This window comes from Medicago sativa, chromosome 1 (assembly GCF_051527215.1).
Source record: "Medicago sativa cultivar Bolivia chromosome 1, Bolivia_mono, whole genome shotgun sequence".
In the NCBI taxonomy this organism is placed as follows: Eukaryota; Viridiplantae; Streptophyta; class Magnoliopsida; order Fabales; family Fabaceae; genus Medicago; species Medicago sativa.
This window is the reverse complement of record NC_140749.1, coordinates 9,615,654-9,677,161: the sequence shown is the minus strand read 5'-3', so window position 1 is coordinate 9,677,161 and position 61,508 is coordinate 9,615,654. Positions and strand designations below refer to the sequence as shown.

Genomic DNA, 61,508 nt, shown 5'->3' with positions numbered 1-61,508 from the left:
TGAAAACTTATCCCGCACATTTTAGTTGATGAAGGTTCGATATAATTGTAAAATTAAAGCCAGTGATATTCTAAATAATATAAACGTTTTTGCAAGAACAATTTTTTCGTAAATATCAACTTGTCCTGTGTTACAAAGTTAGTTTAGTCAGTGACAACGTATCCCGTGTATTTGAGTTACGTTTGAAAATTTTGTCAATGCACAATTCTGACATGCATTTAAGTTATTTAGAAAACTTCAGACAAACCCCATGTATCCCGTACATTTTAGTTGTCGAAGATTCAATATCTTTACAAAATTGAAGTGAGCTGATATTTTAAAGGGTTAATTAAGTTTTTAGTCCCTATAAATATTCACAATTTTGTTTTTAGTCCCTATAAAATAAAATCACACTTTTTAGTCCCTGTGACATTTTTTAAGCATTTTAGGGAAGTTCCTTTGACGGAATTCCTTTATAATCTCACCAAGATAAGATCTAATCTCCTTTTTCTCATTTTAGATCATCAGAGTAACTCTTTCGTTGTCTCCCTCGCAGATGACTTTCCTGAATCCACAGTCTAAAGCTAACGTTAGCGAAGCCAACATAGCAAAAGCTTCAGCGACGATGACTTCATCATTTCCTTGTCGTTTCCAAGCTGCTGCAATGCAACCATCACCAGCCCTTCCTCATTACGGCAAATCGCCCCTAAACCCCACCAGCCTTTGATCTGAAGATTGGAGTCGCAATTAACCTTAATCACTCCATATATGTGTTCCTTAAAAAAAAAGTTAGACATATGTGTAAAATATCATTAATTAAACTATTTTTTTAGGTAAATTGAATTATTATTATTATTATTATTATTATTATTATTATTATTATTATTATTATTATTATTATTATTATGTTACACTAATTTCTCAAATTTTCAAACAAAAAAGCATATACTCCTCTCTATCTCGGTTCAAAGAGTCTTTTTTTTATAATTTTCTTTTTATTATTATTATTATTTTTCATTTAACTTTATCCAACACACACAATATTCATTTCAATGTTATTTTTCTCTCTCTTCATCAAAGAAGTTCTGGAAAACTCTCCCAACCCTCTATCAAACCCTAGCCGCTGCAACAAATTTTACGGCCTCCCTCAATGTGTTTTCCGGCCTCGTTTTGTTGTTCTACCATCTTCATCCTCTCCTTTTCATCTATAGTTTTATTCTATCAAATTTATTTTCAGGTCAAAGATGTTTTTAAATATCCCTACAACCATCTTTTTGGCTAGATCTCGACAACCACATACAAGATTTTGAAAAATCATCATCATAAAAAGAGTCCCCTCCATCTCCTCTACAAAACCCATTAAGAAAAATCAAGATCGGACTACCTTCGTCGTTGACCACCGCGCCGGAGCTTGCAACCACCATGCCGGAAAAGAGCTTTTCTCCCATCTTGTATGTTTTGGTCCAAATCTAGGTCAGAATTTGGTACTGTTTTTTTTTCCTTCTCTATTTTTAAAATATGCATTTTTTTTTTGGTAAATATGCATTTTTTTAGATCCTTCATTTATTTGGTTAAACTATTAACTTTGTCTGAAACAGACAAATCTTATATTCCTTCTTTTTGTTTATTTTGTTTGGAACATGCATGTTTTCTATTTTCTTCTTCTGGGTGTGCACAATTTTTTAAAGGCATTGTATCTATTGTTGATTTATTACCCTTCATTGCAGTTATTATATTTTTAGAGGCATTGCAGCTATTATAATTATGGCATAAATTTAAATTTAAATCTGAAACTTTTAAATTTTTTATTCTCCCTCTGTTAGACATCACAAGGCAGTAGTGGCATTGATTTATCTCCCACTTCATCTTTCATTGCAACAATTTTTTCGACCACTCCTTATACACAAAAAAATTACATTCTATTGCTTAATTTAATTTTTTTTTATCATCACATTTATCAACTGTTCACACGTGATATACTGATATTCTTTACCAAACATCAACTTTTTCTTAAAAAATACACAAACTTTTTATCTAATGTTATTATTTAATAATAATTAATAGTAATTTTTTTAACCAAACAAAGTCATTATCATTTTCAATCTCTCTGAACCCAAAACAACTTAACCTCTCTAGTTTTCTTTTTCTTCTTCATCTCCACCATGTACTACCAACACCGACCACCTTTCACCCACAACCAGTCTCCTTCATGTGACTTAAAAAAAAAAATTGCACATTACTCATCATCTCATTCTCCTCTATTTGTATTTCAAATCAAATTTTCAAAAGGAGTTACCTTTAAAATTTATCATTTTTAAAAATTAGTTTTCCATCCATTGTGGATTACCTTTGGAAGTGGCACAACTATAACTGAACTATTTTCTTCCTTTTGCATATATATTTATTTTCTTATTAACAACCGTTGTTACAAACTGATAGAAGTTAAAAACACATATATAACTACATAGAAAACTTCATAATCAAACTCTTCTAGTTATTTTTTCATCATTTATTTATCCATATATTTCTTTGATGTTTGTTGGTGAGATAAAAACATCGTTCAACTTTCCTGGAAAAAACAACATTTCCATGATCACAAAAATGAAGTTGAAGATGAAAATGACAAATAATGAGATTAACAAAAAAGAAAAAGTGCAGTAAGGAATTTGTGTGTTTGTGTACTATTGATTTGGTTTTTTAACACAAGAAAGTATGTATATGAAAGAAAGTAGAAATATGTCAAAACATGTATTTTGTGTAGATTTTCTTTCAATTTTTTTTTGACAAATTACTTGTTACATAGATTTTTGAAAACAACATTGCTTAAATCCAATAGAAATGAAAACAAATAAAATAAAAGGATCATTCACTTACCCGTGTTTTTTTCATCAATTACTTACTCGTTTTTCATCATTTACTTACCCTGTTTTACTTTTTGTAGAGGTATTGAAGACAAGAAAAGATATTGAAGACAAGAAGTTGAAAAGAGACAAAAGTTAAATAATGAAAAGTGGGAGAGAAGATAGCTTCCCACATATTTTATGTGAGAAGAGAGTATCTTATAGGAATAGAAAATTTGAAATAAGTGAAGGGAGGGAAACAAAAATTTGAATTTGAAGTGACATTGGGAAATGTAATAAGAGTAAGGTATTTGATTGATGTAGATCTGACTTTTAGTCCTTTGTTACAAAAGAATTTTTTTTTTCATTTTGTTTAGTTGGCATGTAATGGAAACATTAGTCTCATGAGCAAATAAGCTAGACTATTAGTTGTTTTCGGTTACATGACATCACATTAGTTAAGTGAGGTCATTTAGTTACATAAAGTAATTTTTAGACATGTTTTACCCCTAATTGTGGGATGTGGCAGCCAATGAGGTTAGGGTAATAATAAGTTTTCCACAACATATTCCTTTCTTATATTAAGAGGGATGTCATAGTATCACACCATTTACCCAACTTATGATTAGATGATTTTGTGGACCCATGTTGAAGCCACTCACCATCACACATGCTACAAGGGGGACGTATAGGTTGACATTTACAAATGTCTATATACATATATATAATCTTTTCTCTGCAATCTCATATTTGAATGGTTTAAGAATGAAGATAGATAAAATAAGGAAAATGTTAACCAATGCCCCATAGCACTGGTTAAAGGAGCAAATATAGAAACTTTTGTATTGGAAGTTGATTAGATGGTGGGGGCGTTAATTAGAAGAGGGAAGAAAGAATATAAGTTTATTAACTCTTACACTGATCCAACTCTTTTCAAGTGTGATAAGAATGTATTATATTCATATCATAATCTTATTCAACTTTCTTGTTATATACCAGCTATGCTATTAGACACACAAAAACTCCCCAAAGTATATACGAATTAGTCTATGTTTGCAGGGGCGATTCCCTTCATAGTCATGGGGTACGTAGCATTGGCTACCCCAAAAGCATAAGAAAAACTTGAAAATTGGTATAGATTTATACGTAGCTATCCCATTAATATATTATTTGGCTACTCCAAACAATTTTGTTGGTTTAAAGAGATATGATATTGCACAAATATTGATAATACATTTAGTTTAGTGTCAATTATGGATAAATTTAAGTTCTTACAACTCTATAAAGCTCAACTTTTATAAATAACTATGTTTAACTTTTATTTTCTTCGTTGTCGTTTCAAAAAGTATAAGTAAAAATTATTGTAAATTTATTTTACTTATTGATTAAGTTTAATATATTAATTTTTAAAATATATATTTTATTTCTTTTTAATATTTGGCCCCCTCGTAAAAATTGTGCGAGCTTCGCCGCTGTATGTTTGGCTGTGCGGTGCCATTTTCACATGAGGCCAAAACCATGACAAGAAATCATGTATCCAGTGAAGCTACGTATAGTAGTTTTTCCAAATCACAGTAAAAAGGCTTCAAAACGTGCGTTTGTCATTACCAAACTTTAAACCAAACACATACTTAGTGTGGATGTCAAAAGCAAAGAGAGAGAAACAAAACTCATGGAAAAATAAAATAATGATTATAAAAAATTGAAAATTGTAGAAATATACAGCATTTATGTCAAATTATGCCAAAAAATATTTCGTAGAAATGACTTAAGAAGTTATTTTTATTCAACTTTTTTTTGAAGACATAAAAATGGAATATATTAACATTGGCGGTGTGTGCTCCTCAGTACAAGGTGTACCGAAAAGACCACCCCAAAAAACAATCTGTCATACAAAGTATATACACAAAAAACTGGTCAATCGATACCCAAACAAATCAAAGGGTCCGACCACCATCTCTGCAAACCATGAACAAAATTGGCATTATTAGCCTTCAGCCACCATAATGAGTGGAATTTTACTTTATCTAGAAGCTGTAATATAGGAGTTTCAACATTTTTAAATACTCTATTGTTACGTTCACTCCATATCAGCCAAATACCAAGAAGCCACAATAATTGAAGAAAAGAACGGCGAGCCTTAGATGAACCTGTATAATGAGTAAATTGTAGAAAATGGTCAGTGATGTTAAGTGGGTCTACTCCCGCCACTCCAATCCAGGCCCTAATCTGCTGCCACAACGAACCGAACACGTCACAATGAATAAACAAGTGAGCTGCTGTCTCCTCAAACCCACACCCTGCAACGCACGACGTCCCCGCCGCTTGCACTAAACCGCGCCTAAGAAGATTGTTTCTGGTTGGGAGCCTGTCCTTTAGCAGACGCCAAGCAACAATGGAGACCTTGAGGGGAACCTGCTTATGCCAAATGAGGTCCCTACATGCATCAACAGTTGAAGAAATCGGAGTTGTTAGAATCTGATAAGCACTCCTCACAGTATATCCATGATGTATGTCTGGATCCCACTGCCACCTGTCAACCGTATTAGCCTGCACAAAAACACCATCAAGTAATTCCCTACACACCTCTAACATAACTTCTTCCCACGTCCACAGTCTCCTCCTCCAACACCACGCCTCTCCCCCATCCTCCCAGCCGCGATCACACATATCGGCCACAATAACTAATTTATTTGTCGCTAAATCAAACAAACGACTAAACCTTTGACACAAAGGGACATCTCCTAACCAGTTATCTAACCAAAAGAACGTGTTCTTCCCATCACCTAACACCTTCGATACTCTTTCACCAAACCAACCACCATTTTCGCCCTAAACCCCATCCCTAATCTTCACTACCTCCCTCCACCAAGAAGAGACACTCCGGCCCCCAACCTCCAACCTCCCAGCCACCTCACCATATCTCGCCACTAACACCCTATACCAAAACCCACCTCTATCCACCAACATCCGCCAGCACCATTTACCTAACAAGGTTATATTAAACTCCCTCAACTTCTTCACCCCCAGCCCTCCATACTCTTTACCTAAACAAACAGAGCTCCAAGCAATCCAGGAAATTTTCCTATTATCCTCACTCCCTCCCCAAAAAAAAATTTAAATAAAGTTTCATTGGAAGAGATTATACCTGACGGAGCTTTGAAGAAGGAAAGAGCGTAGACAGGAAGCGAGGTCAGGACAGACTTGAGAAGAATCAAACGACCCCCAAAAGATAGAAAGCGACTCTGCCACCTCGACAGTCTAGATTTAATAGTAGACACCATAGGTTCCCAAAAAGCTAACCTTTGAGGATCACCACCAATTGAGAGACCAAGATACAGAAACGGAATTTTACCCACCTTACAATTTAAAATAGATGCCGCCTCCGTCAACCACGAGATCCCAATATTAATTCCTACCAGTAAACTCTTATGAAAATTTACTTTTAAACCTGACATATCTGCAAACAAATTCAACACCGCCCTCAATGATCGAACATTGGCCCAACTCTTAGTACCCAGAAGTAACGTATCATCGGCGAACTGCAGATGGGACACCACCACAGAGTTAGATGCACCAACCGCATAACCCGTAAACAAATTATTTTCCACAGCAGACTTCATCATAACGTTTAAACCTTCAGCTGCTAACAGAAAAAGAAAAGGAGAAAGAGGATCCCCTTGTCTTAGCCCCCTTTTCAATGGAAATTCATCAGTAGGGCTTCCATTAACCAGAATTGAAGCAGTTGCAGTTGACACACATTCTTTTATCCATTTTCTCCACAAGACCGGAAACGCCATTTTTTTCATAACCACATCCAAATACCCCCAATCTACCGAGTCATATGCTTTTTCAAAATCAACTTTAAAAAGCATCAACTCTTTCTTTGTCTTACGAGCCTCATCTACCACCTCATTAGCAATTAAAACACCATCCAAAATTTGTCGATCCTTCACAAAAGCTGACTGAGTCTCTGATATCAAACCTCTAATAACCAAACGCAACCAATACGCTAACACTTTGGATAAAATTTTATACAGACATCCCACTAAAGAAATAGGTCTGAAATCATTCAATCTCTGCGGGCTTTCAATTTTAGGAATAAGAGCTACAAAAGTATAGTTGATACCTCGCGCCAACTTACCATTTCAATGAAAATCTGATAGAAAACGCATCACATCACCTTTAATGTCTTCCCAAAAATACTTTATGAAACCGAAATTGACCTCGTCTGGTCCGGGACTTTTATAGCTCTCACAGTCCCAAACTGCTGCTTTCACCTCTTGTTCCAAAAATGGCTTTATCAACCTACCTCCTTTGGCATAAGTTAAGCTCTTGAAGAGTAAATTTCCTGCCCCCGGTCTTATAAAATTTTGAGTTGCAAAATGATCTCTGAAATGATTGAAAACTGCATCCCGAATAGGCTGCACACCTTCCACCAAGTTACCATTCACCATAAGAGAAACAATTGCATTCCTTCGCCGCCGGCTTGAAATAGCAGAATGGAAATACTTTGAATTTGCATCACCATCCTTTAACAGTCTTGACTGTTGCCAACTTATGCTCGCATCAACACGTGACAATGAATGAATTTCATGCGTTATATCCCTCATCTCCTCAACTTCATCGAAAGACAAACCACCATCCTCCCCGTCTTCATCTAATTCTGACAACCGATTTTATAAAGCAACAATCTTGCCTGGAATATTCCTCACATGTAAAGAATGCCACTCCTTCAAAGCTGACTTTATCAGTTTTAATTTTTCTCGGAGCACAAAACCACCCCATCCTGTAATTTGGTAAGAGTGCCAATTTTCTAACACAAACTGCTTATACCCCGGCAGCTCTTGCCAACATTTCAACATTCTTGTCGGCCGGGGACCCTAATTTTCCTCATCAACAGACAATTGAAGCGGACAATGATCAGAAAGACCCCGAAGAAGGGCCACCTGAAGACAATTAGGCCATTGCAGACACCAATCCTCAGAGAGCAGAAAACGATCCATCCTACTCATAGAAGTACCATCCCCTTTATACCAAGTAAACCGACGACCACACAAAGGCAAATCTATCAACCCATTTTCGTCAATGAACTGATTGAAATGAGGAGTCTATTGCGCTACCATCACCCCCCTAGAAGACCGTCTTTCATCCATAGTACGAATTGCATTAAAATCCCCGCACACACACACCTTCTCACCCCTCAACATCTGCAGTTTTTCTGACAAGGATACCCATAACTGTTGTTTTGTCGAAGAGTCACACGGAGCATAAATATTAAATAAGTAGAACGTCTCATTTGTCTGTATAAATTTACCATGAATAATAAGCACATGATCCTGGCTAACTGTCGACCACACCTCCACTTCCATAGTGTCCCACATAATTAACAAGCCCCTGAAGCCCCCCTTGACGGCTTGTATGAATAAGCATGCTTCGGATCGCCCCACATCGACAAACACAAATTATCATCACAAACAGCTAATTTTGTCTCTTGTAAGCATACGATTAAAGACTTTTTTTCCCCCACCAAATGCCTCACCTCCCTCCTTTTCTCAGCACTCCCTAGACCCCGCACATTCCAAGAAACCATTTTCATCATAAACACCAACCCCGCACACCCCCCACCACCACGACACTTCCCCTACTCTCCCCCATCCACTTCGCCCCTCACTACCTCCACCGGAGTCAAAACTGGCCCTATCCCATCTCCCACAACTTTAGACCGAGACAAAATACTAAATTTATTATGATTATTACCACCAAAAGAAATTCCAATAGTTTTACCTATACCCTGAATGCCATCCGCCTTTGTCTCTTCATTACCTCGTAAAACCACCCAATTTTTCCAGTCATTATTAACTGAAGCCACCGAACCCGACTGAGAAGTTGAAGTATGAGTAGTCGTTTCTAAAGACCGAAGAATATTCTCCCTTTGACACCTCCGATTGCTGATTTTTTGATTCATAGCTTTCATTGTCTTTGAACCGCGTAACACCTTCATAACCTCTTCTCTATCTTTACTCGGTAATCTCGCCACCTTTTTCAAAGTAAGCACCGGGTGACGAAGCACACCGCCGACCTTTTTCTTTGTAACTTTATTCTTCTGACTCTCACACCTTCGGCCTATAACCTACCCTACCTTCCTCAAGCGTTTGGTATTAGATGAAATCAGGCCAACATCACCTTTTTGAATATTCCGTAGCCAATCCACACTCCACGGACCTAAATTTAAAGACCTTTGCTCCTTCGTGTAACTTCTTGGCAAATGATTACGTCCTTTAGGAGGTATCACATCACCATCCGCCTTACTGTAGTCGGCCTCTGAATGTTGCATACCACCGTCGACTGTTTCCAAGTGTCCCTTACCTGACTTCAGCTTATCATTCAACGTTGGCACATCAGATCCGTCCAAGGACTCACGCTCCAGCTGCTGTTCATAAAGTGCAGCCATTTTTTGAACCGATATAGGACTCTCCAGCCTTACGTTGGAAGTTGTAGTCTCCATATCTGCCACGTTCGACCCATCCGCATTTTTACAAATAACATCATCAGCTTGAACTAGATCATTAACTATTTTATCCGTCAAGTTCGCAGCATTATTATCAATATTAAACACTTCATCACCAACCTCGTTCCTTTGAGATGAAGAATCTGATTTTTCATCCTCATCATACAGACAGACGTCATCACCAATATTAAAACCATATTCCTCAATAACTTTAATGTCCACCTCTGACCCGTCGACAATAATTTTTGCAGACATGTCTATAACAGATAAAGATGATGTGGCTATCAGAACTCGTGCATAGTCAAACCGTTCCCTATTCAAAGAACAATTGTCTGTTTTCAAAAACCTTCCACTCTCTATCACACATAATTTAAGGAAATTTTCATTCCACGCATGAAGTGGAATTCCATACAAGCGAACCCATGCTCCTCTCTGAAAGGGTAACACCTCCTTCGTCCATCCTACCAAAGAAGAAAAAATCATGTCGAAAAATTGTTTCGCTGATTGCACAACTTCGAAAACATTAATGTTGTTCATCGAATGAACAAACACCTTATCAGCGCCAAGTGGAATAATATCAATATCTTTAAAACCCGCGTCAACCACTCTGTTTTGAATTAAAGGTATTGGCGCCCTATCCATCACCGTTCCAATCAAACCATGTGTTGCCCAACAAAGGTCCTCATCAGAAGATGTATACTTTGGTACCAACATTGTCTGATCATTCGACTTGTCCGTGCATACTTTTCTACCCACCTTACCGACAACCCGATCAGCCTCCTTCTCAACACCCTCACCATCCCCTCCCTTCTTCCTCGAGCCTCCCACCCTCACCATCACCGACCCCACCCTCACACCGCCCTCACCGACCTCCTCCTTCTTCTTCCCCTCTAACCCATCCTTACTTTTTTCTCCCTCGACCTCCTTCTCTTTCACCTTAACCACATCCCTTATGCTCTCTCCACCACGCTTACCTCCTACACCCTCACCCTCCCTCAACGTTACACCCTTCCTTTCTCTCTTCCTATCAAACCTAGCAAGCACCGCACGGACACGGTATTGACTGAAGCATACATTATTCAAGGCTTTCAACAACTTATTGACATCCCGCACATTAGCAAAACGAACAAAACCATAAATCTCGCCATTCTTATTTCTATTGTTAGCAACAAAGACATCTTCCAGAATTCCACATACTTCAAAACCATTACGCAAGAAAAATAATGTAGCATGTGGTGGAAATTGAGTTATATAGAATGTTATGAACCGTTTTAGATTTGATGATGAGTCAATTCTGTCAGTTTCGTTCCCCACAACACCTGCTTGCTGTTCGCTGTTTGTAATCCCCGCTGCCGTTCCATGTTGTTGCCCTGGAAGCCGTCGCGATGGTGGCTGTGTACGCTGCTGCCATCGTGAATGATCAGAGTCCACACCATAATCCTCGTCAAACTCACATTCTGCCCATCGCGAAATCCTTCTGTCCGAGTAAACCGTATCTGAATCAAAATCCCCATCGTAGTAGTCCCCTCGAGATGAATACCTAAACCTATCCTGTCGAAGCTTGTAGTCGTTCTAATTCCGATGCCGGTGACTGTCCTGAAACCTGTCCTGACCCTGAAAATCCCGTCGCAACGCTTTCCTCCGTCGCGGTCTCACGTCAATCCAATCTCCCTCATTCCCACCCCTTTGTGGCACCCTGCCTGGAACCCTATCCCCCCCAAAGTTCCTCACCTTCGGCGAAGCAAACCAGCGCGGTGGTCCGTGGGTGAGCCAATGACCATAGCGGCTCTCTCTCACTACCCCTCTCATCACTCAGAGCTCTTTTTTTTATTTTTTTTATTCAACTTAAAAAGGTAATTTTGTATTAGTGTTAAGTAGAGTGACAAGGAGGGCGCAAGTGTTAGATATTCATTAGTATAGCGCAATGAGTAAGTAACCTTTGGACAAAGTGCTATAGTGATCATCCTTAGATCTATGTTTTTTAAAAATTGGTCGTACTCGAGCCCTTATCAACGTGAGCAACCAGTTTGGTGCATGTATTCGTGTCCATTTTCTGCATTTAAAAAAAATAAAAAGACAGTAAATAACAAAAAAATCATTATTAAAATATGGTCCTAAGACCATCCACAATGCAGCACCTCATTTGAGTGCTTAAACGGGTCCTGACTGTACACATCATTCATTTTATAATTAATATTGAATAAACACTTAATCTCTCCAACCCAGCACCCTAAAACAATTATTAATTGGGTTCCAACAATAACTCTATATCATTAAATTTTAACAATAATTTATATACTCATTTATAATTATATCATTTTAAAATATTGAAGTAATTTAATTATAAATTACAAAAAAACGAACATTTTTTTTAATCATCGTATGCTAAAATCGAGCAAATTCAAATCCAACTATTATTTGTAGTAAATCCAATCATTATGTTTTTTTTTCATCCAAATGGATAATTATTTGTTGTTGTAAAAAATGTTTTTGTTGAAGATTCATGTTGATCAATTAAATATTACTCTTGCAATTATTATAAAATTTACTTTTTAATGTTAAAATAATAAAACAATTGAATAAAAAAAATTGAATTAATTATACATTTAGGACTCATGAATAATAGGAGAGAGAATGTGCCTATAAAAGCACTCGTCTTTATAAGCACCATATTCATTGATGTCACAATAGGGGTGCCTATTTAGCATGGTGCTAAATAGGGGAAGGACCCCCCATTGTAGATGGTCTAAAATCCTTCAAATCAACTCGTAAATGCCTTGTAAATCAATGTATTTAACCACAAAGCTAGACACTAAAATGCATGTAGCTACACCCATAGTACACGTTCAAATTTGCGGATAATTATCCGAGTTCAACCCATAGATACATTTATTGTGACAATTACGGCTTTTTTAGGTGCCTAATGAACTTGCATACAATTGTCATCCCTAATCGTCACTCATATAATACCAATACATTTTTTAGTAAGTATAATACCAATACATTAATTACTAACAATATTAACATTCACTTTGAAAGCACCTCTACAACACAAATTGGGGACCATGGATAGTGGTGGAGAAAACAAAGTAGCATATCATATCTAAGGGATCATTGTTCGCATGCTTCATGATAATAAGTTGGAAATGTTCGTCTCTGCAATCTAGGATTCATTACTCTAAGTTTTGAGTCATTTCTCTATCAAGCAATTGTCCAAACAGATACGTGACAAATGTAGTTTTCTAAAGAAGAGCGTGTGCAAACCTTAAAATCATTGCGTATTTTGACGAAACTATAGGTCACAGGTTGGCCATGCATTGAGAAATATTTTGAATTTAAAAATTTATTACTCACATTTGACAAATCATTTAATAATTCATAGTGGTTTTTTTTAACATGCAGAAACTTCATTTCATCGCAAATAAAAATGTTCAATACGTATGTGACTACCCTCATTAAGGCTGTGTTTGGTTCCATTGATAGATGAAGGAAAGAAAGCTTAAAGAATGGAAAGTTTATGGAAACACATTCTTTCCATTGTTTGGTTGCTTTGTAAGAATGGAAAGAAAGCATCTTTTTGGTGGGACCCATGTTCTAAAACTTTCAACCCATGACAGCGAAGAAAGCTTGAAGAAAGCTTGGGATTGAGGTTAACATTATAAAATTACTAAATGGCACATTTCTTTGTCATTTAACAAAACATATATCTATGGATATTTTTGTCATTTAACAAAACATATATCTATCTTTCCTTCCACTTTCTTTTCACTTTCTTTGATACCTATTAGAATCATTAGAATATCATTGTCATTAAATAGTCATGATTGTATAGCAAATATACAGAGAAACTGACATTGTATATGTATCATTGGAAAATCAATAGAAAGGCAAGGCCTATCATTCCAATATGGTATCAGTAAGCATAGGTACTGATCCTAAACCCTAATTGTGCTGCCGTTCTCCTCACATAACCGGCTGCACAACCTTCTTCTTTCTCTCATCTCACCCACGCTGTTCTGATCAGCTTTCTTTCTCTCATCATGTCTGTTGCACAGTCATCTCCCTCCTCCTCTCCCAAATCTTCCTCCTCCTCTCCCAAAAACTCTGCAAACAGGCATACTAGGTCCTAAACCTCAGCAAGCTCACATGGCAACTGCTCCACCTCATATGAACAGTCAACAAGGCTCATCTTATTATGCTCCGACTGACATCCAAGCTGCTATGCATACTCTCTCCATCTCTCCTCCTGATGATCAATGGTATATGGACAGCGGGGCGACTTCTCATATGACGGGCAATGGAGGTAATCCCACATCTTATTTTAATATGAGTAATAATATTACTGTTGGAAGTGGTCATCATATTCCTGTAATTGGTTGTGGTAATGCATCTTTACCCAATTCCCTAACCTTAAACAATGTTTTGCATGCACCAAAACTTATAAAAAATCTTGTTTCTGTCAGAAAATTTACAATCGATAATGACGTTTCTGTTGAATTTGATTATCTTGGTTTTTCTGTGAAGGATTTCCAGACAGGAACGCTTTTAATGAGATGTAATAGTTCTGGCGACCTTTACCCTATTCCCACAAGACCAAACACAACAGCACTACCACCATCCGCCTTTGCTGCTTCATCTAATGAGTTATGGCATAGTCGTTTAGGACATCCAGGAGCTCCTATCTTAAATTCTCTTCATCGAAACAAACTTTTGCTATGTAATAAGTTTCGAAATGATTTCTTTTGTCACTCTTGTCCACTTGGGAAACAAATAAAATTACCTTTTTATAATTCATTGTCAGTTACTTGTATGCCTTTTGACATTGTTCATAGCGATCTTTGGACTTCTCCGGTATTAAGCTCCGGAGGGCATCGTTACTATGTCTTATTTCTTGATGATTTTACTAATTTTTTGTGGACTTTTCCAATCTCAAACAAATCACAAGTACATTCCATTTTTTTACAATTCCGTGCTCACGTTAAAACACAATTTGAACGTGAAATAAAATGTTTTCAATGTGACAATGGCAAGGAATACGATAATGCTCTTTTTCATAAGTTTTGTGAAAAAAATGGAATGTCTTTTCGATTCTCTTGTCCTCATACCTCCCCTCAAAATGGAAAAGCCGAAAGAAAAATTCGTACAATCAATAATATAATCCGAACCCTCCTTGCACATGCTTCTATTCCACCAGTTTTCTGGCACCATGCTCTTCAAATGGCCACTTACCTACACAACATACTTCCAAACAAGAAACTCACTCTCCAGTCACCCACCAAAATTCTCTACCAAAAAGACCCGTCTTATTCACACCTCAGAGTATTTGGATGTCTTTGCTATCCATTAATTCCGTCCACCACTAGGAATAAACTCCAACCTCGGTCTACACCATGTGTCTTTCTAGGATATCCGTCTAACCATAGAGGTTATAAGTGCTATGAATTGTCAAGTCGTAAAATCATTATTTCTCGGCATGTCATTTTTGAGGAAAATATGTTTCCCTTTTCCACCATGAATGCTCCTACAACGACTGACTATAACTTTTTAGATGATGGCATAATCCCCCTACTTCCCTCACACTTGTACACCACATATCCACCAGCCCCCTCTCCCAACATAACCGCCACCCAATCACCATCACCAGCAGCCCAACAAACTCCTACCCCTCAAACCACGAACCACACAAATGTTCCCCTCTCACCAACCTCCTCGGCCCAACAACCTACACCCACGGTTCAAACACCTTCTCCCTCCCAGACAACGACTCCACAAACAACACCTACCACCTCTTCTCCACCGATTCCAACACCCATTTCCCCTCCTGCACCTCATTCACCTCAAATGAGAACCCGTTCACAACACGGTATTGTCAAACCTCGTACACTTTTCAACCTACACACATCAACCAACCAAATTATCTCTCCTTTACCTACAAATCCCATTGATGCATTAAGAGATCCTAATTGGAAAATGGCCATGAAAGACGAATATTATGCTCTTATTGAAAATAAGACGTGGGAATTAGTTCCTCGTCCCTCTAATGCTAATGTTATTCGAAGTTTGTGGATTTTCAGGCACAAGAAGAAATCTGATGGTTCTTTTGAGCGATACAAAGCTCGTCTTGTAGGTAATGGTGCTAATCAACAATCAGGTGTCGATTGTGGAGAAACTTTCAGCCCTGTCGTCAAACCAGCCACTATTCGCATGGTACTTAGCATTGCAATATCCAAATCATGGTGTCTCCATCAACTAGATGTCAAAAATGCATTTTTGCATGGAAATCTTGACGAAACCGTGTATATGCACCAGCCTCCAGGATTCCGTGATCCACAATATCCTGAGCATGTTTGTCTCCTCAAGAAATCTCTTTATGGTTTAAAACAAGCACCGCGTGCCTGGTACCAAAGATTCACCGACTATGTTGCCACATTGGGTTTCTCTCACAGCATCTCTGATCACTCTTTATTCGTTTTTCATCGTGGCCTTGATACTGCTTATATCCTTCTATATGTGGATGACATAATTCTCACTGCCTCATCTGATGCTCTTCGTGACTCTATTATGTCTAAACTTAGTTCTGAATTCGCCATGAAGGACTTGGGTCCTCTGAGTTATTTTCTGGGAATATCTGTCACTAAACACACAGGTGGTCTTTTCTTGTCTCAAAGAAAATATGCAGAGGAAATTATAGAACGAGCAGGCATGTCCTCTTGCAAACCATCACCGACTCCAGTCGACACCAAGGCAAAACTCAGTGGCTCTTCTGGGAATCCATATCATGACCCAACTGAATATCGGAGTCTTGCAGGAGCACTGCAATATTTAACTTTCACAAGACCCGATATCTCTTATGCAGTACAACAGGTATGCCTATTCATGCATGACCCTAAAACGCAACATATGTCAGCACTAAAGCGTATCATTCGGTATATTCATGGCACTATTGATTTCGGCCTTCACTTACATCCCTCCTCTGTCAGCAAATTGGTTTCTTACACTGATGCAGACTGGGCTGGTTGCCCGGACACCAGGCGATCCACCTCTGGTTACTGTGTTTATATTGGTGACAATTTAATCTCATGGTCTGCCAAACGCCAACACACCCTCTCTCGGTCCAGTGCCGAAGCCGAGTACCGCGGAGTCGCCAATGTAGTATCTGAATCTTGTTGGATTAGAAACTTATTGTTGGAACTACATTGCCCAGTCACAACAGCCACTCTGGTTTATTGTGACAATGTGAGTGCTGTCTATTTATCTGGCAACCCAGTCCAACATCAACGCACCAAACACATTGAAATGGATATACATTTTGTGCGTGAGAAAGTCGCCCGTGGCCAAGTACGAGTCTTACATGTCCCTTCACGTTACCAAATCGCTGACATCTTCACCAAAGGACTTCCGTTGCAACTCTTTGATGATTTTCGTGATAGTCTCAACATTCGTCAGCCTCCCGTTTCGACTACGGGGGTGTATTAGAATCATTAGAATATCATTGTCATTATTAGAATATTATTGTTATTATTAGAATATAATTGTCATTAAATAGTCATGATTGTATAGCAAATATACAGAGAAACTGACATTGTATATGTATCATTGGAAAATCAATAGAAAGGCAAGGCCTATCATTCCAATAATACCAAACAACTAAATAATCATCTCACTTTCCCTTCACTTTCTACTCACTTTCTTTCCTTAAACAATCTTTCCTCTTACAATCTTTCCTCTTACTTTCTTTGGTGATCCAAACACACCCTAAGAGCAATCCTATTTGTTTCCCTTCTAGAAATGCGAGATTTTAAAATTGGCTTAAATATGGTATTGGTCCCTGCAAAATAGGCCAGTTTTGGTTTTAGTCCCTGCAAATTTTTTTTATAGGTTTTGGTCCTTGCAAAAATAGGTCAGTTTTGGTTTTAGTCCCTGAAAAATATTTTTATAGTTTTTGGTCCCTGCAAAAATAGGTCAATTTTGGTTTTAGTCCCTGCAAAATTTTTTTTTATAGTTTTTGATCCCTGCAAAAATTCAGGAAAAATGAAAAATTAATAAAAAAATTGAAAAAAATATTAAAAAATTCTGGAAAAATGAAAAATTAATAAAAAAAATTAAAAAATTCTGGAAAAATGAAAAATTAATAAAAAAATTGAAAAAAATATTTAAAAATTCTGGAAAATTAAAAAATTAATAAAAAAATTGAAAAAAATATTTAAAAATTCTGGAAAATTGAAAAATTAATAAAAAAATTGAAAAAAATATTAAAAAATTCTGGAAAAATAAAAAATTAATAAAAAATTGAAAAAAATATTAAAAAATTCTGAAATTTTCTAAAAAAAATTAAAATTCTGGGAAAATTAAATTTTAACAAAAATTCTGGAAAAATTCTAAATAAAATTTTAATGAAAAATAAAAATTCTGAAAAAATTCTGGAAAATATCTAAAAAATTTCGAAAATTTCGAAAAAAATTAAAAAGAATAATCATTTTTAAACAAATGAAATTTTTCAAATTTTCATTAGTATTTTTCGAAATTTTGATTAGTATATATTCGAAATTTCCCTTATTCTCGATTTATAAATACACAAAAGTTCCCGGTTTATAAATACACAAAAATTCCTAGAAAAAATACTAATGAAAATTTCGAAATTTCGAAAAATACACAAAAAAACCTAAGCTCGGTTTATAAATACACATATTTTTTCCCTTATTCTCGGTTTATAAATACACAAAATTCCCGAAATTTTCTTAGGAAATAAATACACTGAAAAAACTTAAGCTCGACATATATACTAATGAAATTTTCCAGAATTTTTATTAAAACTTCGAAATTAAAATTTCGAAAATTTCATTTTTCCAGAATTTTAATTTTTTTCAAAAAATTTCGAAATTTTATTTTTTCAGAATTTTTTAATCTTTTTTATTTTTTTTAGAATTTATCATTATTTTTCATTTTATTAGATTATTTTATTTTTATTAATTTTTCCAGAATTTTTAAATTTTTTCTTTATTTTTTTTATTTTTATTAATTTTTCAATTTTGCAAAATTTTTTAATAATTTTTTTCAATTTTTTATTAATTTTTCATTTTTCCGGAATTTTTTAATATTTTTTTAATTTTTCAATTTTCCAGAATTTTTTAATATTTTTTTCAATTTTTTTATTAATTTTTCATTTTTCCAGAATTTTTTAATATTTTTTTCAATTTTTTATTAATTTTTCATTTTTCCAGAATTTTTTAATATTTTTTTTAATTTTTTTATTACATAATTGGGGTCAGGGACTATTTCCAAAAACAAAAATTTTGCAGGGACTAAAACCAAAACTGACCTATTTTTGCAGGGACCAAAAACTATAAAAAAAATTTGCAGGGACTAAAACCAAAACTGGCCTATTTTGCAGGGACCAATACCATATTTAAGCCTTTTAAAATTTATTACCCTCTATCTCTTATTTCTAAAAGTTAACCCGTGACGCAGTATTAGGCTTAGATTTAACCTAATTTTTTCGCGTGACTTTACTATATTATCCCTAGATTTAATTTATGCAAAATGTCATCTCTAATTTTAACCTAGATTGACTTGGAATCATGAGTTTGCTCCTCTCAAGGTCTCATATTTGATTATTCCTGATGCCAATTTCGATGAGCAAGTCCATATAAAACTTTGCTCTGGCTTTAAAAGGGACCTCGTAAATGAACGGTGGGATTGGTCCCCTCATATTATTTGCATAATTCTTAATTCAACAGTTTTTACTTTGAATTTATAGTAATGATAAATACATCAATATATAATAAACGTATTTTTAGTAAAACTTATTCTATCTCTCATTTAAACATTTTTTTAAATGTCGCTTAATTTGAAATAGATAAAACATACTATCTTAAAATACAACATTATTCAAATAATAATTTTATCACCTTCTAAAAATAATCATCTTTAGAAGGACCAAAGACACATTTAATGTAGTTGAACCACTTGATAATTAGTTAGAATTATATGCAAGCAACACAAATTCTTACCAATTATTTTAATGGTAGACCTACATAATTTAGTGTGAGATAAATTTAAATTTCAATCAATAAGTAAGAAAAATGTGTGTAAAAAAAAGTGTGTGTGACGTGTGAGAGAGTGTTGTATTGCAAAAGTGAAAGTCGAAGCACTTTTTCTGTTGCAGTTTTTGTTTTCTTACTATTTTGACCATTTATGTCGTCATCAGACAAAGGTGAATATATCACGTGGTACTAGTAGGACAGATTAGAGAATAAAAAATAGGTAGGGGGAGAAAAATGTCTAAGAAAATATGGCGTGTTTATCTCAGCAGCATAGCATGAGCATGAAGGATGAACATGTTAACATGGATGAAAGCTCATAAAGAACCTCTGTGCTACCCTGTCCTAGTAGTTCCCTATACCCTATACAAAACCCACTAACTCACCAGTCACCAGTAACAATGGTAGTACAGTACTTACATTAACACCAAACAACACTACCCACACTTACACTGTTTCTCTTTAACTTTCTCCCATTCTTTGTCTTTTTTTTAATTTTGATAAATTCTGGTTTTTATAATTTCAAAAAGTCTATGGATTACTCATTTAGGTCACATTTATATACAATTATTTTTCAGATTTATTAAATTCGCTTATAAATGCGTTCGGATGAAGTATAATCGAAACTTACATTCATTCTATGTAAAGAGGTATAAAATTATATATGGAGTTGGATTCACATATTGAAACTATATTCATTTGTTTAAAGATTTAAATATCTAGTCATTTGGATTAATTTATTGTTATTTTTTTTTACTTCTCATAATTTTAAAGTTATTGGTTTTGGTTTTTTTTTATAAAATCGACAAATTTCTAGTTTTGACTAGTAAAAATATTTTTCTTTAGTTGTTAACTTCTAAAACCTAAAATTAATTCCCTAAAAATAAAATCAATCATCAGTATGCAATTTATGACAAAAAAACAAAATTACTTTAATAAGAGAAAATTTTGGATAAATATATTTGGAAATAGTAAAGACTAGAGAACGGTAATTCTATTTATCAAAATGAGTAATTTAATTTTGATAGGGTGTTAATATTATAAGTTTTTTCTTCGAGTTCAAGCGTAAATGGTTGATGCGTAAATTGCGAGTGTTGTGGAGTAAAATTAAAATACTTAGTTTGATCCATATCAAACATTATGACCAATGAAGATAGCTTGGGTGGTAAAAGTGTTAGCTCATAAAAAAGATTATGCGTTTGTTGGATAACATTCGTTAAGTTTTGAAGTCTACTCTCACCAATAAATCTCCAAATCTTAGTTTATCTAAACTTTCTAAAACAAAAAATATAAAAGACATACCAAAACAGCAATGCTATATATCTAGAAAAAAAACATCAAGAATTCTTCAAGAATAAAGAGCAACCAATCACAATGTACTATTTGCCACAATTCAAGGAGGTGTTGCTGGAAAATAGGAAGTGGACAAATAAATCATGCAATTAAAACTTGCCACATGTGTCTTGAAAAATTCTTGATGCTATTTTTCTAGATAAATAGCATTTTCCATACCAAAATTATGTGGTTATCAAAGTACAACCAATCATATCTACGCCTAAAAATCAATAATATATCTAAAATATTTTTAACGATATGATGATTATAAATGATTAACAAAGATATTATCTTGTTGCTAGAGAGTCGAGTCATACTTATAAATTTCATTGTACAACTTCAATAATGGAAGAAACTCATTTGTGTATTTTTTTTTTTAAAGAAAAACTCATTTGTGTATTTAAACTCATTTGAATCTTCTATTATATTAATCATAAACATTAATTTACTACTCTTTAAATAAATATTCTTTTAAAATGCGAAAGATTTATCAATTTTCTCCTATACTTATTTCTCTACCCAAAGTTTTTCCTTCTCCTCTTCTCCAAATTCCCAAACAAAATCTTAGTGTATTATCATTTAAGAGAGCAACTTGTATTTATTACTTCTGTTAAACTTGAGACATGTTAGATGCTTGAATGAAAGATAGAGTCCTTATATAATTGCATAGATACTTAATAGGTCATTGTTAAGGAAAGGAACCCCGATTAGAGATGTTGCTAGTATAACTCATATTTATATACTTATATTTGTATGTAGGCTAATGTTAACTTGTGCTCTCAAGGCACATGTTTTGTTGTAATTAATGTATTTGAATTTAACTTTTTGACTTTTAACTAATTGAATGCACAAAATTTAAGAAACAATTTCTACTTTTGGGTTGCTTAACATGTGCCCTAAGGGCACAAGTTAACATGACCCTTGTATGTATCGATCGACAAAGGTGTCAGAGGGAGGGAACGATCATGATTAACGTTGCAGAGAAAGTGTGTTTGGCTCAGAATAGAGAATAGAAAGAAAGAAAGAAACAGCAGAGACCACAGAGTACAGACCTCTCTCATTCACTCTTTTGAGATTTGCGCCCCAACCATAATCTTAACTCATCTTGGACTTAGTTTTAAGCAAATAAGGCGGCGACCATTACTCTCTCTTCTTCACTTTCTCTATTATTTCTGACTTTCTTTCACCAACTAACATTATTAACTGCATTCATTTCCTTCCTTTCCTTAACACGTTTTCTCTCTTTTTCATTCTTTTCTCTTCTTCTTGTAACCTCAACTATCTCACACTTTACTTTCTTTCATTGTCTTACTTCACAACAAACGTGGGTCTACCTTGTTGTTTTGTCTCAAACTTTCTTTGTTTTTTTTGTTTGGTTTTCAAGAAGAAAAAAAAGAATGAAGTTTATGAAGTTGGGTTCGAAGCCTGATGCACTTCAATCTGATGGCAAATTTGTCAGGTTAGTTTTATGTTCTTCTCTTCTCTTTTGTTTTTTTTTTCTTTCTTGTTTTCTATTAATACCTTTACTTTCTTGTTTCTTTAGTTCTTCTATTTCATGTGTGTTTTTTTTTTCTTTTTCTGTACTGTTGGTGTTTTCTTACAGTTAAATAGTAGTTAAATGTGTGCTAGTTTGTTTTAAACTGTTTTTCTGTTACTGAATATAAACTGAAATAGTTTTGGTGTTTGGTGAGTCACTGCCAGTAACCGTTTGAATCTTTTTATGTTGCATGTTTGGTATGACAGTAAATCACGGTGAACGACCGTGATTTATTTTCCAGAAACTTTGAGGTGGTTTACCTTGATTCTCACAAACTTATTGTGATACCGAAACATATACAAAGCAATGTTTTAAAAACCAAACATGGTACCGCGTTAGGTTGCCGGAATCACGGTGGCTAGCAGTGATTTTGCAAAAGCTATAAGGCGATTCGTCGTGATTCTGACAATCATTGTGATGATGCAAAATATGCACAAAACATTGTTTTAAAAACCGAACCTAGCAGACATCCTATCGAAGCACAAACACTCCTCGGATTAGTCATGTTCCAATGTTGGTCGTGTCCAACATCGACACATATAATTATCTTGAATTACTTGATTTTCTCAAATTATTAGCGGTGTCGGCGTCTCAGTGTCGTCTCCGGTGTCCGTATCCGTATTTCATAGCTGGCATCTTTAATGCTGCTATTCGAGCATTCAATTTAAGCCTTCAAGAGAAACCCATTTAACTCATTGTATGCAAATTACCACTGAAATAGTTTCAATATATTCTATTTTGTTAAAAAAGAAATTAGTATTCTATGTTACTTTTAACTGTAAAGGGAGAAAGAGTCTGAGAGAGAGAGAGGTTTAATTGAAGGTGGTCCAGCCTTCAAATTGTGAGTTTCTGGTTGAGCTTGTGGTCCAAACAGTGTGTATGTATAGGTGGTATGGACTGCTCAGCATTTAAAGTCATGATAGTTTGCAAAGTCTTTTATGGAACAAATATTAATCGTTATACTATAATAATAATTATTCTTTATATGTTTTTCCTATATATATATATATCATTAGTTTTACTTTTTAGCATGTGAGTTTCACTGGAGTGCTCAGATTATCGCTATCAACTTTTATAATGTGTATAGATTATTTCATAAATATTATGGTTGGTACTTTTCAGGCTGTTAAAAATCATGTGCTACACATGTATTCCACATTTGGTCAGTGTAGTGTACTATTAAATTATTGGATTTGACTCCTCCAAATTAAGTTAAAAAATCAAGAGGGTTATTTCAACACACCAATGCTTTGTTAAGCATGTCTATTATGTAATAAATATCTACTATTGATTAATCCACTAATAATTGTTGATATTAATCATTTTACACTTTAAAAAGCAAGTATTTTGGATGTGCCTGCAGTTAGCCATTTTTGTAGGGTCTGCAAATATTCTTTATCTTATATTATGTGTCTCATTTGTAATATTTTTTTGTTTCCAATCATTTTTTTATGTTAATATAGTTACATTTATTACTTTTTATCAATGTTATCCTTATTTAATAAAATAGTTGCAAGTATATGATGGACAAATAATAAATGATGTATTATTTTGCATTGAAAATTGATATTACTTCTTATGAAGTGTGCACATCTCAAATGAGACATAATATGAGACGAAGATCCTATTTTTAAAGATGTTACTTCTTACTTTTTTGTCATTTGATCAAGTTTTGCGTTTGGAACTATTTAGTTGCAGCTAAGATGTACACTAATAGTTTACCACCAGGGTGTAGTGAAAGTAGTTGGTGCGCATGGTATGTGGGGTTAAACCCCGAAGTATTGAGTTTGATTCCTAGTGATAGAAAAATGTAATAGTTTTAATAAAAAAATGCAATGGTTTTGTCACACGATGTGATGTATCCATGTGAATGTGGTGAAAAACATGCATCTTAATACCTTTTGGCTGAATTTCAGTTGCTTATTGCGTATTGACTTTGCGCTGTGACTTGAAATTTGCATGCCTACATTGTGTGGGGTAATTGTATTTTGTGATGAAAGCTTAGTCTTCTATCATTCCCCATCTTTCCTTATATAAGTATCACTTTGTAAACTAAACAATTCATTTCCAATTTATGCAGGTACATATCATCTGAATTAGCTACAGATATTATCATAGCTATTGGTGATGTAAAGTTTGACCTTCACAAGGTGTGTACTTTTTCAGCTTCCTTGTATTAGTTTCCTGTTAAATAAGCAATTCTTCTTCATTGATGTTTACTTCTCATGTGTTGCAGTTCCCTCTACTGTCAAAGAGCAATCGCTTACAGAAGTTGGTGTCAAAGGCTAACGAAGATAATTCAGATGAAATTTACTTGGACGATTTCCCTGGTGGACCCAAGGCCTTTGAAATATGTGCAAAGTTCTGCTATGGAATGACTGTGACTCTGAATGCTTACAATGTTGTGGCTGCTCGATGTGCAGCGGAGTACCTTGAGATGACAGAGGATATTGATAAAGGAAATTTGATTTTTAAAATTGATGTGTTCCTTACATCAAGTATCTTTCGTAGCTGGAAGGATTCTATAATTGTTCTTCAAACTGCTAAATCTCTTCTCCCTTGGTCTGAGGATCTAAAGATAATTGGGAGATGCATAGATTCCATAGCATCAAAAACTTCTGTTGATCCGGCAAACATCACTTGGTCTTACACTTACAACCGAAAATTAACACAGGTCGATAAAGTCGTTGAGGACAAGATAACATTGAAAGAGAAAATTGAGTCTGTTCCGAAGGATTGGTGGGTTGAGGATATATGTGAGCTGGACATTGATCTTTATAAACGCGTAATGATAACGGTGAAATCTAAGGGAAGAATGGACGGTGTTGTGATTGGTGAGGCGCTGAAAACCTATGCTGTTAGATGGTTGCCTGATTCTGTTGATGCATTGGTTTCTGATGCTCATGCATGGAGGAACAAATCTCTGGTAGAAACAATTGTGTGTTTATTGCCGTGTGATAACGGTGTTGGTTGTTCCTGTAGTTTCTTGCTGAAACTATTTAAAGTGGCCATACTGGTTGAAGCCGATGAATCATCCAGAGAAGAATTGATGAACAGCATCAGCTTAAAATTGCATGAAGCTTCTGTCAAGGATTTACTGATTCCGGCTAGGTCTCCTGGGATTACTACTTATGATATTGATTTGGTGCAAGATCTTTTGAATCGATACATGACTAACGAAAAGAAAAAGCGTGATATTGAGGTTACAGATATGAAAGATAAAGTATTTGGTGAATCTATTTTAGGGAATAGGGCGATATTGAATCTCGGCAAGTTGGTTGATAGTTATCTTGGAGAAATTGCACATGATCCTAATCTTAGCCTCTCTAGTTTTGTTGACTTGTCAGAGTCAATTCCAGATTTTGCTAGACCAAATCATGACGGTTTGTACAGAGCCATCGATATCTACTTGAAGGTAAGATTTTGCTACCTTGGAGGTGTTTTCACTTCTTTTTCTGTTATATTTTTTGTCTGTGAAGCATTGGCATAGACACAAACTCCTAACATGACACTAACAAAATAACACCTGAAATAATTCGAGAAAATAAATTAATTTAATATAATCAGATGTGCAGATGTCTTCCACAGAAAGTGTCGGTGCTATATATGTTTTTTTTATTACTAGTTTTTGCCTGAACAATGCTTGCACAACTACCAGTATATCACATTTTAGAACACTAGCATTTTTCTATTTCTGCACCAATCTGTTCTTTGTCTTAATAACGTTAATATTTAATAATATTCATTTGCGTGAATCATTTTCAGGAACACCCAAGTTTGACAAAATCTGAAAAGAAGAACATATGTGGACTGATGAATGTCAAGAAATTGACTGCTGATGCATCGGCGCATGCTGCACAGAACGAACGTCTTCCACTTCGAGTTGTAGTGCAGGTTCTGTATTTTGAACAAGTTAGAGCTGCAGCCAGTGCCCGAGCATTTGCTAACAGTCCACACAATCCTCCACATGCCCTAATAAATGGAGACGAGGAATGCGAGAAAACTCTGGGAGTGAGCTGCCATTCCCTCAACAGACAAACAAGTCGTTTGAAGATTAAAGACGATGAGTTTCGTAAGAGTGTGAGATTGGATAAAAAGAGTAGCAAAAATAGCAGAAGTGGCATGCAGTTGTTGCCGTCTCGGTCGAGGAGAATATTTGACAAGTTATGGAATGTTGGTAGTAAAGGGCATGGAGAGAATAGGAGTTCAGAGGCTTCAGGGAGTTCTAATAGTCCAACTTCTGTAGTCCTTGGAGATACAAAATCTTCTGGTTCATCCTTAAGACACAAAAGACATTCTATCTCTTAGGGAATTACATAGAATTAATTGGAACAAGTGAAAAGAATGTTCAAATTAATGTGAAGTGTAAAGTGGTAGGTTGCTAATCTTGTGTCTGCAGTGCATGCATGTAATGTAATTTGAATTAAGGTCTCAGTAGCATTGAAAAAAAAACATTTAGTAACATTTTTGCTGTGTTTTCTGTATTTTGTTTCTTTCTGTCTAGTAGGGTAAGATCTTTCATGCTTACTGATCTTGAAATGGGTAAGGTTTATAAGATTTTATTAAGAGGAATGCTAGCAACACTCACTTTTCAACACTCTCTCTAGCACTCGGTCTTTTATTGGATGAAATCAATGTATGTTCCACCACTTTGTGTAAGTTCAATTTTCAAAGTGTAGACCCACAATAATTTAAACCAATAAGAGAGTGAGTAATAGATAAAGTGTTTAAAAGAGAGTGTTGCTAGCATTACTCTTTTATTAATTGTTTGTATATTATCGTTTTAACTTACTAAATCACTACATGGCTTCTGACTTAGCTTGGATTTAAATCCAGACCAAGATGTGCAAAGAACCACAGTCTTACATGTAATGATTTGTATTTCTTCTTGTTTGATTGATCTTAAGGAGAAATTGCCTAAATGACCGATAAATTTTATTTTTAAATAAAGTGATGATCTATTTTAATCTTTGAGAAAAATTAAGAAATTTAATTTAGCCTAAGAAAGTTTGGTCCCCATTTTTAAAAATGAATTAGGGAAATTTAGTTCATACTTCCTCCGATACACAATACTTGTCATTTTTGGAGAATAGTTTTGTTTCACTTTACTTGCTACTTTCAAGTTTTAATGCAACAGTAGTTATTGGTTTGTCAATAATACTTTTATTTATTTATTGTAGAGAGATAAATAATAAAATGAAATAATAAATGGTTAAGAGTATTATAGAATAAAAATAGAATTTTGTCAAAAATAACAAAATTTATCTGCCTTCTTGGTATATGTATATTCCTCAAAAGCGACAGGTATTATGGAACAAATGAAATATTTAAAAAACTTAATTCCCACATTTATAAATAGGAGTATGAATTAAGTTTTTATATTATTGGACCTAGAGTTTTTAAACAGCTTCTCATTCTCTCATTCCTTAACATCAAAATAATCAAACCTTTTGTTTGGCTAACCGAGGTTTTTACTGATGGTTTCCAAAATAAATATTTTCCTTTCCAAAGTTGTCTAGAAAGTTGAAGTGGTAACTTCTTCCTTTTTTGCTGCTATCATATCCAATTGTCCACTAGTTATAGAAGAAAGGAAACGACAATTAAAAAACACTCTTTATAAGCACTTTTTTGGATAGTTGTGTTAGGATATCTGTGTTTTTGTCTTCTCTATTGCTATACTATGGCTGCCAATGAAACTCAATCCGTTGAACAAGTTGACAAAGTTAGCTTGAGAATCATGGTGGACAAAGAAAGGAACAGAGTTCTATATGCTGAGGCTGGGAAGGATTTCGTCGATGTTCTTTTGAGTTTCTTAACATTACCTCTAGGGACTATTGCACGACTCATTTCTCAGAAGTCAAATATTGAAGCAGTGGAATTTGGCAGCATTAGCTCATTGTATCGAGGTGTGTCGGATCTTGATCAACAATATCTATGGTCACCGGCATGCAAAGAAATGCTGCTGCAGCCAAGAAACTCCATGGAATTTTATTTCCAGCAGATGAAACTGAACATTGATGACACACCGATGGAGTACTTCTTCTGTAGTGATTGGGAGTGTACTAGAAGAGAAAGTGGGAATCTTTTGATCACTATGAGGAATCAAAAATGCTATTGTGGTAGAGTACTGGACAAAGATGTTCCTCCAGAACATTTGAGTTTAGGAAATGGCTTTGTTGAAGAAACTGCTACTTTTATCATTTCCGACGATCTTTTTGTGATGCCTAATGTTTTGGCAACAGTTGTACATCTACATCAGAAGCTTGGAATCGATATGAATGATGCTATCGTTGAACAAACTGTGGAAATAAGCAAGAAAGAGGTATGTTTTCCGGCTTCTATATAATCTGTAATATTTACCAAAGCAAAAAATATGAATTCGGAAATGGAGAGAAACAATCTGATACGGGTAGGTACATGGTTGTAAAACTAATGGTAAGAAAATCAACTAGAGTTTCTATTTGCTGAAGCACAAGAAAATTTTCTTGACTTTGTTTTCAGTTTTCTCACCTTACCTTTGGGAGCAGTGGTGCATATGCTTCAAGGAATCTCTTCTTTAAATTGCATTGATAATTTATACAAAAGCATGGCAGAGTTGTGTCCCAGAAGATATTTAATCTCACAGGACCTCAAAGAGAAGTTAACTAAGCCTCAGTGTGCCCCACATTTCCGTGGTAGAATCCAATTATTACCAACTAACGCCGCATCCTCTCCAGCATATTATTGTCATACATACTATAATAGCGATAGTGAGGTGTATTTTGCAGATCTAACAAAAGAAAAGGCGCGTTTGAAGAATAATACTAGTGTTCCTGATAAGTTTGTACCATTTAAGCTCAAATTGGTTGGTTTTAAGTCCTATGTTTCAGCATCATTTGAAAAATTCGCATGCATAGCGGCATCGTCATATGCTAGAGGACCATCAACATACATGGTGGCAGATGACTTGCGTGTGACTCCAATGTCGTCAATATCTACTATGTCATATCTAAATAGATCTAAAGTTCCTCTGTCTGATTTGGAGGAAATAATCATCAAAATTGGTAAGAAGGAGGTAAGTATTTTCACAAGACTCCAAGTGTTATATTATGCCTTGTGATTTATTTTAATTTGCTTACATTATACTTGCGTTTTGTTTACATGTTACAGTGTCTCAGCATACTAAAAGCTTCGATAATCTCAACGTCTTCTTTGACAAATGGTCTCAAGCAGTTCATAACAACCGTCAAGGTGGAGAAATGATTGATTAATTTCCTCTATGCATGTTATGGTTACAGCAAGATTCGTAGCATTCGCTGCTTTGGAGAAGTGATTAATGGTTTATATGGACCCTGTTTCATCAAATTGTTGCTTTATCTATTTAAGAACATGCTACAAGTATGTCATTGGTTTTATTTTCATTTCGCCTTTTAATATTCAAATTTAAAAACCAACTATCTGTTTTGTTCTGCCTTGATATTTTCTAAATTTTCTCATTGTTTGAATCTGTATTAAAGATACATTACTCTGAAATTCTGAAAGTGATGAAGACCTCAATGCCAAAGAAATGATTCAAACAACCAAGTTGCATTAAAACAATGAGTATTGAACTTGAGGATCAAGTCTTGAATGTGGTTGTGATGTTGTAATTTCATATGCTTGATCACTTGTTCGATACCGTGTTGCCTTGGATGTTTTTTACAAACGGGAAACTGCAATGTTTTACCACTGGACCAATGTAAATTGTAATGCTTGACTGATCTACTCTGAATGTTATTTGTACATAACCATTTGGAATGGTCTGAAATTCTTTCAAGAGTCATTTCAATTCATCAATTGACATGGTTTCTTTATAAATAGAGATACTCTCAAGACAAAAAAACAGAACCCGAAATTCAAGATTTTCTCAAGGCAAAATTCTGTCAAAATTATATATAATTCATTTCTTATTTTCTGTAGTGCATGAGATTAAATTGATGAAGAATCTTTATTTTGTAAAATATTATTGATCGATATGTTTGATGGGAGTTTGAAACTCTTATCAGTGCGCGAGAGTAATCGATGAAGAAACTTTATTCTATAAAATACTACGGATCGATATGCTTGATGTGAGTGTGAAAAACTTTATTATGTAAAATATTATTGATTGTTTATTCTATAAAATACTACGGATCGATATGCTTGATGTGAGTGTGAAAAACTTTATTATGTAAAATATTATTGATTGATATGCTTGATGTGAGTGTGAAATTCTCTTATCAAGGTTTTTAAGTATCATGAAGGGGATTCGTCGCTCATGTCCTTTGAATTTTGTTTATATAAACTATTGGAGGCAAAATGAACTTAAGCATAGTGTGTTCACACTTCACACTCCCTTTGGTTATCTTAATATATAATACGAAGGTTCACAATGCATGCCTAATATGAAAACCCTAAACCTAATTCAAATCTCACAATTACCTTTGTGTCCCCCACTTTAATTAACCCTAATCATGCCTTTTTTGAGAGGTTTAAAAAATCTTTCTGAATGAATGAAAAATGTCTCTGCAAGGAGTTGAACTCGCAACCCATTGCCTCCATCCAAGCACTTTGACCACTTGACCAGTAGCTGTTTTAGTGTTATAATATCGCTTCCACTAATGCATATCCTATACCAAACAGACATTTTAAAAGGCAATTAATCTCTTTTCCTCTCCTTCCCAACTTTAACGTTATACGGTTCTGAAGTCATGTTCTCCCCTTATTCATGCGATCTCAACCCAGAAATCAGCCATTTCCATCCCTTTCTTCCCCCTTTTCCTTCGATTTCTCCGCAAAAATATGATTCTGATGCAATTTCGTCCATGATAACTTATTAATGGCATGATCACTAAACTAATTTTGATATCAATGCTATTTTATTATTTTATTCATTTTGATTTTCTGGATAGTGATTAGGGTTTAAAAATTTGGGGATTTTATGATTTTTCAATTCAATTAAGATTGTTTCTCAATCCTTGAATTTTCAAATATACAGTCTTCACGTTTTCTGATATAGGTTAGGATTGGCAATGGTTATAATTTCTAATAGTGATTTAGTCCTAAAAAATAGGGAAAATTGCCACCTCAACGTATTTTTGTTATTGTATCCTTAAACACTGCTTAGGTACTTTTTTTCAGCTTGAACACACGTGCAAATGTTGTTCCTAGAAAATAGCCACGCCAAGCATGACTGATGTGTAGTGGCCTTTCATAAATCCTTGAAAATATAGTCTTGACCCTGAACACGTACAATGTTGTTGCTTGAAAACCCTTGAAAATAGCCACTCCAACCATGACTGATGTGTAGTGGGTTTAGATAAATCCTTGAAAATAGCCACGACTTTCAAATTCTCACTCTCTTCTTATAAATAGGTGTCTTTGTTGTTGCCCTTCATGTTCTGTTTTCCATAATCTCATAAATTATTGAAAATAGGTAACGCTCCAAGCATAACTAATGTGTAGTGGGTGGTTTTACATAACTGACCCCCCTTTATAATTCACTCATCTGATGAATCCTTGAAAATTGTCACCACTCCAAGCATAATAACTGATATGTAGTGAATCACAATTTATTTATTCGTACTCACTAATATGAAAACCCTAAACCTAATTCAAATCTCACAATTACCTTTGTGTCCCTCACTTTAATTTCTTTTTCATTTTCCAAAAACGTTACTTTATCTATGCATCTCTTTTTTTTTCAAATTCAATACACCATATTTTTTTTCATTGTTCCATCTCCCTCTCTCTCACTTCTCTGTTCACTATCACCATTCATTATCCACACCATCAGTGTAGTAACCAAACAATAAGTTATCACGTTGTATCCATCTGTCATCACTAACCAACCGACAATATATTTAATGTCAGTTTCAACAAATGAAACACCTGTATCTGTTAGTATATGGTGGAGATGGTTCTCATATTTTAGATTGCGGTGAATTTTTGAATCATTCAAATTATCCTAAATACAATGTTGTTTACAAGGAAATTTTTCGTAATGTACCAGCATGATTTGTTCCCTTTTTTTAAGTTGTATTCTTATTTTTAACATTATATTTGCACAAATAGATTATGAATTAACAGTATAATTGAATATTTTGTTTGCCATCAGTATGACCCGTGCGGCAGCACGGGTGCAAGGTCTAGTTTGTGCAATCATCGTTAATTCAAGTTGGGAATAGGTTAATTAATTCACAAAATGGGTTGAAGTTGAACCAGTAGCTAAAATAAATAGAGTGAGTATGTAAATTTAATTGGAAGAAGATTGTTTGCAGATTCAGACTCCCTCAATATATTGTGTCAGATGTTGGCTCTTAGTTTACCAATTTGGTTGTTGAAGAGTTCTGCGAAAACTTGGTCATTCAAAATAATTGTCTCAATGGAACATCCTCAAGTGGATGGTCGAGCAGAATACGCCAATAAAGTCATCCTATGCATGAAGAAGAAACTCGACGAACAAAAGGATGGTGGGCAAAAGAATGATACTGGGTATTATGGTCACCACACGGTCCATCATTCTTTTATAGGTGAAGCTCCATACAAGCTAGTGTACGGCGCAAATGCTATGATATAGGCAGAGATTGGCATCTTGAGTTGTCCCCGAGAACACACCGAACATGAAGAAAATAATGTCAATCTAAAGGAGAATTTATACATGCTACATGAATCAAGGGAGATGGCACACATACTAGAGTATCCCACGAAGCTTCGAGCAATAAGTAAGTATGACTCCAAAGTGAATCCCAAGAGAAATGATGGAAGAGGATCTTGTTCTCAAGCGTCCAATAGCACCAATGAAGGGTCGCAAGTTGAGTCCTAATTAGGAAGGGCCCTAAAGAGTAAAGGTGAAGTTTTTTACCGAAGCCTGAAATTTGGAGACACTTCAAGCGGAGGTCCTCCCAAGATCGTGGAACTTGTCAAATCTTCGATATTATTTCAATTGATCCAAGTTGTAAGTTTTATGAATAAGCGAAGTACTCTTTTCTCCAAACACATACTTATTAACAAGGCTCACATTATTTGTAATATTTCGAGGTATCTTATCCGCGGTGTAATAATTTAATGAATAAAGTGGTGAGGTGTGAGCTATTTTCTCCTACAAAGGCAAAAGTTTTTAACGACGCCCCTTTTTACTAACTCTTTTTTCAAACTTCGATAGCTTGTTCAAGTCACAACCCTTAATATCAATAGACGGGGATTGAAACATAACCTCGAGCATTTTTCACCATTCCTAACTCGGAAGAAGATCGTCTTAAAATCCTTGTAAGAGGATTGAAACAAACGAATATGATCTATGTTCGGCTTACCATAAATATAAACCCAAGTCCCTTTGTTCACCCCTTTTGTACAATAAAGAAAACTTCTATAGTAGAATTAATATTCAAGCCTTGGCACACAATTTTAATAGACCTCGCAAATGTTCAGCTATTTTGATGAAATTGTGATGGGGCAACATTCACCGCCTGTAGCACCTCACACTCAAATAGGGTAAAAGAAATCGTGACCCCTATAACATCAATTATGCTATCATGCATGCATATAGAACACTTCCATCTCCGATCCATCGGGACATTTCATTGTAACACATTCTCCTTCCCTAATTAACTCCATAATAATGTATCTCTCATCATCAATTGAAGACACTTCATAGTACCTCAATTTTGTCCATGTAATTTAAAAAATAATCCAAAAAGTAGGTAATAATATATTTAACTTTCTTATGTTTGTCATCATTTTTAAGCTTTCTCATAAAACCTAAATATCCAAGATCTTATTTCATTTTGATTATTACTTATATAAAAAGGAAGATTACAAATGTAAAAACACATAAAAAATGATGAGAAAGTAATGGTAATAATTCAAAAGAGAAAAAAAAAAAAAAAGTGGTGAACTCCTTGCCATTTCTATCCATAGTCAAAATTACCTTTGTGCTTTGGTTTCCCAAGTTGTTTTTCTTTGGCAAAGTTAACAACTTGCAAACATTGTGCTACAATTTCAATTTGCAAACCATCACTTAAGCAAATGATTGCATGGCATGTAAAACAAAGCAACTACACTTTGAGTGTGATCCCAACTTATCTTTTTCATAGTTGTTTTTTCTTTCTCATTTTTGCATCAGGCATCACACTCACAACCAGGGCCGTCCCTGAGAATTCGGAGGCTCGGCTCAGGCAATGAAAAGAGGCCAGTGATAAAATCAAAACATATTTTTTTTAAAAGAGCAATAGATAATATAAAACGAGTTTAGGCGAATACCTTCAAAAAGAGTCTTCATTCGCACCAAAACGAGACTTCGTACGTGTATTTACTGAAGCAAATTCATCAATCAACTCTTCGTATTGTATATTTGGTGAGGTTAGACATGTAAGATTATTAAGAGATCAATTTTGTGATAATTATCTAGAGTAGATAATGTGGCAAAACTAATGCTTCTAGAGTAGAAAAACTATGAACTTCCTAATGGACAAGTTATCATAATTGGGGTTGAGAGGTTCCGTTGCCTGGAAGTCCTTTTCCAGCCATCTATGATTGGAATGGAAGTTGCTGGAATGGAGATATTAAGGGGGCCTAAAAAGCAATACTATTTTTTATTGGAGATACTATTACTACTGGGTATAAAAAAATTGAGGCCCATCCTTGAGGGAGGCCCAGCTCGTTTGAGCTGTTTGCACCCCCTCAGGGACGCCCCTGCTCACAACAAGATCATGTGCCTCCTCCCCAATTTCCATTTTTTTTTTTTTACCAAATAAAACTTAGTCTTCTCCAAGTTTACACTTAATAAAAAAGGCGAACCTCTTGTTTCCCTTTTCATATCTTCAGGTTTCAAATTCGGAACCAAAACAACAACAAATCCAATTTACAAATTAGTCCAATGGAAATCCTAAATATTTACCAATAGAGTCTATAAATTGGAACTAAAAAGATCATATAATGGAGGCTAAAGGAGAGAGCCGAATTCTTTGAGAGGAGAACAAAAAACAAAGAAAACATAGAGAGATGCATAATGCATAATTTTGAGCTTATTATATTACGCATGTCAATGCATAATTTTGAGCTTAAATATCTTGAATAATATATTAGAAAAAATTATGAAAATTTGATATTTTGAAAATACTCATCGAGACGAATCTAACGACATCTTATATAATATTATTTATCTTTGTATATTAGTAGAAAAATATGGTCAAAGTAAGTTAGGTCAAAATTACACATTTTCAAATAGACCATCTATTGCGGAACGGATGAAGTAATAAAGAGGAAAAATATAGATCTTGAGCCAAATTCATCACTTCCTACATTCTTTTCATTTATTTCTTGATTTTTTTCTCTCTTCATTTTCTTCTTTATTTCTTCATTTTCTTCTGTGAAATATTACTGACTCATTTGCTTCCAATACTATGACCAGTCGCGCGAAGCCTTTCAGTGGTACTTAGGTATGAAACCCCAAGAATTTTCTGCGCCAAACTGAATTATATTTGCGAGTTGCAAAGGTGAACCTGAATAGAGTACCAACTAGCATGCAAAATGGTTTCTATTTTTTTTTATATGACTTAATTTAACAAGTTATAAACAAGTTCCTTGATACAAGTACAAATCTTGATGTCAAAGAGGAAAAAAATTTGATTTCTTACAGAAAAATAGGAATTGAAAAGATGATTAAAGATTACCGCTAAAAGGATATGACAAGGTTTTAATCACGAAATGTAATTTTCTCTTATGCAATCATTGTTTTCAGCTTCAATTGATGATTTCGTTCAAATTAAGGGTTTCTCGTAAGTCAAAACAAAACCTAACATATTTCATCAAATCAAACTCATATCCGATCAAACAACCAACCAACCAACCAACAAAATGATGTGTCTCTTCACTTTTTGAGATAATGAGATAATTAAAGAGAGAAGTTAAATTAAAAGAGAAAGAGTTTTGAGTAATGATGAAGGGGTGTATTAGGTACTTACAAATTTTCCTCCCTTTTCTTTAGCGATGACTTATGAAGGGTGTATTAGGTACTTACAAATTTTCCTCCCTTTTCTTTAGCGATACTTTTTGAAATTCAATATTTCTGAATCTCCAAGGTTGTACAGTGCTGTGAGAAGTTAATTTCTTTATCCCATAGAAATCTCTCACTCTTCGGTTTGACTGGCTTGTTTCGAGAAATGTCTCTACACACACAAGTTTGTCTTTCTAGTAGGTCGAGCCAGGTACCGCCGAATAAAGTATCACTATCAACATCAATTTCCATTTGGCGATATGTAGCTCGACCACCTAAAGAAGCAATTATGTGTTAGCAAAGTCATTTATCAGAACCAAGTTTGTCATTTGGAGTGTGAACGAGTCCACTCAGATAAGGAATTTAAGGACTCACATCGCATTCAAAGCATTATTACATAATTGTACCAACTTGGAGATTGTGAAGCAACATGATATCGAAGTCCAGAGAGTATTACTGAAGAGAAAGAGGTTGGAATTTTGTTCCATTCATATTATCACTAAATAGGTTTGTATTTCTAACATTGCCTTCATCATCACTCAAAAGTCTTGTGCTTTTAGTTTCTTTTTAATTGCTTTGAGACGGTGAACTCCTACAAGACACATCGTTTTGTTGGTTGGCTAGCTATTTGATCGCATTCATATTTGATGTGTTATGACTTGAGAGAGGCCATTAATTTGACTTGAGAAGTACTCACCATGGTGACTGGATCATTAAAAAGTCAGTTGTTGGAACATTGAAAATGGTAAAATTGTCGATGTCTTGGATTTTTGTAGGTTGAAGTGGCTCTATGATTCGTGGGAAGAAAATTTTGATATTGGCTTTGTTCCAGTAAAGGTATCGGTGTTACAGTCGATTTTTCACGCCTATCCGTTATCGCTGAGTTGTTTGAATGCAATGATTTTATTATTCATGATTTTATATCGTTTATAATTGTTTTATTCAAAAAACAAATATTGTGTATAATTGTTGTAATATTCATTTGGGTCATGTTAACCAGTGCCTCCGGGGCACTGGTTAAGGAAGCCAAAAGTGGAAATTTTAAGTCAAAAAGAACACTTTTTAAGCTTTTAATGCAATGACAGCACAACTTTTAATGCAAGATACTACTATATTTAACTCCTTAACCAGTGCCCCGGGGGCACTGGTTAACATTTCCCTATTCATTTTGGTATATTTTCTGAGTATGAGTTTCTAGCTTAAATGTTTGGAAGGTTACAGGCACATTTTTCTATTCTTCTGCTGATGTTGTTGAGCTTTATAACCCGCTCAATGAATGTGTGGAAAATCTAAGTTGGTCAGAAACATAACTAAAATATGTTTAGGCACACACTTGAAGGTGCAGGTTATGGTGGGAAAACTTATTAATTTTCCCATGATGGGAGAAGCTAAAGTGACCCGTAATAGCAAGTACTTCCAGTTTTTTCATTTCTATAATTTTCACCCACATAACTATATATTATTGTACTGTTACCCAATTACTGTTTTATTATTATACTTTTTACACAAACCTTTATCTTGTGAATCTTTTTAACAATAAAACTTCTCTTGCACCAAAAATCATGATACCTATTTTCATTCTTTAACGCCTATCTCTCTAAGTTTCACTCGTATTCCCTTTTCATTGTATTTGTTCTTTCTTTTTTGAAGGAAAATTGTATTTGTTCTTTCTTAAAAACAAAATTCATTATTTATTTAAATTTATACTAAACATTCTCTAAATATTAACCAAGTTTAAGTAAAAGGATAAAATTGGAAGAAAAATATTACGTTAATTTTTTTAACCTTTTTAAATAAACATATACATATTTTAAAAAAATCATTATTTAATCAAATGTATACTATACCTTCTCTAAATATTAGCTACTTAAAAGTGAACTAAATATTTTTATAATATATAGTTAGCATAATTAAATGTCAAAACAATATCATGACTCTTAAGTCTATCAATGTTGTGTTTACAAGAATTGATTTTGCCATCTAAAAAGGTCTAGCGGCGCAATTTGTTGTCTGTTTGTCTTCTATTCATGTGTAATTAATCCTATATATATAAATTGGGAAATGCTAACTTGCCCTTTGGGCATAAATTAAGAAACCAAATGTAGAAGGTTTTTTTTGGAACTTGTGCATTCAATATCTTAAAAGTTGCAAAAGTTATACTTTCAATATAAAATTTATTTTTAATTTCATTTTAAGCTTCTTAACTTGTGTCCCAAGGGCACAAGTTAACATGACCCATATAAATTACTCCCTCCGGTCCTTTATATAAGAAAAGAAACCAAAAATCATCAAAACAAAGATAATTATTAGTTGTTGCAATTTTTTGAATGTTTTTACAAATATACCCTCATAAAAATTTGTGAAGTATTAAATATATCCACTAATATTGAAAAGACCAACATTAAATGAGGGCTAGAAAAGTCTTTTAAACAATAAATGTACTTTAAAAGTTGTGACTTTTTCTTATAAATTGGACCAAATTTATTTTTGAAAATTTTCTTATAAATAGGACCGGAGGGAGTAGTTCTTAATCTTCTCTAATGGGAATGAGTGATGAAACCTCTTTTATTGGGAATTGGATGTAATGTGCCAAACTTTCATGTAACTTCTTTGATTTTGGTAAATATGACTAGTATTTTGTTAAACAATTCATCAACAAAAATTGAGTATAGGGGGTTGGATAGTTCATCTGATTTGACCGGTTCTGAGTTTAAATTTAAATGAATGAGTAGGCATTAATAAAATAAACTACTAATATTTGTCATTAAAATAAAATGAAAGTTGAGCCTAACAAATGAATTAAATTCTTACAATAGGGTGAACCAATTTTCAAATGGGTATTACATACTACTAACACACTCTTTGTTAAATTTTGATCGGTAAAATTAATTTGTTATTGGTTTAGACTAAACAGGGGCAAAAGGGTATTTGAAAAAACTCAATCATATTCTAGGCATTTTTTTTCGTTGATAAAACATAAAATCTCATAAATAAGTATGCTGGGCATAAGTATATTTATTGGCACAAATCTCATACCATTTTTCTTGAGAATAGTTGTAATCGAGATAAACATATGCTGGGCATTTCGTCATAAAAATTTTGGCAAAAAATAAATTGTTTAAGGTGTAGGGGGGCACATTTATAAATAAGCATAAATAAACATTGTGTTTGGTACAAAAGGTACCAATTCTTCAATCATGGCCATCAAATATTTTAATAATATATCAATGGTGAGTTAGAGCTTTTCCCATCATGGGAAAATTAAAGAACTCTCCCACCATAAATGCCACCCACACTTGAATAAGAAAAATTTAAAGATAAAAATAAAAAATGATGTGATTAATTTATTTCTCTTTTAATTTCTTTCATTTGTGTGTGCGCCTAAATATTTTTAGTTTGGGGTTGTGACTTTGTAAGAGTTTCTTTGACTGTGTGTACATTATGGTCTTTACTCTCAATCTTTCAAGTGGATATATCAAACTCATGCAAATAATTCTTTCAAGTGAGTTCCCTAAAAAAAACTAAACTCTTGCAAGTGAATATTAGTCCAAAAAAAAAACCTTACAGGTAAATATATCATTCTCTTCTTTCAAATTATAGATAATGTATATTTTATATGATATATTGCCTTTTTAAGTTGTACATTTTCCTGTTATCACCGTGAGGCAAGATGAAGCTAATTAGGGGTGGGCATGGTTCGGTTAACCATATTAACCGAACCGAAATGAGCTGAAGTGTTGAAATGGTTCGAAATAACCGAACCGAACCGTTTAAGGTTTGAAAATAACCGAACTGAACCAAAGTTATGGTTCGGTTAACCGTTTACTTGCCTATTAACCGAACCGAACTGAACCAAAACGAAAATTAAGCTATTTTAGGGAACCATATTAACCGAACCAAAATTAAATTATAACATCATATTCATAAGCTATTTTAGTTAAGTATTCCAATAAATTTGAAGAATTAATAATTCAATTAGTCAATGAAATCAAAAGTGCCTTAAATTCCACACATAACAACACAATAATAAAATAAAACGGTACTGCATATGCATGAAAGCTGTAAAAATTTACACAACAATCCAAACATTTGAAAAAGAAAAAAAAAGCGGTGTTTGTGAAAAAATGATGAAAATGAAAAAGAGAAGAGAATGGGGAAGAAAGGTTACGAACCAGAGGCAAAAGGAAGTAGTGAAGAAGAAGTCATCGTAATGGTTTGTTTGTTTGAGAAGAAGAAGAAGAAGAAGAAAGAGTAAAAGCACTTTTCAGTTCAGCTTATTTGTGATGTGTTGTGCGTGCAGTGAAACGAAACATGTGTGTTGTGTTTGTTTGTGCTGGGTAAGTTACTTTCAGAAATTTAAGTTCCTATGCTGGGGTCAGAAAATAATGGTTCGGTTCAGTTAATTGAGTTCGGTTTGGTTCGGTTAACCGTTCGGTTCAGTTAATGAACTGTTTTTAAAATAACAGTTCGGTTCAATAACCAATGTAATGGTTCAGTTAATTTTAGTTTGGTTCGGTTTAGTTAACCAGTTCAGTTCAGTTTTTGGATATTTTTGCCCACCCCTAAAGCTAACACATAGTTTCACACGTAACGATTTTTTTAAAGTGGGACACTATCGATTTATGTGTTCAACGATTTTTTGATAGTGGGACACTATCGATTTATGTGCTCATTTCTGTTTAAATGACATCATTCACTCATATATTATATACTCCCTCTTATTACTCCCTCCGGTCCTTATTATAGGACCAAATTTTTTTTTGAAAATTTTCTTATAATAAGGACCGGAGGGAGTAGCTCTCATGGTGTAGGTGATCCTAAAAGTAGAGGAAGAGGGGATCGTGACAAGAATAACATTCAATTCAATGTTACAATTGCAAAAAATAGGGACACTTTGCAAGGTGAGGCCAAACTTGCACAACAAGATAAAGATGATCAATTCTTGCTAGGGTGATGATAAGTAGAAAATTTGACAAGCAATCACTCATCATTGACGTGTTCTATGTGCCAGGAATGAATTGAACTGGAATTGAGAGAAAAATGTAAAGGAGAGAGCATCTATTTTGATATTTGGTATTGATGCTAATAACAACACTGAGACAACATTGGATGAAATAGGAATAAGGAATTCACCGGTGAGGTATTTGCAGTTGTGGATATAATGAAAACAATTTGACATAGAAATTCATCAATTTACTAGTTGTATGCCCTTGGTGCTCATACACGGCATTTTCAACTTATACACTTTAATTTCTCGATTTTTACTTCAAAACATGGCGGTTACTTTCACATAGACTTCTTCTTCAAGAGGTCCATTCTAGCCACAAGTGCAAATACCTCTCCATAATCTATTCTAGTTTTATGCAGAAAGCCCCTTACAGCCAATCTAGCTTTGGAAAAAATGGAGGGTAAGGTGGCGAGAGGGTACAAAATTGGAAAAGGTGATGGCATGAAGAATGTTAAAACGGGGACAGAAATACTTATATCCTAACAATAACACATGTAATTGAATTTTCCACTCACATTAGTTATGACTTAGATTTAAGTCTAGAATTCTCCCCGTACAATGGGTCACTCTAAGACTAAACTTTACCTTATTACAAATCAGTCCTCATACAAAATATTTTTTTCATTACTTAATTTTTGTTTCTGACTTTTGGGTTCCCATAATGAAGTTTGAATACTTATAAGACATCCATAAGTTGAAATAATTTTTTACCTATTAGTTTATGATTACAAGACATCGTCGGTTTTGATTGATTGGCTATGTTTATGTTGAACCTGGATAGGTGGCTTTAACCTCTTGAACTCTGTCTTGTTTCATCTGAATCAATTTGTGGTTGCACCTTTCAAGCACATATTGATTATTGCATATGTTTTTATGAGACATCATTGAAAGAATCTGGAATATCAAATAAGGAATACATACATTTTTGGATTTGTTTTTAAATTATCAAAGCAAACTCTAAGAAGAGAAATAGATTAGCCATAGGATTAACTTCACCAAAAAAGTTATTCTCATGACTTCACCGTAGAATTTCCCACAATTTAAACCTACTTTTTATTGTAAATCTTCGCATGTTGATGATTCTTCTAGAATTTGCAGAGGACATAAATAAAATATAAACATTTTTTTGTTTATCAAATTATGGATAGTAAGATCAAGTCTATAGCCTATATCATCTTTCACAACTAATATATTTTGTTGCTGGTAAATTCATGGCTACTAAAATAATTTATTAAAAATTCAAAAATTATATTAAACAAATGATATTTTAGAGATACTATCATTAAATATGAGGAAAATAATAATAAATATATTTACTTATTTTCTTTTGAAAAAATATAGTGAGTTTTGCTTATACTCCCACCACATCAAATTATGTGTCACTTTTAAATTTTACTACCTCCGGTCCAATTTATAAGAGAAAATTGGGTCAACAAAAGCTGATGCATCTGGTTTAAAATTCAGTCCAGATACATCAACTTTTATTGACTCAACTTTCTCTTATAAATAGGACCGGAGGGAGTACATGGTTATTAAGAAAATGATTAATAATATTGCTTTTAATGGTAAAATATGTTGCATTTACAAAAACACCCTTATTAATTATACTTAGTGGATTATTTAGAAGATTAAAATACAATAAATGTGCTATTATCTCTATCCATAAACATAACCACTCATTTAAATACAAATTTGTCCTTAAATATAAGTCCATTTTAAAATTATTAGATGCATTTATTCCTTCTTTTCCAAATTAACCCCTAATTAATATCACCGAGTGTCCTTTTTTTTATAGGGGAAATAGCATATATTTTCATTAATAATCAAAGTCGAAATACAGAGAGGTGCAACATTAAAGATATGGGGGCTATAGCTAAGAAAGTGGCTTCTCGAGCAAGAGTATGAGCGACCTCATCTGCCTGTCTCCGACTAAACTCTACTTTAGAGTTTTCAAAATAAAGATTACAACTTCCCCGACACTCCCACACTATTGCTGTAAACTCAGATATATCATTACTACCTCTATTGAAATAATCTACAACCTTCTTCGTATCCAACTAAAAATTCACATTTGTAAGTTGTAATTCATGTACCCATCGTAGCATGTGAGAAACCCAGAGCTTCTCCAACATCCGATGAACAAACCAGATTCAACCACATGTGATGAACATTGAGTGTTTTGAAATATGAAAAAACAAATTTACCACATACTCATATAAATGGTATTTTAGGTACATTCATACATAAAATAAACACATTAAATACAATACCAATTTTTGTAAGAAGAGTGAAAAATCAAAATGCGGTCATATATAGGGCATATGGAGTTTTGAAAAAAAATAATAAATATTTAATATTATAAAAACAACAAATAATTTAAGAGAAAGAAAAATAATACTAACAAGAACAAGGGCATATTCGGAACAAGAACACATATTTTTTTTTATTTTGTCAAAAAACACATAATTTAACTTCCAAAACAATTTTTAGTTTTTTGTCAAAAAAAAAAAGACAATTTTTAGTTTAAACAATTAAACAATCCTTTTTTTTTTGGTCGAAAACAATTAAACAATCCTTAATCCTTCAAAAAAAAATATTAAACAATCCTTAAAAATAGAATTAAACAATTAAACAATGAAAACCCTTCTAATTCTAAACCCTTACGGCCCAATTTGGTTCCCGACCGAAACCATTTCACACTCTCTCAGCTAGCTCAACCTTCATTTCAAAGCACACTCTCACAGTCAAAACATCAAACACCTTCTCTACAACCATAAAAATCAAAGATGCAGAGATTCAAATCTCTGCTTCCACAAACTCGCTTCTCATCTCGCTCTCTATCTTCTCATCCTCGTTCTTTCTCTGCTCTACCAAATTACGCTCAACGTCATGACGAAGAAGAAGATTCCCAAAACCAGGTTACTTTTCTCATACTTCACTCATCATCATAATCATTGTTGTTATGTGATTTTTTGTTTTGATTTTGATTTTGAATTGATGGTTTTGTTATTTGGTGTTAGATTTTGGTTGAAGGAAGAGCGAAATCGCGTGCAGCCATTCTCAACAGGCCAGCTTCTTTGAACGCGCTTACTACTTCAATGGTACTGATTTTTTCCATTCCTTCTTCATTCGTTGCGCGTTTTGAGCTATGGAGCATTGAAACAGACACAAACACAAGACACACATTGACACCCATCGACACTGACATGTTGACACTTGTAATAAAAGAAAATGATAAAATTGAATGCAATCACATGTATCATTGGTGTCGGACACTGACACGTGTTGGTGCTATAGAGGTTGAGTTTAATCGTTTTTGAGGTAAACGCCAAGTCATTTTTGGATTTTTGTAGGTTGCTAGGTTGAAGAGGCTTTACGATTCGTGGGAAGAAAACTCTGATATTGGTTTTGTTCTAATGAAGGTATTGTTTTTGTTTTCATGCCAATTAGTTGTCACTGAACTAAGGAATGTAATGATGTTATTGTTCATGATATCATGGGTCTCTTTAGCTAGCACAATAAGCTAGCTTATAAGCTCATATGACCAAAAAAGATCTGTTTGGTAATTGTCATTTTCTCACAAACTAGCTTATAGCGTTTTTGATAAGCTAATTCAAAGAGCTTATCAATTTTTTTTGTCAATTTTACCCCTGTTATCTTAATTGAGAAAAATTTATTATTAATTAATTATATATATATTTTTTATGTCATTTCATATTTATATGCTAGTTCAAACGTTAATTTTACCAAACACTACAAATTCAATCAGCTAGCTTATCAGCTATCTGCTAATTCTTACTAAACACAGCATATATTGTTTTTAATTTAATGTAGTGTGATAATTTTTGTAATATTCGTATTGGTAAAAAAAAAAATATCGAGTCTGAGTTTCTGTCTGGAATGTTTTGAAGGGTAGAGGCAGCGCTTTCTGTTCTGGTGCAGATGTTGTTAGGCTGTATCACTCGCTCAATGAAGGTGTGTTGCATTTTAATATTTTATTGATTAACAAGTACATTATGGTTTTTAATCTCAATATTTCAAGGGGATACATCAAAGTCAAACTTATGCAAATAGCTCTTATAACTTATAAGTAAATATATCATTTGTTTTTCAATTTTGTAGATAATTTATGTTGCATTGCATTTTTAAGTTGTACATTTTACAGTATGACCGTGCGGCAACATGAAGCTAGCATAGATAGCTGCACACATTCCACTGTCCTTTCTCACAACGTGCTACCAAACATCCTATATGTTAACTAAAACACAAAAGCTAGTTTAGTGCATTTTCTAAAACTTTCTTTATGTATTAGGTTTATGCATACTTTTTTTTTTCTTGATTAAAATTAAAAGCTTGCTAAATTGAGTTCATTCTTGTTGGAATGAAGTTGGAATGTCCTTTATTAAAATATATTTATCCATCAATTACACGTGTTATTCCTAGCTTTTTGTCTTTACCTTAAGTAGGGTTGAGAGGAAAGAAAGGATAATGTATGATAGAAATTAGAATCCATGCTCTGTGAAGGATATTTTATATACCAAGAGCCATAGAAATAGACAGGGACGAAACTAGGTTTCATAGTTTAGGGGCGTTCGCCAATCTCAATGCCTAGGAATTTTTCATTGTGTATACTTAAACTCATAGGCGGATTCACCATAAGGCTAACCAAACTTTTCTCAAAAAATTTACATATGAAGGAAGCTGACGGCTCATTTTGTTCCAATTAGCAATTGTTAGAGTTAAAAATAGATTTGGGCTAATAAAGTATCCCAAATAAAATTACCAAAACTGTTACTTTGGGTGAAATAGTACATAATCTTCGATTTTATTGGGCAAATTTTTTTGACACTATTATTTTAGCCACATTAAAACATTAGTCTTGGATCTGCCCATGCTTTAACTCATATGTTTCCCCCCTCGATGATTACTAAACACAATGTTGAAATAAAAATTCATTTACGATAACATGACTCTTATAGAACCACTCAACCATGAACTTTTGCCAAGTAAACAAGCCCTCTCTAGGGAAGACTTTGTAATTTGTGCAAAGCCTTATACATGAATAGTTGCTCCTTCTATTTCATAAAACAAATATTAGGTGTTGCAAAATCTTGTTCTACAAAATCTAGTATAGTTTTATAAATTGCATTTGCTCCATTTAGAACATAACCCTATGCAAACCTGTGTATCCTCTACATTCTCCCCCTAGGCGATCATTAACTTACCTCCTAGACAAAACTTTTCTCCTAATGGCACGTCTTGAACTAAACCTTCTGAAGCCTTCCAAAACTTTATCTGATGGCGTTCATCTAACACTACGTGTGGTGCATATGCAGTAGTAGATTGGTTGGACCTTAATTTAGATAAAAATAATTCACTTAATATATTATTGTTTTTATAAATTATTTATGAATTATAATCAGATATGTTGCGGATAGGCAGTCTATACTAGGTCTGTAAACTAGTTGTTAGTTCAGTTTTCAATATATATTTTTTAATTTGCTTCATCATCAAAGTCAAATTTTGTATTCATCTCTTACTAGTTGAATTCTTCCACTTCAGATGAAATTATGCGTCTTTATGTTTATTATGAGCAGGAAAGGCTGAAGAAGCTAAAGAGTTTTTCAAAACATTATATTCATTTGTATATCTTCAAGGGACATATCTTAAACCACATGTAAGTATTAGATCGTTGCCAAAGGTTTTGTTTGAGATGTGCATGTACTTTCGATTGGAGAGATAAAAATATACCTTAAATAAGTTTTTGTGCGCTCATGTTCTCCACTCTCAAGTGGATCAATTCGAAGTTGTTCGGTCTTGATATGTGTTAAATACTGTATTACTCTTGTTTATCATGAGATTTAGCTATCAAACTAAAAGTGATTTCTGATTCCGATTAAGGAGGATGTAGTTTTCTTAAAGATAATATGCTTGATATATGAGTTATAGTCTATTACACCTCCAAATATTGATTTGTTTTCAACGGGGGGATTCTTTCACTTGCATTTCCCTTGAAGAAATGGGTAAACAAGTGTTACCCATCACAAGTTCTATCTTGAATCTGAAATACTTATTCAAAATGCATAATATGCTGGTTAGTCAGCTTCCGTGGCGTGCACTATATCTTAGCACTGACTATGTAAATGGTCCCATGTTTTTGTCCTGTCCTCTTCACTTACATTTTGCTTTACTCTGCCAGTGTAGTTATATGCCTTTGTTAAGAGCCTTGTCTGGTCTGAAAAATACTGTTAACTCTAATTTATGTTATAGTTTCCACCCAATTTTCGAAGTGGTCCATCATCATTTTTTTGCCTTCCACATTTCTCTTTTTTCTACCAGTTTAGTTGCATGCGTTTGTGAAGAGCCATTGTCTGATCTGACTGACAAATACTGTTACCGCCAATTTGTGTTATACTTTCCACCCAACCATCAAAGTGGTCTATCTTCATTTTTTTCTTTCCATATTTAGGAGATACTCCTTTGTTCATATAGTTCATACTGTGTATGTGCATTGGACGAATAAAAACTGGCAGTTAATTTAACTATGGCTGAATATTGTCCAACTCTGCAACCGTCTCTATAGTTCCAGAGCTCAAACACACGTTACACCTTTGTCTACACAACAATTTTCCCAGAAAAACTATTGTATTCATTACTGGAAAAAATTGTTTGAACAAACCATCTCCACCTTGGAGTGAGTTTTCAGTAGATTAATGATACCTCCATACACAAGAGTTAGCTTCTATAGCATCATATGCCTTACATGAGAGGAAAAAAGAGTAGATATTGGAAGAGTCTGAATCAAAATTTTCTTAAAATAAATTTATTAGTTTTAAATAAGATGAAATTTAAAATACAACCGATTTTGGTAGTTTTTAAAGCAGTTGGCAAGCTGATAAATTTGCATTAGAATTATACTGTATTTTAAGAATTATGTAGCTGCATAATAACATATTGCTCTTTCATTTTATGGCTTTTATTTACCATGAAAGCTTTTTCAGAACCTGTATGAAGATTTTATGGGCATTTATGCAGGTTTCTATTTTGGATGGAAGGACAATGGGCTGTGGATCTGGAATTTCTCTTCCAGGAATGTTCCGTGTGGTGACTGATAAAACTGTACGTGGTTTCTAAATATACTCATTGGATTATACCCACCAGAAATTTCATTTATTTCTTTCTTTATTCATGTATTGTAAATTCAAGAAACTAAACATTTTTTCTGTTTAAACTTTGCAGATTTTTTCTCACCCAGAGGCTCAAATAGGCTTCCACCCTGATGCCGGAGCTTCTTACCTTTTGTCTCGTCTACCCGGCTACTTAGGTAATGTAAATTTTTGCATGCTACTTGAGCGCTGGCCTCTTGCATAACCTTTCTGATACACCTGAACATCTTTCAGAAGAAAAAAAAACTTGGAATAGAAATTATGGACTAATCCTCGGTATGACTACTTGGAATAGAAATTGTCGAAGTCTAGATGAGCGCTATTCCTTTCTTTAAAACAGTATTTAAACATTCAACTCCTTGAATAATTTCTTTGCCAGTTCGTCTAATTTATTTCTAAACGGCAATGATTGAAATTTCCAAACCTTCTGAACTCTGCTTGTGGTAAACATTGCAAACTCAATGTTCCCTGTTCCATCAGTAGAAAAGAATGGATGTTGTCACCCGAAGATTACCATTGACATGAGAAATTAATAACCATGGCTCTTGTTCAACTGCACAGTACTAAGAAGATAAGCAGATAATCCATATTGCATCTATGATGCGGATTAAGAATAACAAGCTCCGTTCTTAAATTAATAAACTGTTAGAACTTAGAACATTAAGGCTGGACTGATTTTTTCCTTGTAAGATAATCCATATTGCATCCTTGAGGCATTTCTTCCCTGTAAATCCAAGTGGAATATTCACTGATTTTTTTCTTACTTTATAGTTGGCCGCCAACAAATCCTATTGACAATTTCACTATGATTAACAGTGGCTGTTTTTTAAATAATCCTTTATGGACTAAAATTCCTGATCAGGGTAGAAGTGATGGAAACAAACTTTACATAAATTCACTTAAAATTTCTGGTAGATTTGAGAATGGATTAGACTGAACTCCAAAAACTAGCTCAACTGAAAGGATTGCCCAACTCACTGAATAATATTTTGGCTATATACCCAACCAAATTTGAGGTCTTTATTACATCCTCTCATGGCCTGGACTGGAAAGGATTGGCCAACTCACTGTAGCAGCCCAATATTTGGGCCTAATAGGTTAATACCATATTATAATTAAGAATTTATCGGGTCTTAGCCAACCTGTAAAGCTAGTTTAAGGGAGCATTATTGCCTAAGTCATTGTAAGAAGTATTTAGCCATATACCAAGTGCGGGATCTTAATATTTTTCACTCTAGCAATGATGGTTGTCTAATCTCGAGTTCACTAAGAATCATACAATTTATGTTCTTTGCATCAAAATCCAGTTCAGTTGCTCAACAAATTGTTTCTATATGCACATGGGTTGACTTGCATAGAATCATGAGATTGAGGATGATTGGATGAGTCTACATCATTATGGTTATTTTATCCCAGATATGCCAAAAATAGAAATGGTTTAGTGGTTAAAGAAAATCCAAGTCTATGTAGATTTCAGGAGTTTGCGTAGACTATTGGAGTTTGACAAACTTGCAAACATTTGTGTAATTATTGTCTTTTTATGTGAACTGCTGAACTAAACATTAAAACGTTAAATAATCCAAACTCCAGACTAGATTTCTGATTCTCCGATGTACCATTAAGGTTGTCTTACCTTCAGCAACCCAGTCCTCTGCATAGCATAACCACCCTTGTTCCTCAACAAAAAACATTTTTACTGAATACTTATATACAACCATACACTGGCAAAAACAGTGGATATTTTAGGATTCAAGTTTTTTCTTTTCACTCGTGTACTCATAGTTTCCATTGTAAACCATATAATGATGCACATAAATAAGGTTATTTATTTTATATTTTGCAATACAGGGGAATACCTGGCTCTTACAGGAGATAAGCTTAATGGTGTAGAAATGATTGCTTGCAACCTTGCTACACATTATTCACTAAATGCAGTATGTTCTTCACTTCTTCTCTTTGTTCTTGTAATTCTTTTTACTGTCTGTTGGTCAGTTTTCCATTTCTTACATGATTTGGCATCCCCCTGAAGAGGCTTGTTTGGCTTGAAGAACGCCTCGGTAAACTGGTCACAGACGATCCATCTGTTGTAGAGGCATCTCTATCACAATATGGTGATCTTGTTTATCCCGACAGAAGTAGCATCCTTTACAAGTAATGTTGCATCAACACACCCTAATTTCCTTTTGGTCTTTGACTTTTATCATGAGACAGTTTCATCATAATTCTGTTATATCCTTATGGATCACATGATTATCTTTTAAATCTGGGAAATTCTACTATCTTAAATGTTCTTTCTAATTTTCTGATGTGATAGAACTAAAACAGCGGATATTTAAAACAAAATATATCTGAAGATAGATCCCTGATCACTTGGTTTCTATGTTGCTCATTATTTTCTGCTTCTGAGTGTTATTCTCATTTTTGCTCAGGTTTGATATTATTGATAGATGTTTCAGTCATGATACAGTGGAGGAAATCGTTGAAGCTTTGGTAAGCATTGTATTTATACACGATCTGATGAAGAATTTCATAGCTTGACCCGAAATGAAATGCAATTATGAGACTATTTTTGATTTATTGGATAGCTACTACTGACCTGGTTTTTCTGTTTGCCATCTTCATCTTCTGATTTTTTTCTTAAAAACACAAATTTTCTGAAAGTAGGTATTTTGCATGAGGAACTTTATTCAAAATTATTTGTTAACATCATCCAAAATAGGAAGAGCTGATCCTTAGCTATGTATCAATCTCCAGTTGAAAAGGACTACTTAGAAAACCTCTCCAACATAAAAATACATACTCCCTCTGGCCTTAATTATAAGCAAAAGTAGGTCAAAGAAAATTGATGTAATTGATTCAGATTTTGGACCAAATTCATCAACTTTCTTTGACCTACTTTTTCTTATAATTAAGGCCACAGGGAGTACAAAAGAAAAGGCAGTGGACTATATATTTTGGGTTTTAGTTTATGAAAAGCACCTGGTAATAGTATTGATAATATCCTGATCGACAGTGTAATACAATATTGAGACTATGTGGTGAAAAGATACTTTATATCTGTGTCTTCATACGCCCCCCAATCGTACAAAGCAAATTTAATAGACGAAAAAATATGCAGTGAACTACAAGCTAAACATTTCATATTCTGTAGCAATAAATAGGGCCTGAGCTTTCCTTCAAACAAAAAAAATAGGGCCTGAGCTTAACTTGGGTGTTGATCCTCCCCATTTATTGGATGGTTCCAGTAGGAGGATAAGGACACACATAAGTCTTTCTCTCTCTTACTGAAACCATCCAGTAACTGGAATCTGCTTAACTTATCCACTCTTTGATAGTTTGCCTTTCTTTTAAAATTAAATGCTATTCTTTCAGGAGAAGGAGGCAGCTGAGTCTTCAGATGAGTGGTGTTTGACAACTCTTCGGAAAATAAGAGAAGCCTCCCCATTGAGTTTGAAAGTTATTTTACGATCTGTGAGTTGAATCTACCTTGCAAGTTTGTTTATTTCCCATTCAAGATGCTTTTCTTCTTCTTCTTCTTCCTTGACCTCTGCTAATGAATTTAGATACGGGAAGGTCGATTTGAAACTCTTGATCAATGTCTTGTACGTGAGTACCGTGTATCCGTTCAGACAATTTCCAAGAATGTTTCCTCTGATTTCGTTGAGGTAATGATTTTTCTTTCCATCATCTCCTTATCGAGTAACCTAAATTTGTTTTTATGATTTCACTTGGCTTATCCTTTATGCAGGGTGTTCGAGCACGAATGGTTGATAAAGATTTTGCACCCAAGGTATCTATTTTCAAGAATCTATACCTCTATTAAGTCAGTACCACCTACCTTTTCTCTTCTTGGTAATTATCTGAAGCGTTTTATTCCTAAATTTGTAGTGGGATCCACCAACTTTAAAAGATGTATCAGAGGACATGGTTGACCATTATTTCTCTCCGTTAGACGAACTTGAGCCAGAACTGGTGCTGCCTACAGCATTGCGAGAACCTTACATGTGAAACTGGCATGCCTGCCTCTCATCAATGCTAGGCCACTAGCAAGAGGAAGCCGAATAAGTTCTAATTTGTTTTCCAATTTCATTGAACACAGGCTTTCACATATCTTTGTTGTAATAGCTGAAAGAAAGTAGAAATCACACTTTTGTTTATTGTGAGGGGGTGCTTAAATTATTCCTATGCTTTCTTTGAAATGTAGATTATCCAATTTGCTCTATCGCCACCGCGTCAATTTGTTAACAATCTCGGTTTTCAATCATGAAACTGAATAGTTTATTGTCATACATTTTTAACTAACAAGTAAAGTATTTGCGCTTGAGATTGATCAAAAAGTGAATGTTTTAACCTTGTGTAGTCTGTGGTGTTTGTCCCACAAATATACATAAGCAGATATAAAAAAATTATTCTAGTGAACTCATTTTTTTTTATTGGTTGATATTTATATGAACTCTATTCATTTTATGTTGAATATATATGATTCCATGAGATTCATTTAAATTTCAATCAATGAAAGAAGATGTGATAAAAATGTGTTGCTAGCATCTTTCGAAGATAAATCACGGGGCGGTCCTTCTTCTAAAACAAAATAAAAAATACAGCGTAGTCAAACTAGACACGATTTCATATTATGTTTGGAGACATGGTAAGGAGAGTATTTCAAGCCCCTAGTTACAGCTTTTGGTTGAACATCTATTTACTGTGGAAATGGATCTTTCGAAAAATAAATCTTTAAGGATTTGTTTGTGAGTTTTTTTTTTTTTTGACCGACTTTTGTTTGTGAGTTTGGAGAGGAAGACTTGGGAAAAAAGGAGTAAGTTGAAGAAATAGAAGACTTTGAAAGGAGAGAGCTTTTGGGTGGGGTGTTCATTATTATTCATAATTAGGGCTGGAAATGAGTCAAGTCGAACCGAACTCATCTGAGCTCGACTCGACTCGATAAGAATTGGTTCAACTCAAAACTCGACTCGAGTTCAAAACGAACCTTTTTTTTAGCTCGAGTTCGACTCGTTTGTAGTTCACGAACAACTCCCCTCGGCTCGTTAGGTTCATTTAAATTTAAAAGCCTTTTAACATAGAGCCTCACAATTTAATGGCCAAATAGTAACATAATTTACTACAAGTCCCAAAAAAAAGTATTAACTGCATTTGATTGTGGGAAGTTGGTCATTATAAGACCAAATGCTCTACCAATGCGCTGCACTCTCTTCTTTTGCTTTTATTTATAGCCAATTTTCATTCCTTTACTTACTAAAATTTCGATGTGGGACATCAGTTATGTATATTACATTTGCAAACCTCATAGTGAAGACTAGACTATATTCAGTTCCATTTACTTTCAGTTTAGTTTTTTAATTGTTTTGCAGGAATATGATTTTTTTATAACAAAGTTATTGGAATAGTAAAAAGAAAACATAATTATGATGTGAATATAAAATCATTCATCCATCGCCAAACTAATTTGGCTCATCCTATTACCAAATTTATATCAATTCTCATGCAAAATTGGTTTTAATTAAGGATGTTATGAGTAAGGAAAATAAGGATATTGGAGAAACTTAAAACAACACAAGAACTAGCACAAATAAAATCAACATAAATAAGCAATGAGAATATTCTCAAAATACTTTTCTACTTCCAATATATATGTATATTTAAGAGGATATATATTTCCTAAAAAAAAAGAGGATATATATTATCGAGTCAGCTCATGAACCAAACGAGTCGAACTATATATAGTTCAAGTTCGGCTCGTTTAGTTAACGAACTTCATTTTGAACTCAAGTTCAGCTCATTTGGTTCATGAACCAAGTTCAACGAGTTAATTGTCGAATCGAGTTTCGAACTATTTTCGAGTTGGTTCGGTTCATTGCCAGCCCTATTCATAATACAAACTCTCCTTTATTTGAGGGAATTCAAAAATTGAATTGGAGGAGAATTTTAAAGGGTTTATATGAATTTTTCAATTTTTTTTGAAAACTCGGTATTTGATCTAAAAATTGACTCATCCGAGGGGATCAATCCCATCGTCTGGGGATCCCATTTAAAGCCCGAGAAAATTTTGTATGGACTTGCCTACCGAAATTGACATCAGGGGAAATCGAACCTGAGACCTTGAGAGGTGCATACTCCAAGATCTCAAGAAAATCACTAGGCCAACCTCAAATGAGCGAATTCTTCAAATTAAATCTATATCGTTATAGTATTCTTAAAATTAAAAGTATATTAATCGAAATCTTTAGTTTGTTACTATTCTCTAGAAAGTTAGAACTTCAAAAAATGTGAAAGATTTTAATTCCATTTTTCTTTATATTTTCTACCTCCAAAGCCCTCACCTCTCTTTCTACCCAAACTACCAAACAAAGCCTAAGTATTGTTTTAACGGGGTTGTGCTCTTCACCGGCTTGTCAAAGTTGATTATTTTTTTTTTTTTGAACAAATTCAAACTATTAATTAAAGTAGTCCTGAATACAAGGACGATTAAACTAAGACACAACGATTAGTCTAGAAAAATGACCAACTTAGATAGAGTATGGGTGACCATATTCACTAATCATCTACTAAGGCTTTGTTTGGGAGTTTGGAGGGGAAGGGAGGGGAGGGCTTTGGGGGTTGGAAATATATAGAAAAATGGACAAAAAATTCACATTTTTTGAAAGAACAGTTTTTTAGAGAATGATAAACTAATACTTATGATTAATATACTTTTAATTTTAAGAATACAATAACAACATAGATTGGATTTGAAAAATTCATATAAACCCTCCATAACCCCCCAAAACCCTCCCCCAATACAATTTTTGAGTTCCCCCAAATGAGGGGGATTTTTTATTATGAGTAAAAAATTAACCTCCAAAGCCCTCTCCTCCCAATGTCTTCTATTTCTTCCACTTGCTCCTTCCTTTTTTCCAAAACCCTCCTCTCCCTTCCCCTCCAAACTCCCAAAAACAAAGCCTAAGTTTGAATGAAAAGACACTATTTCTAATATTGGAAATCAGAAGACTAAAACACATACATACTTGTGTATCACTCTAAAAAATCACGTTTTGGTGTCATATTACACACTTTATGAAGTTCATCATCATGATGATAAAGATGAAGAAGAATCTAAATTCTCAGAGAAAATAAGAGAAAACTGTAGAAATGAAACTATTGAATAATGAGTAGAGCTTGTTACAAATTTACTACTCATATGAGATGAGAATCTAACTAACTCTTAGCTCTAACTAATTTACAAGTGTTAACAACTAACTATTATAGTGCTAATCTATCGTGCATACACCATAACAGTCACGTGGCTAATGTGTATGAAACTAGCATTTGATCTGTGCTTACTTGTTGAACAAGTAAACTGATGTTGAACATGATTTCTCAAGTTTAATACTATCCATAAGCTTTGCATGGTATATGTTGAACATGTTAAGCTTGGAAAAGAAGGAAGGAGAACTCTTAAGAGGCAATGGAAATCTGCAAGCTGAGACTTTGATTTTACAAGAAGTTTGAAAGCTCCTTGTTGCAACTTTTCCCTGACAAAATGACAATCAATCTCTAAATGGTTTATCATTTCATGGAAGACATGATTTGCTGCAATATGAATTGGACTTTGATTGTCACAATAGAGCACTAGAGGCTTGTTGGATTGAAATCCCAAATCATTCAAAAAGTAAAGTAGCCATTGCAATTCACAATTGGCAAATGAAAGAATGACTTGTACTCATTATCACAAGGTTTAGACATACACACATAAAAGAATAAAGGATTTTTTTTTTTTTAAATAACATGTTTTATAATTATTAAAAGATCTCGACATGAACAAGGTCACCTCGGATATCGTTACTGCTTATCAAATCCTAGTTGACTCTAGTTGTTTCACAACTTCTCTTTTGGCTTGACTTGTAGTTGAGTTAGATAAACTTATCTTACCGTAATTTTTTTTGGATAGATATATGAAACATTGTATTAAATTGCTGCCTTTGTGGTTGTTATTTTGGGGATGAAGCAACTTAGGAGTTTAGGCAGTCATTTTGGCTCGTATGAGTGTCATTTGGTTTGGTTTTAGGAAAACTGATGTGAAGTGAACCCAAGATGAAGGTTAAACCATATTCAGTTTTCATTTGCGTATTCAGATCGATTTCCAAGATATATATTTTCGGCATTCCTTATGTCTTGTCCCTCAAGTATGCTTAAACCGTGGCCTAGCCATGGCAACTGTTTTGCAAAAATAACGGCAGGAATGCAGTATCTTTTTACAAAATAGCGTATTGCAGAACAATATTGAATTTGTTTAAATTTCGCTATTCTATCGCGCCATTATACGCGCTATTTGACAACATTGGTTTCAGTTAGCAGTTATGAGTATGACTGCTTTACCAATTAGCTAGTTCTATGTGCTTTACCAATTACCAGTTATGACTGCTTTATATAAGTAGATTTTCCTTATTCCAATCAGTTTTCTATTATTTCTATTGTGTAAAATCTTCCCACTGGTTGAGTTTCGAAATCAAATTGCTCTTATAATGGTCCTTTCATGGTTGTCCTCAAAATTCTGCAAGTTCCTCTAATGTCTTCAATCAATGTTCCCATTGTCTCCACTGAAATTCCATGCATTCAAAGTTGTGTCAAATCCCTACTATAATACCCAGTAATTACTGTAAGAATTATTATCCTCACATTGGCCCCATCATTTGCCTTGGAGTCAATCAGATGTGATTCTAAATGGTCTTTTGATTCAAGAAATCTATATGCAACATCCCTTTGGTTTTCCATCATGAAGATAAAAAAAAATGATTTAACTGTTTTTGCTCCACCTTTCCTATCATTTCAAAACTTCAATAAAAAAATAAAATATATTTAAGTACATAAATGTATTGTTTCTATAAGATAGAAGTTCGGGATAGGGTGTGTTGTGAAAAAAGAGTGAAATATGTGAGAAATATAGTTGATTTGAGGTATATATATCTTATAAGATAAAGGTTTATGAGTTGGATTATGATGGTTCATCAGTGTCAAGCTCACAGAGTTCTACAACGACAACATTTGATAAGTATATATATTTTTTAATTAGCTAAGTTATTGTTATGAAGTTTTTGCTGCTGTTTTGGTGATTAATCTTTGTCGAAGAATTTGTGAGATAGAAAATGTGGGTTCTTCCCTACCATTCGAGTTTTCTTCATACACAAGAGTTTTCTCCATAAAAAGAACTTATTATTGTCTTCCTACATATACATACACTTAAATGCAACAAAAAAGCGGATTGATCGACACGTTACTGTCTGGTCTTTCCATTAGTGTATATAACATTGATTCTTAATAATTATAGATAAATTTTTTGAGATCTTTTCTTTCTTTTAAAAAGTTGAAGCTATTTTAGATTTATTTATTTTAATGAAAATAACTTTTTTTTAATAAAAAAAACTAGTTCTTGAAAATGATTTTCTAGAGAAGCAACTAAAATAGTTTTTCCTTTGAATCATTTTTTCTTCTTCTTATTCTTCATATTGTCATTTTTAAAAAATAAAAATAAAATTGTTGACTATTGCACTATACAAAATTGTTTTACATATTTCAAAGAATCGTATTTATGTATCGATGTAAAAGGGAGGCAATCGACAATGTTTCAGGTTATCTCTCATTTTGGTTCTGCTCGTTGATCCTGCTAATTATTAAAGAACGTCCACACTCAATAGAAAATATTGAAAGTATGCACCTTTGAAATGTTGCCGGTACGTTGCACAAACCTAACAACATCTTTCGGTAAGCAATTACTCCGAACGGACATGTAAAAATTGTCTTTTCTTGATCCGCTGGATCTATTGTTTAAGGCTGAAATAATTATATGTTCCCACAATTTTATTGAGGGGCATCAAATTGAAACTCATTATGAATCGGTTAGCCTTGAAACCTTCTAAAAGGTAAAACATGCTTCCACAAAATTTATAGAAAAATCAACAAAATTTATAAGTGTTGGCCCAGTGGTTAAAAGCTTAACGGGAAATACTTCCATGACATAGTTTTGGTGCCATTGGAGAAATCCTGACCATTGATGTGTGTGGATGTGTGTGGGGATGTGTGTGTGTGATGTGTGTGTGTGTGGTGGAGATGCAAGTTATGGCACCAATGGCACCAAAGCTATGGCACCAAATTGCTACTCAAGCTTAACATTGTAATTTTAAATGACGGAGTTCAAATCCCATAAGATATAAGGGTCAATCAGTCATTATTGTAGCTGATATTAATTTTAATTTTGCTTTTAACCAATATTAGTTTAAATTTTGTCTTCCTCAATGAAAAAATATGATAAATTCTATGCAGAAACCTGATGCAAAGTTTAAAATATATACATTAAAAAAAACATGTAAAAGTCTATCACAATAAATCTTTTATAAATGGGAAGTGATAAGAAAATACTATTAAAATATATTCACTTTGGATTTTTTGACCAATTAAAACATATTCACTTTTTCCTTAAAAAAAAAAATATTCACTTTTGATTTTTTGACCAATTAAAACATATTCACTTGAATGAAACTTTTCTAACATTACTTCTCTGTTCATTATAAATAAGCTATTGCAAGGTGTAAATGTCAAACTTTTAAAACAAAATGGCATCTTGCATCAAACCCATCCTTTTAACCTTTCTACTTATTTGCATTGCTTCAGTCATGGTTGCATGTAAGAAACTAGATTCATAACTCAACTTTGTTGTGTTTTCAAAGAAAATTGGATTGCAAATATGACAGTGACTTTTGCTATGCATATAATTTTTAATTTCAGTTTTAGGAACCATATTTCTTATGAACATGTATACAAGATGTTTGAAATGGCAAAACATTCTCGGAAATACTCCCTCCGTTTCAAAATACATGTCCAAGTCAACCACTTCACACATGCCAATGCACAATTTTGACTGTTAATTTCTTTAATTATCTAAAATAAAAAATTATAAAAATTTAATATTTTGAAAATATTTGTCGAGACAAATCAAACAACATCTTACATGCTAATATTTGTATTTATAGATTAGTTAAAAAATATGGTCAAAGTAAGTCAAGTGAATAGTGCACATTGCAAAAAATGGACATGTATTTTGAAACGGAGGGAGTATTATATAGTATTTCTAAAGGAGATTAAGTAATTGTTGCAGGAGATGTCGTATTTCCACCTGGAAAGCGTTGCTTTGTATCGACATATTGTCCAACTGCACCAGAATTATGTGACCATTTTTGTCAAGTATCATTGGGTAACCCTAAAGGTGGCTTTTGTTTCAAAGGCCAAGGAGTTTGTTGTTGCAACTAAATGTTCGAGAGATTTTTGTTTGATAATTCTGCTTGCTGAATTTGTTTGTAGAAGTATATCTACATACAGGGCTGTCCCTAAGAATTCGAAGGCTCGGCTCTGGGAATGAAAAGAGTCCAGTGATAAAATCAAAACGCATTTTTTTTAAAAGAACAATGTTCTATTTATATTTTTTAAAAGATAAATATAAGGTTCCGTATATATGCGGCACACCCAAAGGTGAAAACGACTACCGTATACATGAGGAACCCCTACCTAACACCAAAATCAAGAGGACTTAATTCTAATAGGCCTAAAAGGCTAAAACAAGGGGACATAAAATGGCTGGGGGTATTAAAAAAAAATTGGAGGACAATAGTACTAGTGGGTATTAATTTTTTTTTGAGGCCCATGGCTGAGGGAGGTCCAACTCTGTTGAGCTGTTTGCACCCCCTCAGGGTCGGGCCTGTCTACATACATAGACTCCTTCAAAAAAATAAAATCTACATACATAGATAGTCAATAAGATTTTCATGAAATTAGTTGAATAATCAATAGTGTAATTTCAAATTAAAATAATATTACTTGTCAAAAAAAAAATTAAAATAATATTCATAAGATTTCTTATTATTAATGTGAAAGTTTTATTTTATTACTCCTTCCGTTTCAAAATGAGTGTCGTTTTAGGTGTTTACACACATATTAAGAAATGCAATGATTAAATGAGTGTCGTTTTAAGTGTTTACACACATATTAAGAAATGCAATGATTAAAAGAAAGAGAATGATTATTTTACCAAATTATCCTTATTAACTATTGGTTAGTTTTAAAAGTAATACTCCCTCCGTTTCAAAATGAGTGTCGCTTTAGCAAAAAAAATTTGTTTCAAAATGAATGTCGCTTTACATTTCCAATACAACTTTAATTTTTTTCTTCCAACTTTACCCTCTTCAATTTTTCTCTCACACAATTTTCAATGCAACTTTAAGTTTGTCTTTTTCTTATAAAGTAAGGGCAGTTTAGTAAAAGTGTTATGTCTAATGATTATTTCATTCCATTCCTTAATCTGTGTGCAATGGGCTAAAGCGACACTCATTTTGAAACGGAGGGAGTACTTTGGAAGTAGTGTGCAGAGTATTAATTGGAGGATACAATTGAAAAGAAAAAGTTATTATTGCATTGGAAACTGAAAGTGACATTCATTTTGAAACAATTTTTTTTGGCTAAAACGACACTTATTTTGAAACGGAGTCTATTCAACGAGGGACAATGACACAAAGGGATGTGTTTTGTTTTAGAGTGTCTAAACAAAGAATAAATATAAATATTAATATATAAATATCTTGTTTAATTCTTTATAAAAATATCAAATGATATTATTTACCATTAGAGTTTTCCAGTTTGTAAGGATATTTAATGTAAAGTTCAAGCACTGTTGCACAAATTTATTTTTAAAAGTAACAATTAAAATGCTATATTTTGCTTAATGTTATAAGAAAATCCCACCAAATTAATTTATTTTATATAATAAATAATCTCTTTCCTGAATTTTAATTTATTTAAGATTTTAGCAAATCCCACCAAATTAATTAATTTTATATAATAAATAATCTCTTTCCTGAATTATTTATTTAAGATTTTAATTATGATGATATGTGACACCTTACTTGAAAATGGTACAAGTGACAAAGATAATTATCTATAATTATTAAATATGGTGAAAATTTGCATGCTTTCCAAATATTTAATAAAATTAGTGCATGATAGATACATAAATCAACATTAATAGACACTACATTGAACTGTTTATGAGTAGTCCAGA

General features: G+C 33.7%; 2 protein-coding genes, 2 long non-coding RNA genes and 1 pseudogene across 5 annotated transcripts in view; 4 read left to right on the top strand and 1 right to left on the bottom strand.

Moving 5' to 3' along the window:
• Positions 1 to 3,318, top strand: part of LOC146952444 (uncharacterized) — a 3,431-nt gene extending 113 nt beyond the window's left edge. The window contains exons 1-2 of the long non-coding RNA XR_015006298.1: positions 1 to 1,452; positions 2,921 to 3,318. The exon at positions 1 to 1,452 is cut by the window's left edge and continues 113 nt beyond it. This is a non-coding gene — a long non-coding RNA (uncharacterized LOC146952444). The remainder of the gene's footprint in view (positions 1,453 to 2,920) is intronic.
• Positions 3,319 to 12,957: 9,639 nt separating this feature from the next.
• LOC146952443 (uncharacterized) lies at positions 12,958 to 17,091 on the bottom strand. Its single transcript, XR_015024737.1, has 2 exons — positions 16,971 to 17,091; positions 12,958 to 13,111 (listed from the first exon to the last, which is right to left on the bottom strand). It is a non-coding gene; the product is annotated as an uncharacterized LOC146952443 (long non-coding RNA).
• Positions 17,092 to 21,641: 4,550 nt separating this feature from the next.
• On the top strand, positions 21,642 to 26,706 carry ENP (Phototropic-responsive NPH3 family protein). Its single transcript, XM_085702117.1, has 4 exons — positions 21,642 to 22,164; positions 24,323 to 24,392; positions 24,479 to 25,657; positions 26,008 to 26,706. The coding sequence occupies exons 1-4, from the start codon at positions 22,103 to 22,105 to the stop codon at positions 26,548 to 26,550; spliced, it is 1,854 nt and encodes a 617-aa protein (XP_085558243.1). The 5' UTR covers positions 21,642 to 22,102; the 3' UTR covers positions 26,551 to 26,706.
• Positions 26,707 to 27,609: 903 nt separating this feature from the next.
• On the top strand, positions 27,610 to 29,636 carry LOC146952441 (uncharacterized; annotated as a pseudogene). Its single transcript, XR_015024707.1, has 2 exons — positions 27,610 to 29,296; positions 29,392 to 29,636. The product of XR_015024707.1 is annotated as an uncharacterized LOC146952441 (transcript).
• A 14,303-nt stretch (positions 29,637 to 43,939) lies between these two features.
• LOC146952440 (ATP-dependent caseinolytic (Clp) protease/crotonase family protein) lies at positions 43,940 to 52,631 on the top strand. The gene is made up of 14 exons (XM_085701815.1): positions 43,940 to 44,161; positions 44,264 to 44,344; positions 44,597 to 44,665; positions 45,155 to 45,218; positions 46,841 to 46,920; positions 48,279 to 48,362; positions 48,483 to 48,567; positions 50,258 to 50,343; positions 50,439 to 50,560; positions 50,839 to 50,899; positions 51,782 to 51,880; positions 51,973 to 52,074; positions 52,158 to 52,199; positions 52,298 to 52,631. The coding sequence occupies exons 1-14, from the start codon at positions 44,030 to 44,032 to the stop codon at positions 52,415 to 52,417; spliced, it is 1,227 nt and encodes a 408-aa protein (XP_085557941.1). The 5' UTR covers positions 43,940 to 44,029; the 3' UTR covers positions 52,418 to 52,631.
• The last annotated feature ends 8,877 nt before the right edge of the window (positions 52,632 to 61,508 follow it).

Bases quoted from the DNA above. Each gene is read 5' to 3' on its own strand.
- LOC146952440 (XM_085701815.1), top strand. From the start codon at position 44,030: ATGCAGAGATTCAAATCTCTGCTTCCACAAACTCGCTTCTCATCTCGC. The intron at 50,900-51,781 runs GTAAGCATTGTA...CTATTCTTTCAG, and splicing joins AGGAAATCGTTGAAGCTTTG to GAGAAGGAGGCAGCTGAGTC. The intron at 52,075-52,157 runs GTAATGATTTTT...TCCTTTATGCAG, and splicing joins TTTCCTCTGATTTCGTTGAG to GGTGTTCGAGCACGAATGGT.
- ENP (XM_085702117.1), top strand. From the start codon at position 22,103: ATGAAGTTTATGAAGTTGGGTTCGAAGCCTGATGCACTTCAATCTGAT. The intron at 22,165-24,322 runs GTTAGTTTTATG...CAATTTATGCAG, and splicing joins TCTGATGGCAAATTTGTCAG to GTACATATCATCTGAATTAG. The intron at 25,658-26,007 runs GTAAGATTTTGC...AATCATTTTCAG, and splicing joins CCATCGATATCTACTTGAAG to GAACACCCAAGTTTGACAAA.